The 72,089-nt window shown below is 38.7% G+C and overlaps 1 long non-coding RNA gene across 2 annotated transcripts; it reads left to right on the top strand.

Annotated features, from left to right (window-relative positions):
• The first annotated feature begins 28,579 nt into the window (after nt 1–28,579).
• On the top strand, nt 28,580–70,842 carry LOC125103205 (uncharacterized). 2 transcript variants are annotated; one of them, XR_007128317.1, is made up of 5 exons: nt 28,580–28,690; nt 28,918–29,044; nt 30,393–30,551; nt 45,567–45,751; nt 70,099–70,842. It is a non-coding gene; the product is annotated as an uncharacterized LOC125103205 (long non-coding RNA). The 2 variants fall into 2 exon arrangements; XR_007128316.1 differs by lacking the exon at nt 30,393–30,551.
• The last annotated feature ends 1,247 nt before the right edge of the window (nt 70,843–72,089 follow it).

Raw genomic sequence — 72,089 nt, 5'->3', positions numbered from 1 at the left:
TAATGTTATAATAAGCCAATAAGATGAGTAGAAACTTTACGGCTAGGTTTGGATATTGATGAAATACTCTCTATAACCATTCCATTAGTATGAGTTTAGTAAAAGGTATTAATTTATAGGTCACATTAGTCTCAAGTACTTTGAAATCTATTTTCATACAAATACGTGAATCCTACTGAAAGTGGAAGATTAAATATCATATTTTTATGAAATGATGAAACTAACATCTGGCTCCTTAATAAGGGACAAAAGTGACTGACACTGAGAACCCTTTTAGATTTATATTTAGTCCTTCTTCATAGTTTAAATGTGCATATAAAATTCATAAATAAGGAAACATCTTTAAAAAGTTAAGCATGAATGGAATTCAGCCATTAGAAGTATGCTCTGTATATTTCTGAATTTTCTCAGCACTCAAGTTCAGAATGGATCTGTATTATATTCCAGGTTCCTGAGCTTTACTGATTATAAACATATTCCCTCTGTTGTCATCCTGTTTAACTGGCTGATGCCACTGTACTTTCCTGAAAGACAAAGAGAAAAAGGAAGAAAAAAAAAAACAACCAACAACTCTTCAATGCATTTTCACATTGCTGGGCATTTATTGAGTCATAGATTGAAATTCAAACATAATTCTGCCAAGAGAAAAGAAATACTAATTTTATTCTAACATTTATTATTATATGACATACAGACCATTCTTTTTTCCATTGTTGGCACTCAGGTCCATAAGAGCAAGGCATTGACTTAAGATATTTGGCTGACTTCCTCAGAGCACTGTCCAAGCACAGGTGAGAGACAGGTAGGTATATATGTCAGCAGCAGCTCTCCTGTGCTGATCAAATGAGGTTGGCATTGTTATAAAAATAGAAAAGCAGGTTTTGGACAAAGCTGGGTTCTCTTGTGCTTTTATTATATTTTGCTTTGGCAACTCACAGGCCTAATTCCTAAAGAAGCAGATGGTTTTTTAAGACTTAAAGGGAAAAAAGTGTATCAGATTTCTTGCTTGTGCTTGTCACAAATGTGCTTGCCAAGAAAGGGTGCTCTGTACTGAATACCCAGGGGACAAAGGTCACACTCAGAGGTCTTAAAAGCACTTTCAGAATAACTTTTGAATAAAAAATGAATGAATTCTCAGAGCTGGTCAAAACTCCCTCACTCTTTGTTCATTTTGATCTTTAGCAGTAAGGATGCAATGTTGTCATAAAAGAAGAAACCATTCCCGTGGTTTTCTACGTAGGACACCCTAAGTACTGAGGACTCCATGACTTCTCAACTATCCTGTATGTGCTTTGAGGACTGGAAAGGTTTATGTCTTCACTATTTGGATTCCCACATTGTTCTATCACTGGCCTTGAGTACAGTGGATGCTTAAGATATGCCTGAAATCCCCTGATTCCTTAAAGATATGCCAGATTTAAAGCATTCTGATTCCCCAGTGTCCTCTGATTTAAATTCTACTTTGGTGAGTGCTATTTTTTAGGACAAGAGGTAAACTATATTAGCACAAAAAGTGTGAATTTAAATGGATGCACATTACAGCAGATGACTGACTAAAATGTTGCAAAGGATTTAGGATGCAGGAAACTGGCAAACTAAAGTTTCCTAAACTGCAGGTGATAAAGGCAGTGCCAGACTGACTTCTGTCCTTTGTGTGTTAAGATTTCATTTTTATTTCCCATCACCAATGTAACTCCTTGGTTGTTTGTTATTTCAGTGATGGTATGGAATTAATTGTGTTCTCCCAAAATTCATGCAGTAAAATCATAACCCTCAGTACTGGCTGTATTTGGAAATAGGACTTTAAAGAGGTAATTAGTTTTAGATGAGGTTAGGGTGGGCCCTAATCCAACCTAACTAGTGTCCTTTTAAGAAGAGATGATTAGGACATACAGAGAGACACCAGGGAAGTGTGTGCACAGAGGAAAGACCATGTGAAGATATAGGAAGAAGATAGCCATCTACAAGCCAAGAAGAGAGGCCTCAGAAAAAATCAATTCTGCCAGCATCTTGATCTTGGTCTTGTAGCCTCCAGAACTGTGAGAAAATAAATATCTGTTGTTTAGGTCACCCAGTCTGTGTTATCTTGTTATAACAGCATGAACAGACTAATGCAGATGGTTTTTTCCATTTTGTGATAATTGCAAAAATGCTTAGAAATTATTTTCCTACAAGTAGTTCTACTCCTTTGTATTATGACCTTGCAGCTTGGGAGGTGAAGATTGTTGCCTATGTTTAACTTTGTTTACTTGCTTTAGCCGATAAAATGTGTCAGAAATAACTTTGTGCCAATTTCAAGGCTGAACTTCAAAAAGTTTTGCGTACTTCCTTGGAGCCCACTTAGGACCCCTGTGGGAAAGTGCAGACTAACTTGCCTGAGGCTGTATTTAATCCCTCAACCCTAAACCTCCAGGTCAGGAAGATGCAGAAGAATAAAAACAGAGTTGAAAAGTGAATTAGTTCAATTCCATCTGCTTAATATTGAATTATTTTTCTAATCACTTGATCAACGTGCATGAAAGAGCTTTTGTCCTCTCCACCACCTCCCAACTACTGTTCCTCAAAAACCAAGAATATCCAATGACTATTAGTCTAGAGACATTCTGCACTGGGGGCTGGAAACCACCATCCATCCCTGTCTTTGGGGGGCTGCATTAAAGATCCTACAGGAGGATAGCAGTCACTCTCCTCTTTTTCTTAAATTAACTTTATAATTTGTCCTTGTGACATTCCCACTTTCAGAATGCTACACTGGCTACTATTTGGTGAGAAAGAGAGAGTTCCATTTTATTTTATTTTATTTTACTTTATTTTATTTCATATTTTATTTTTTATTATATTATGTTAGTCACCATACTCTACATCATTAGTTTTTGTTGTACTGTTCCATGATTCATTGTGTGTAACACCCAGTGCTCTATGCAATACATGGCCTCCTTAATACCCATCATCAAAGCAGACAATTCTCCAAAGAAGACATACAAATGCCTAACAGATACACAAAAAACTATTTAAAAAAAAAAAAAGATTTTATGTATTTGACAGAGAGAGAGAGAGAAAGATCGTGAGCACAAGAGTCAGGGGCTGGTGGTGGAGGGAGAGGGAGAAGCAGGCTCCCTGCTGAACAGGGATCCTGATGGGGGGGCTTGATCCCAGGACTCTGGGATCATGACCTGAGCCAAAGGTAGACACTTAACTGACTAAGCCACCCAGGTGCCCTTTAGAGTCCCATTTTAAGTGGAAAATGGACTGTTTGACACATCTCAGTTCTCTGAGAGTGCTTTCTGATGCTGAGGCCAAATTGTATCCCTGTATGGGAAGGAGATTTATAAAATGGGACAGTTAGAAAAACACAGCAAGTTCTATATCTATCAGGAGAACATGCTGCTGTTAGTTCTGACAGGGAAGTTTGGACTTAAGGTTAGCTTTGGCTCTGCCTCTGTCAGCTGAGCTCCCTCCTAGAATGTGGAGGTCCACATGGCTTTGTTGTCCTCCACTGTCTGGGAAGGCATTTTCTGGAAGCAAAGTGTGCTCTTTGAAGGATAAGAAAGGTGAGCCACATGTAGATCATTTGTGGCAAATGTGGCATATGGGCTCCTTGCCAGGTGCAATCACTGGTTTTAACTGCTGTAGATCTATCATCTGTAAGGCATCTTGTACATTTTCTGAGACAGAGTAGTAAAGGAATCTGCCCCAGATCATTAAAGTCCTGTGTGTGGGAGGTCTGTGTTGGGGGGGAGGGGAAGCTGAATGTTTCATATGACCATTCCAGACTCCAGGCCCCTTGGAAAAAGCCCGTGGCACTAGATGGCGGGAGTTTTGCAAGTCTAAACAGTTCCTGATGATCTATATATTTTTTTAAACTAAAACTAAACTGTATCCTACAAAAGAACACATTAGTGTACACACACACACACACACACACACACACACACACACACCATTGAACCACTCCGCTAACTCCCTACCCAAATAAAAACATTTCAAACGTTTTGGATCTGATTTCTTATTTCCTGTGAGCAGTTGATGGCCTTATTTTATGTGGAGAGGTTTGGTTGTAAGATGAGCAAATGCCTGTGAGCTCTATCCGTTGTTATAAATTAGGCCAACAGGCAGTGATACTCTTTAGGCTGATGCCAATTTTCTTTCTAAGAGCATAATCCTGTAATGCAGAACAGAAAGTTTTTGCTCCTTTGAATTAAAACCTTAATACTTTGCTTGATTTTTGTTTTAGTGTTTTTTCCTGGAGTAGAGACAATTTAATCTCAAAATGTGGAGTAACCTCAAACTTTCCTACTCTATTTTAGAGTATATTTCATTTTAAAATCATCCAGGAGAAAAGTGGGAAAACTTATGTCCTCGAGCAGGTTAGTGCCCTCCTTACTATGATAGAGACTGCTGGGCACAAAAGACTAAAAACGTGCATCTGTCAAGCTGTTTTCACATCAAAGAGTGAAGGTACTTGCATGGCATTTTATAGTTGGCATCTCACTGCCACTTAAATTATCTCCCAATAGGCCCATAAGATCTGTGTGTTGATCCACCAGCTCTATGCAGGAGGTACAACCACTACTCTCTGAATGAAACGGCCTACTCTGTTTTCTTAAAACCAGTCCCTGTTCCTTCATGTTTGTCCTGTTTTGTTGCGTACATTGCAGTCATTTGATATATGTCTACATTGTGAAAGGAATCCCCCCACCCCTGCCATCTGGTTAATTAACACATCCATCATCTTACGTATTTATCTTTGTTTTTTGTTTTGGTGAGAATATTAAAATTCTACTCTCTTAGCAAATTTCAGTTATACAATACAGTGTTATCAACCATAGTCACCATGTTTTACATTCGATCCTCATACCTCAATCATCTTTTTTTTTTAAAGATTTTATTTATTTATTTGACAGACAGAGATCAGTAAGTAGGCCGAGAGGCAGGCAGAGAAAGAGAGAGAGGAGGAAGCAGGCTCCCCGCTGAGCAGAGACCCCGATGTGGGACTTGATCCCTGGACCCTGAGACCATGATCTGAATGGAAGACAGAGGCTTTAACCCACTGAGCCACCCAGGCTCCCCACTTCAATCATCTTTCACTTAAACGTTGGTACTTTTTTTTTTAAAAAAGATTTTATTTATCATTTATTTGACAGGCAGAGATCACAAGTAGGCAGAGAGAGAGAGAGGTGGAAGCAGGCTCCCTGCTGAGCAGAGAGCCCAATGTGGGGCTCGATCCCAGGACCCTGGGATCATGACCTGAGCAGAAAGCAAAGGCTTTATTTAACCCACTGAGACCCAGATGCCCCTAAACATTGGTACTTTTTACCAAACTAGTTCTCCAGCCCTCCAGCTTCCAGTAACCACTTTTCTACTCTGTTTCTATAAGCCTGACTTTATTTAAAAACTTTTTCTTAGATTCCACATAGGAGTGGTACCATGCAGTATTTGTGTTTCTGTTTGTCTTCTTTCACTTAGCATAATGCCCTCAAGGTCTGTCTATGTTGTCACACGTGGAAAATTTCCTTCCTTCTCATAGCTGAATAATATTTCACTGTACACATACCTTTCTTCATTCATCTGTTGATGGGTACTTCAATTGTTTCCATATCTTGTCTATTATGAATAATGCTGCAATGAACATGGGAGTGCAGATATCCCTTCAACATCCTTCTATCATTTTTTAAAAAGATTTTATTTATTTATTTGAGAGAGAGAGAATGAAAAAGAGAGAGCATGACAGGAGAGAGGTCAGCAGGAGAAGCAGACTCCCTGCTAGCAGGGAGCCTGATGTGGGACTCGAACCCGGGACTCCAGAATCATGACTTGAGCCAAGGGCAGTTGCCTAATCAACTGAACCACCCAGGTGCCTCCTATCATTTCTTTTGAATGCATACCCAGAAGTGAGATTGCTGAATCATTCGATAGTCCTATATTTAATTTTTTGAGGAAACTTGCTACTATTTTCCATAGTGGTTTCACCAGTTTACATTTTTACCAACAGTGCACAAGAGTTCCTTTTTCCACATCCTTGCCAAAATCTGTTATCTCTTATCTTTTTGATGACAATCATTCTAACAGATGTGAGGTGATAACTCATTGAGGTTTTAATTTACATTTCCTTAATTATTAGTGATATTGACCACCTTTTCATGTATCTGTTGACAATTTATATGTCATCTTTGGAATAATGTCTTTTTAGTTCCTCCACTCATTTATAAAATCTGATTGTTTAATGCTATTGGGTTATGTGAGTTCATTATATATTTGGATTTTGCAAATACTTTTCACCCATTCTGCAGTTGCCTTTTCATATTGTTGATTGTTTCCTTTGCTGTGCAGAAGCTTTTTAGTTTGATATAGTCCCAGTTATTTATTTTTGCTTTTGTACCCTTCATCCAAAAAATCATAACCAAAATTGTTGTCAAGGAGTTTACCACCTACGTTTTCTTCTAGTTTTATGGTTTCAGGTTTTACATTTAAGTCTTAAAACCTTTTGGGTTTTATTTTTGTATATGGCATAAGGTAGTGGTCCAGTTTCATTCTTTTGCATATGGCTGTCCAGCTTTCCCAACACCATTTGTTACAAAGACTGTCCTTTCCCTACTGTTTATTCTTGGCTCTTTGTTATAAAACAATTGATCATATAAGTGTGGGTTTATTTCTGGGCTCTCTGTTCTGTCACTGATCTATGTGTCTGTGTTTATGCCAGTACCATACTGTTTCAATAACTACGGCATTTACAAAATGGTCCACACCATCATTTTCTTTAAATCAGTTCTTTTTCCATCATATTTGATTTTACCCTATTTCCTATTCAATAGTGTGAGAAAGCATTCTTTTTCAGTTATTACACAATTATCCCTTCCCAGATGCAAGGGAAAGTCCTGAGAATCCCAGAGGACTCATATGGACCAAGTCTTTGGGGGAATTTTCTCAAGCCTTTGGCCTCCATAATTTCTGCTGAAATGCTCACTGTCCCCATCTGCCTGGTCCCTTGAAGGCCCATGGTTCTTTAGTCTCTTTGGTATGTGTGAGCTCAGGAATTCTTGCCTCAGTGTTCCTAATGTGGGGGGTCCTGCCTCCTTAGATGCAACATCTGGCATATTTCTTTTAGGTCTGGCCACCTCCCAGAGCCCACTGTTGTAGAGCCTGCAGGTTTCCTGCCCTTCTCCATTGTTGGCCCACTTGTGCACTCTGTTTCTGCTTCTTTCCAAATCCATAATATAATCTCCTCTAGAAGATTAGAACTTCGGGAAGTAAAGGACCAGGAAGGGAAGAGTTTATAGGCAAAAAGAGTCTTTGCACACAAAACATGTATCACATTAGCAAGCCACTTAACCTCTTTTTGGATGAAGAAAGTAAGGTGCAGAGAAGATAACTGACACATAGAAAACCATGTAATAAATTAATCACACGTTTGGGTATAATGGAGCCTTTTGAATGCAGATCATGTCTTTACAAAGAGAAAAACTGAACTGGGAGCCTTTCATTTTCTGAATCCAAAGAATTTTACAGGATGGAATTCAAATTAAAGGCTACTCTATGGGACAGAAATAAGAATTACTTCCTTTCCATGGTAGTTTGATTCATCTGTCAAGCATTTTCATAATCTAGTTCCAAAGCCATAGGAATCTGATTGTTGGTGTCAGGAGCCAGTGAGAGAACTTCCCTGTCTTGGTACTTACTACTTATTATGACACCAGCCAGCCAGGTATCTAGGGTGTCTGTCAACAGCATGTGGCAGGCTTCAACCACAGCCTTGGCTATTGAGTAGCAGATGTCTGTTTTTCTAATCCCTTTGGAAAACAGAAAATGCTGTAGTAAATATCAGTGCTCAAATTGAAGATGTAGATGGCCACTTAGGTTGAAATTCCAAAAATTTTCAGCTGCAGAAAAGGCTTCAACCACAGCCTTGGCTATTGAGTAGCAGATGTCTGTTTTTCTAATCCCTTTGGAAAACAGAAAATGCTGTAGTAAATATCAATGCTCAAATTGAAGATGTAGATGGCCACTTAGGTTGAAATTCCAAAAATTTTCAGCTGCAGAAAAACATAGGGTTGAAAACTGGCAGTTTGCTAGCTTTTCGGAAAGAGCAAATTAACTTCTACCTTTCTTTTATTAAAAAAAAAAAAAAGGAGAGAGAGAGAGAGATAGATTGCATATTTCCACAAGTGAAAATGCCAACAGAAGCCTTATAGAAAAAATAATAATATTGCAACCAAATGCAATATTAAGATCCTGCTTAAGGCATTCTAGACTTCTTAGATCACTTTAAAAAGTAGCTGGATATTTAGGCTTATTAAACCATTGCTGCAATTTTTCTTCAGGTTGGTCTCCTCAGATGAGAGAAATTAAAATACATGGTAATTATGCTAGCAAAGCCAAAACCTTAAAATTCAATATGCTGGGAGTTCAGATGATGAAGACTATAAAATGTACATGTGAGAACACCAGTTCAGTGGGAAGTCCAGTTCACTGCCACTCATTTATTCATTCATTCATTCACTCTTTCATCCACTTATATTTATTCATTTACTTAACTACTAGTTACTCTATACCTGCTTTGTGCCTAGCACTGGTTTAGGAGCTTGGGTAACAGAACTGAAAAAAGGGGCAGATTTCTCTCCTTGGATCTTCTAGTTGAGATTGATGTAAATGGGAACTTTCTCCTACATGGGGTGCATTTTAGATATCTGCAGTTTCCCCAAGTGGTCAGTGTCTGACAGGATCATGTGTTAGGAAACTTTTAGGTAGTCCCATACCCTGCATACACATAAGGAAAGTACAGGTTTCATCACTAACTAAATTGATCTTTTAAACTTTTCTTTTTTCTTGGAAGCAAGAATATTAAAAGAATTAACAAAAATCATGGCATCCCCTAAATTGCGAAAAAAACCCCCAGGTATTTGCATTGTGCTTTGCAAATTATAACATTCTCACTAAGGAAATGAGGTAAACTGTAAATTAGAAAGAACAAACAGCTCAGACTTAGCTCCCAAGTACCCTTTCCTCCTAGAGCCTGGGTGTCTAGCTCCTCTAGGTAACTTCATGGTTACTAGGTTACTTCATGGTGCCTATTCTATAGCCTTCCCTATCAGATGTTCACTTGTCTTCTCCGTTGTCTGCACTTTTTTGCCATTATTTTAGCTCCAAATCTAGGTAAAGTCATTTGTGCTAGGTTAAATGCCAGTCATGTGTAGCCTGTTTCAATCTTTTTCTAGGTGGATTATGTCTCCATGAATTCTTCCTTAAATCTATTGGCTGAGACTAATTTATCTTTTTTTCTCTCCACCATACCTTTTGGCAGTAGATAGCTCACTGTCTGGCACATAATAGATGATCAATTAATTATTTGTGGACAAGCAAATGAATGAATATATAGCAATAGTTTCTTGATTTTTAAAAGACCCAAAAGATCTTTTCCTCTACTTTTCCTCTACTTTTCAGACATCCTTCTGATGAGTGAGTAATCAGAGTAAAACCAGAGTAAAGTCCTGTACTTTCTCATCTTTGTTTTTACTAAATTGTCTTTTGAATATTATTTGAAATCATTTGCATTATATTGCAGCTGCATTGCATTCCTGGTTAATCACAATACAAATACTCTTTATTTTTTATTTGTATTTTTTTTTAAATTATTTTTTAAAAATTTCTTTTCAGTGTTCCAGAATTCATTGTTTATGCACCACACTCAGTGTTCCATGCAATACATGCCCTCCATAATACCCACCACCAGGCTCACCCAACCTCTCACCACCCTCCCCTCTAAAACCCTCAGTTTGTTTCTCAGAGTCCACAGTCTCTCATGGTTTGTCTCCCTCTCCAATTTCCCCCAACTCACTTCTCCTTTCCATCTAGCCTAGAATAGATCTGCACTCTGGAACAATTGTTAAGCTATCAAGAGTGAAGGAGAAACATTCTTTGTATGGCTTTGGTGGAAAAGTCTGGCTTACAAACCCTATATGTTCCTGAAGAATAGGGTCAGCTCTTGTTGTCATCCTAGGAAACTTCTAATTTCACTATTTTTTTTCCTTGAAATTCAGTTTTGCTCTGGATATATGGAAAGATCTTTATTAGTAAAATTAATTTTACTTATGAATTGGGAAAAAAAAGGAAATAAAAAAGGGAGCCTGGGTGGGTCATTCATTAAAGTGTTCGCCTTGGGCTCAGGTTGTGATTCCAGGGACCTGAGATCAAGCCCCGCATTGGACTCCCTGCTTGGCGGGAAGCATGCTTCTCCTCTCCCACTCCCTGCTTGTGTTCCCTCTCTCGCTGTGTCTCTCCCTGTCAAGTAAATAAATAAAAATCTTAAAAAAAAAAAAGAAAACCAGGACAGTTTTCAAGGGGTAACCATTCAAAGACTTGCAAGAGATAGACAAGGCAGCTGAATGCAGTAGAAGAACCCCATGCTGGAGAAGGTCTTGGGGCTCTAGTCTTAAAACTGTCCTCATTTGTGACCTTTCCCTCATAAGGCTATAATTTTTAATTTTTAAAGTGAGAGAATGGGGCTTCTTGGAGATCTCAACTGACATTTGTTTGCTTGATTGCTTTATAGCTTGGAGATGATAGCTCATCACCAAAGGTGAAGAAGGTTGGATAGCCTGTGGACCCCAGTTCTTCAGAATAAAAGGCAAGCTGCAGAGCAAAGTGTGGGAATTCTCATACCTAATAACGTGGCCATGTCTTTCTCTCCCAGGTTCTTCTCCTCACCATCGCTGTGTGGCTCGAACACAAAACTTCTTACTATTCCCTGTGTGCCTATGATTTTCACTCCTCTGTGCCTTTGCCCTTTGCTCATGTTGCATGTTTTCCCAGCTCAACTCCATATTTCTTTGTTTGGCTGTCTCTTTTTTTATCCTTGCAAAGTGGTTTAAACCTTCTGTGCTCCAAGGTTCCCCCTTATTTTCCTGAATTTCTTTCCCTGTGTTTCCAGAGCTGGGTCTTCATGACTCTCATTATCTTTATTACATTATATAAAAATAGCTGATTTTGAGCAGACCATGAACTTCTTGTGGGTAGGGACTGTGTCATAGCACCATGGCTCTAGTACCTAGCATAGAGTATATGATCAAAGACTCTCAGTTGAATGGAGCTTAAGAAGTAAGAAAGGGGGACAGCTGGTGAGCTGCTCCTAGAGAGATACTCTATAGTCTAATTGGTAAAATAGGATGGATGACTCTCTCTTCTGTAAAAGCTTGGATGGGATATGGAGGGCTGGTCTGGCAGTTTCCTAATCACTAGTGTCTTAGGCATCTATCTAACTATGTGTCCTTAACACACAGTTTCCATGTGGGGATATAAAATGATACTATACCCCTTGCCATGATGTTTCATGGGGCAGGAGAAAAGAAGGGGAAGTACCTCCCTTATCTATGAGGGTATAGCTTGCCCCTTGAGTCACTTTCCCTCGCATTCCATAGACCAGAACACAACATGTGGCTGTATCTAACAATGGGGGGTGGTGGATAAACAGTCTTTTTTGTTGATGGTGGTGTACCCAACCCAAAATTCTATTACTTTGTAAGGAGTGGAGAATGGATACAGTAATACAACCAGAAAGTCCTACTAAGTAAAACCCAAGTGCCATTGTGTACAAGATACTATAACATAGTACCTTCTGGAGGCTTGGTAGAGGCCACTTCCAGATGACAGTGTGATGGAGAAAATTTAATTAACTATAATGTCTCTCAGGGAGAGTTTTGCATTTATTTGGATGAAATATTTCAGTAAGTTGACAGTAAGATTCCTAACGGCATACTCAAGGATGAAAGAGTCTCTAAATAGTCCTCTAAGGGTGGGGATGGGTGAGGAGAGGGAATCTTGATTTGTTGAGCAGTAGAAACTCAGCAGAGATGAACTGCTACACATAAAATGGGAAAAAGGTACCTGGAGAGGTACCAGTTCTGGGGTAGGAAAAGGGGAGAGAGGAACCACCTTGATGTTAACATGGGGAATTTGTAGCTATGGGATTTTGAGTGGAGCATGCAAACCTTCTTTCTCTGGCTTCTCTATGAAATCTTAGGCAAGTAGGCAGGTTATACATCACTCAATATTTCTAAGTAGGTCCTTTGGAAAGCCTTAAGGCCCTCTGGTCTTTGTCCAAATTGATTTTGGGGTGAAAGCAGAGCTAATTTACGGGGATACAAGCACTGGAGGATGGTTTTGGGGATGCATCACAAATGTTATTGAGTTGTGATATGGCATAACTGGGTTTTTCTGATTTCCTAAAGTCTCTCTACTGGCCTGTCTTCACCAATTTTATTTGGTTTAAGACCTATACCATGAGATTGTTTTATAGTTTAGATAATAAATGAGGGACTTTGATGTTACACCAGCAATCTCTAGAGTTTCATGCAACACAATGGTCCAAGAGTAGGTATTCTACCAAAATAAGTTCTGTGGAGAAAACAAATTGGGGGGACATGGGGTTGAATGAAATGAGCAAGTTCATTGTTGTGGGATTAGTGGAAGCTTTAATAAGATTCTATAATAATGTGCCTTGTGACTCTCAGAATGTGTGGCATTTTACAAATATTTTAACCACAGAGTCTGGGATCTGACTGTGTGAGTTTGTGTTTGCATGTGTGAAAGAAAAATAAAGAGGAAGAGAGAGAGGGAGACAGAGACAGAGAATCACATATTTAAATTTAAGGCTGGTACTCTGTGGAACACACTTAGAGGAAACTGGGCAACAGGATCAAAGAGACCCCAGAGAACACTAAGCTAGTTCTGCTACCCAGAGAAAAGCACATCTCCCCGCTCTTTTTTTTTTTTTCTTAGCCAAACACATTCTAATGCAGCCTTTGGGATCCCAGTGTCCAAAAGGACTCTAGAAGGACACCATGAAGTTTGGAAAACACAATAAAAGCAGCTGAGAGTGTCTGTGGCTGGGGGTACCCCCAACGAATCCCTGATACTCCTTTCCCCAGTAGGCCTCCCAGATTTGTACACCTTCCTTCAGCTACTTTGCACTCCCCTGTGGGACACCTCTGTTCTGCCTATTCTTAGCCTAAGTTTGGTCTACATTTCTGTTGTTGCTCCTGCATGAATCTAGTCACAATGCTCACCATGTAGACTGGTCCCACACCAGCATCCTAATCCTCTCCTATTATGCCTCTCCCACCCACCCCAGAATTGTCACAGTCTCTTTAGGTTCTCTGGCTCAATAGTCAAAGGATATGCTCAATGTGCAGCCATTTTATGGGTAGTTGGGGCAGGCTTTGTTCTCCAAGAGACTGGTTGGAAGTCAGACCCTGGAGTCACCTTGATGGAGTGCTCACAGAGGCTCAGAATTCTGAATACCACCGCTCAGGATTGAAGAGAAAGAAAAAAGGAACAGAGAAAGTCTTTAAGGGGATGAGGAAGAGAACCCACACGTGGAACACATTACTTCCTGTGTCATATTATTTCTGTATCTGGAGACAGAACTTCTGACAATGCAGTGTGTAGCTGGAGAGAAGCCACTTTATTAAAAGGGGGTGTTAACTGCAGTGAGACTAACACTCCATGCCTCCTGGATAAAGGACAGCTGGTAATGACTCTCAATTAACTGAGTCTGGTTACAGATTAAATCTCATTATACTAAGTAAGTTGGTATTACACTCTTCTATTATCACAAGTCTTTGCTTCAGGCAATTGTTTACTTATTCAAAGTGTTATTTAAATGAATTGGAATAGTCCAGTACTGTGAAATAATTTGGATGGTCCCTCAGATATGTTAAAATAGGATTTTGCCAGTGGGATCAGAAAACAATGGTTGTGAAATTATATTAAAAACTGCAAATGCCTTTCAAAGGTGCTTTTTAGGTAGTTGGTATAAAGGAGAGCAGAGGAGAAAGTTCTCTTTTTACCTTGGACATTTAATGCAGTCATCTCCAAGAAGAGAAGTAATTGTCCATAGCTAGTCTTTCCCCCTGACTTTAGTACAGTTCCTCCATATTTCTATACCTAATGGTAACTGATTTGTGTTATTATTTTGGAAGTATATCTTACTGTACACCTGAAATTAATGCAACACTGTATGTTAACTAGTTGGAATTAAAATAAAAACTTAGATTAAAATCCAAGATCTAATTAAAGGTCTCTTATTGTAAACAAAATAAATAAATATAATAAAATTTCAGATACAGAGAATATTAAAATGTTAATTCATTTTATTTAAGTAATATAAAATAACATTTCATCTTACTATTTAAAAGATGATCCATGTATATATTTTGGGATATATACAAATAGTACTAGCCAGAGAGAGATGTGGTAAAGTGGCAAGAGTAAATCAAATTGAGAAGTTAAGAAATGGTCATAATTAGTAAAAGCACATTTTTCCAGTGAAGCATTCAATATTATTTTGAGGTAAAATGTAGTGAGGTATGTACTTTATGCACAAAATTGGGTATCTTCTACAGTTGCATCTTTCCTTTTCCTACCCTCCTTATGAATCTGTAAGATCAACTTATTTAATTCCTGAAATAGAAATTGTATCTATAAAAATATTCACTGTACACAAGTTCATTAAAATGTTACTTGAGAGGGTATGTAAATAAAACTCAGAATATTTTCAGAGTATTAGAAATAACCTGGAACTTTGTTGAGAGTAAGCATTTGTAGTTCTAACATATCATTTATTTAACTACTATGCTTTCCAAACTTTTTTTTTTAGGGAAAAAAATCCTCAAGATAAGGTCAAGAACATATAAGACTGTCTAAGCTTTCAGTAACAATTTATATCTTGTATAGCAAAACCTAGCTTTTATTTCATTTTCAAAGTCATTTCAGAGCATAGAAACATTTATTTTTTGCTCTTTAAGGGAAAACACATCTAATTTCGTGTATTTACTAAGTTCCTTTGTGGAAGAGCATAAGTGAAATTTCTTATTTGCACGCTATTTGTTGCTGATTACAAGAATGTATGTAGTAGCCAAAAGCCAGTGGAACTTGTTTGGGGCCAGTTCTATGTTTTCTGTAGGATTTTACTGTTAGTAGTTCCAGCCTTGTTAAGTGGTCCTGTTCTAAAACCACATGTTTAGAAAGAAGTGTTAGAATGAAGATTACTTGCCTTGGTACATCAGCATTTTGGTTCTAATTTACCAGGTTTTGATGAGAGCACTGCAGACAGTGAAGAGAGTGAGAATGTGTGCCTCTGTTTATTTAACTTTTCCTAAGCATCTTCTGTATGCTGAGCACTTCTGTATGCCTCTAGACCTAGTCTGGCCCACAAAGAGAAAACCAGAGTCATGTCCTCCTTTATCTCCAGAATTGAAATCTGCTGTCTGGGCAAAGACTGACATCCTGAAGAAAGGATTGGTATAGAAGGTATGAAAACAAAATTTTTAATAAAATATATAGCTATATTTTTCCTGCTCTCCTCTGTTTAATTTCACCTTTCACACAACCCAGGCTCTACCACAGGGTTTGTGGCTGCAGTTTTACCTTGAACAACAGCAGCAGGCTCCCCTCTACTCTGTGCTGAAGTGGGAGCTTCACTACTTCACTTCACTTTACACTGCTTACTTTTGAAAAATCCTACTGTGGAATCAATAGAACTTAACAATAGGGTGGTTTTTTTTTTTCTTTGTAATTTTGGTCACTTCTACCCTTCCATTACTAGGCACCTTATCCATTCTACCTTTATTCTCCCAGTAAAGGGAACGCATAACAGAACACACATAATAAGCAAGTTAAATTTTTGGCTTTTGAATTCAAATATCTGGACTCTGGCAAGACTAAGACTAATTGATAGGCCCCAGGCTGAACTTCTTGAGCTTGGGGAGATGGATGACCAGAGGAGAAGCGGATCTTTTCTCAGGGAATCTATATTCTGCTTCTTATTCTCTGGGCAGCTGGTGGTGGTGTTAGGAGGGGTGGTTGTGGAGGGTTACAAAGAAAGCCCTGATAAAGGATCTCAGAATTCTCAGAGTGGAGTGGGAAGAGAAGAAAGGTCTGCTTGTGTTCAGGAAGACCTGATGGAGATCCCTATAGAAGTGTCCCTCCTTCATTGAAGGAACATTTTCTGGGTACTTGAGGCTGGTATGGCTTAGAGGGCAGATGTGAAGGGGTCGTAATCAGGGCAGAGTGAAGAGACAATTATGGCTCACTTGGATCAGTTACCAGAAAGGTGAGGAGAGTGTCTCAGAAGGACCCAGCATGGGGGTATCCGGGTGGCTCCATCGCTTAAGCACTTATCTTTATCTGCCTTTGGCTCAGGTCATGATCCTAGAGTCCCTCTCCCTTTGCAGCACCCCTTGCTTGTGCTCTCTTTCATGTTCTCACTCTCTGCCAAATAAATGAATAAAATCTTAAAAAAAAAATAAAAGGACCTAGCATGGATAAACATGATGCCAAGCATCCCTTGGGGGTCTCTCATCTCCCCTGTGGGATTGTGGGGAGACCTTGAGTTGGTACAGTGCTTTCCCATCTTTCTAGAATGTGGGCTTCCAATTGATGTCAGCTCACTTACAGAACATTAAAGTGGTTCCTTACACACTTTTAGTAATAAATAACTTCTAGTTTTGAGTTAAATTGTTCATTGTGGGTAGGAGCAAGGTGAAAAATATCATGATGCAACAAAACAACATGCAGTAAGCCCATTTTTCAAATGGCTGTGTCCCATATTTCAGCATAAATGGTAACATAATGAAGACTTGAGAAAAGATACATAAGCTTTTCATTCATCCATTGATTCACTCAACAGATATTTATGGGGAATTTCTTATGTCACAAAATACAGTGATTAATGATATATACAAGGTTGTTCACCAACAATTGCACTGAAATTTAATCTTTTCAGCATATAACCACATCTTCAGGAGGAAAGTCCACGTAGACCACATGGCCAGTGACGCTGAGAAGAGTTCTAAATGTTTCTTTTTGTATTTACCATTGACCTTTCCTTTTGGGTGTGCCCACATCCATCTCTCTTAAGGAATGGGGTGGATCCTAAATCATACTTGATATTCTAAGAGTTTTTCTTGTATGGTTCCTGTCAAAGATTTTCTGAAGGTGTGTCATATTTCCAGTCCAATTAAAAAAAAAAGCATCAACAATCGTGAGTGAGACTAAAGTATATATTGCCAATACTTTTTTTTTTTCAACGGTGGGAATAGGCATAGTGACATGTTACATTAACATTTTGTTAGGTGTGGTAGGGGACAGTTTGTACTGTTTTTTAAAACAGCTTTTTTGGGATGTAATTCATATGCTGTCTCTTTACCTTTTGAAGTATATAATTCAGGTGTTTTAGTATATTCGTGGAGTTGAGCAGCTATCTTCAAAATTGAGTTTAGAACGTATTCATCACTTCTCCCTCAAATAACCCCATTATTAGCATTCACTGTCATTTTCTCCAACCCACCTGCCCCTTGACGACCATGAATCTACTTTCTATCTCTATAGACTTGTGTATTCTGGATATTTCATGTAAATGGAGCCATACAAATTGGACTTTGTTATTGGCTTCTTTCACTTAGCATAATATTTTCAAGGTTTATCCATGTTGTGTCATGTATCACTACTTTATTCCATTTTATGGCCAAATAATATTACATTGTAATGGATTTACCACATTTTATTTATCCATTCATCAGTTGCATGGACATTTGGATTGATTCCATCCATTGGCTATTATGAATAATGCTGTCATGAGCATTCATTTACAAATCTCTAAGGTATATACCTATGAATTTTGTTGAGTTTAGCCTTTTGAGAAGCTTCCAAACTATTTTTCAAAATAGATGAACCAATTTACATTCCAAAGAGCAATCTACAAATGTCCCAATTTCTCCCCATCCTTGCCAACATTTGCTATTGTCTTTCCAATTATAGTTGTCTTACTGGGTGTAAAGTGGTATCTAAAATGGTTTTGATTTGGCTGATAATGGTGAACATCTTTTAATATCCTTATTGGCTACTCGTATAACGTTAGAGAAATGTCCATTATATGCATTTTTCAAGTTGGGTAATTTATCTTTTTATTATCATTATACTTTATCTTCTGTGCTTTACAAATTTTACTACATTTTTTATAACTTAAATGTTTGTAGCTGGGGAACAAAAGTAAAAATGAACTATTGGAACTTCATTAAAATAAAAACGTTCTGCACAGTGAAAGAAGCAATCAACAAAACCAAAAAGGCAGCCTACAGAATGGGAGAAGATATTTGCAAATGATATTTCTGATAAAGAGTTATTATCTAAAATATATAAAGAACCTCTCAAACCCTATACCCCAAAACAAATAACCCAGTTAAGAAACGAGCAGAAGATACGAATAGATATTTTTCCAAAGAAGACATCCAGATGGTCAACAGACACAGGAAAAGATGCTCAACATCACTCATCACCAGGGAAATACAAATCAAAATCATTATGAGATACCACCTCACACCTGTCACAATGGCTAAAATTAACAACACAGGAAACAGCAGATGTTGATGAGGATATGGGGAAATGGGAATCCTCTTACACTGTTGGTAGGAATGTGAACTGGTGCAGCCACTCTGGAAAATGGTATGGAGTTTCCTCAAAAAATTAAAGACAGAATATTCTATGACTCAGCAATTTCACTATTAGGTATTTACCCAAAGGTTTAAAAAAAATGCAGATTTGAAAGGGTACATGCACTCTTATGTTTATGGCAGCAGTATTAACAATAGCCAAATTATGGAAAGAGCCCAAGTGTTCATCAAGTGATGGATAGATAAAGAAGATGGAGTATATAAATACAATGGAATATTACCCAGCTGTCAAAAGAATGAAATATTGCTGTTTGCAATGACATGGATGGAGCTAGAGTGTATTATGGTAAGTGAAATAAGACAGAAAGATAAATACCATATGATTTCACTCATATGTGAAATTCAAGAAACAAAACAGAAGAACATAGAGGAGGGCAAAAGAGAGAGAGAGAGAAGTAAATCATTAAAGACTCTTAATAATAGAGAACAAACTGATGGTTGATGGAGGGAAGGTGGGCAGGGGATGGGCTAAATGGATGATAGGTATTAAAGAGGAACTTGTGATGAGTCCTGGGTGTTATATGTAAGTGATGAATCCCTAAATTTTACTCCTAAAACCAGTATTACACTATAAGTTATGTCAACTACCTAGAATTTAAATAAAATTAAATTCAATAAGTCTATCTACACTATTTTTCCAAAAGTATTTTCTCACTTTGTTTCCCTGTCACATTTTGGCAATTCCTTTGGTATTTAAAACTATTTCATATGATTATACTTGTTATTTCATATCATTATATTTGCTGTGGTGATTTGTGATCAGTGATCTTTGATGTTACCATTGTAATTGTTCTGGTAGCATGAATAGCACCCATACAAAATGGCAGACTTTAATACCTTGGGTGTTCTATTTCAATAAATGACTGTTCTCCCATCTCTCTTCCTCTCCTTTTGCCTCCTCATTCCCTAAGACAGAACAACATTGACATTAGGCCAATTAATAACCATATAATGGCCTATAAATGTTCAAGTGTAAGGAAGTGTTACGTCTTTTACTTTAAATCAAAAGCTGAAATGACAAGGCTTAGTGAGAAAGGCATGTCAAAAAGCTGAAGGAAGCTGAAAGGTCTCTTTCTCCGAACAGTTAGCCAGGTTGGGATACAAAGGAAAAATTCTTGAAGGAAATTAAAAATGCTACTCTAGTGAACACACAAATGATAAGAATGTGAAACAGTTTTATTGCTGATATAGAGAAAGTATTAGTGGTCTGGATAGAAGATCAAACAAGCCACAACATTCCCTTAAGCTAAAAAGCCTATTCCATCCAGACCAAGGCCCTGTAACTCACTTCACTTCCATGAAGACTGACAGAAGTGAGAAAGCTGCACAAGAAAAGTCTGAAGCTAGCAGAGTTTGGTTCATGAGGTTTAAGGTAAGGAGCCATCTCCATAACATCAAAGTGCAAGGTAAAGGAGCAAGTGCTGATATAGAAGCTTCAGGAAACCACCCAGAAGAAATGACTAAGAAAACTCATGAAAGAGACTACAATGAACAACATATTTTCACAGTCAATGAAAAAAACTTCTACTGGAAAAAGATGCCATCTAGGACTTTCATAGCTAAGGAAGAGAAGTCAATGCATGGCTTCAAAGTTTCAGAGGACAAGCTCACTCTTTCCTTAGGTGCTAATGCACCTCATGACTTGAAGTTGAAACCAATGCTTGTCATTCCAGAGATCCCAAGGCCTTTAAGGATTATGCTAAATCTACTAAGCCCGTGTTCTCTAAAAGGAAAAACAAAGCCAGGATGACCAGATGTCTATTTATATCATGGTTTATCAAATATTTTAAGCTCACTGTTGAGACCTACTACTCAGGGGGAAAAAAAAAAGACATTTCAAAATGTTACTGCTCATTGACAAGGCACTGAGTCACCCAAGAGCTCTGATGGAGTTATACAATAGGATTAACATTGTTTTCAGGCTTGCTAATACATCATCCATTCTGCAGCCCAGGGATCAAGGAATCCTTTTAAATTTCAAGTCTTATTATTTAAGAAATACATTGTGTAAGGCTATAGCTGTCAAAGATAATGATTGCTCTGATGGAGCTGAGCAAGTAAACTGGAAACCTCCTGGGAAGGATTCATGATTAGAGGCCATTAAGAACCTTCATGACTCATGTGAAGAGGTCAAAATGTCAACATTAGCAAGAGTTGGAAACAAGTTGATTCCAAACTCATGGATGACTCTGAGAGATACAAGATTTTTGTGGGGAAAGTAACAGCAGATGTGGTGAAAATAACAAGAGAACTAGAACTAAAAGTGAAGTATGAAGATATGATGGAATTGTTGCAATCTCATGATTAAAAAAATGGATGAGGAATTGCTGTTTATGGATGAGCAAAGATGGTCTTTTGAGATGGCACCTATTCCTGGTGAAGATGCTATGAAGATGGCAGCAAAGGATTTGGAATACTACATAAACTTTGATGATAAAGCAGCGGCAGGATCTGAGAGGATTGGCTGTAATTTTGGAAGAATTTCTACTGTGGGTAAATGCTGTCAAAAGACATCTCATGCTATAGAGAAATCATTCATGAAATGAGTCATCTGATGTGGCAAACTTCACTGTTGTCTTCTTTTAAGAAATTGCCACTGCCACCCCAGTCTTCAGCAACCACCACTCTTACCAGTAAGCAGCCCACAACATGGAGGCAAGATTAGAACTTGCTGAAAGCCTAAATGATGGTTAAAGTTTTTAGTAATAAAGTATCTTAATTAAGGTACATACTTTTTAAATTAACATATAATGTATTATTAGCCCCAGGGGTACAGGTCTATGAATCACCAGGTTTACACACTTCACAGCACTCACCATAGCACATATCCTCCCCAATGTCCATAATACAACCACCCTCTCCCTAACCCCCATACCCACAAACCCTCAGTTTGTTTTGTGAGAATAAGAGGCTTTTATGGTTTGTCTCCCTCCTGATCCCATTTTGTTTCATTTATTCTTTTCCTACCCCCCAAAACCCTCCATGTTGCATCTCCAATTCCTCATATCAGGGAGATCATGATAGTTGTCTTTCTCTGATTGACTTATTTCGCTAAGCATAATACCCTCTGTTTCCATCCATGTCGTTGCAAATGGCAAGATGTCATTTCTTTTGATGGCTGCATAATATTCCATTGTATACATATACCACCTCTTCTTTATCCATTCATCTGTTGATGGACATCTAGGTTCTTTCCATAGTTTGGCTATTGTGGACATTGCTGCTATAAACATTTGTGTGCATGTGCCACTTCGGATCACTACATTTGTATCTTTAGGGTAAATACACAGTAGTGTGATTGCTGGGTCTTAGGGTAGAGCTATTTTCAACTTTTTGAGGAACCTCCATGCTGTTTTCCAGAGTGGCTGCACCAGCTTGCATTCCCACCAACAGTGTATGAGGGTTCCCCTTTCTCTGCAACCTCGCCAGCATCTGTCATTTCCTGACTTGTTAATTAAACCATTCTGACAGGTGTGAAATGTTATCTCATTGTGGTTTTGATTTGTATTTCCCTGATGCCAAGTGATGTGGAACACTTTTTCATGTGTCTGTTGGCCATCTGGATGCCTTCCTTGCAGAAATGTCTGTTCATGTCTTCTGCCCATTTCTTGATTGGATTATTTGTTCTTTGGGTGTTGAGTTTGCTAAGTTCTTTATAGATTTTGGATACTAGCCCTTTATCTGATATGTCATTTCCAAATATCTTCTCCCATTCTATCAGTTGTCTTTTGGTTTTGTTAACTGTTTCCTTTGTTGTATAAAAGATTTGATCTTGATGAAGTCCCAATAGTTCATTTTTGCCCTTGCTCCCCTTACCTCTGGCAATGTTCCTAGAAGGAAGTTGCTGCAGCTGAGGTTGAAGAGGTGGCTGCCTGTGTTCTTCTCAAGGATTTTGATGGATTCCTTTCTCACATTGAGGTCCTTCATCCATTTTGAGTCTGTTTTCGTGTGTGGTGTAAGGAAATGGTCCAATTTCATTTTTCTGCATATAGCTGTCCAATTTTCTCAACACCATTTGTTGAAGATAATGTCTTTTTTTCCAGTGGACATTCTTTCCTGCTTTGTCAAAGATTAGTTGACCATGGAGTTGAGGGTCTATTTCTGGATTCTCTATTTGTTCCATTGTTCTATGTGTCTGTTTTTGTGCTAGTACCATACTGTCTTGATGATGACAGCTTTGTAATAGAGCTTAAAGTCTGGAATTGTGATGCCACCGACTTTGGTTTTCTTTTTCAATATTCCTCTGGCTATTTGAGGTCTTTTCTGGTTCCATATAAATTTTAGGATTATTTGTTCCATTTCTTTGAAAAAAAAAAAAGGATGGTATTTTGATGGGGATTGCATTAAACATGTAGATTGCTTTAGGTAGTATAGACATTTTCATGATATTTGTTCTTCCAACCCATGAACATGGAACATTTTTCCATTTCTTTGTGTCTTCCTCAATTTCTTTCATGAGTACTTGTAGTTTTTTGAGTATAGATTCTTTTCCTCTTTGGTTAGGTTTATTCCTAGGTATCCTACGGTTTTGGGTGCAATATAAATGGGATTGACTCCTTAATTTCTCTTTCTTCTGTCTTGTTGTTGGTGTAAAGAAATGCAACTGATTTCTGTGCATTGATTTTATATCCTGATGCTTTACTGAATTCCCATACAAGTTCTAGCAGATTTGGAGTGGAGTCTTTTGGGTTTTCCACATATAGTATCATATCATCTGCAAAGAGTGATAGTTTGACTTCTTCTTTGTTGTTTTGGATGCCTTTAATTTCTTTTTGTTGTCTGATTGCTGAGGCTAGGACTTCTAGTACTATGTTGAATAACAGTGGTGAAAATGGACATCCCTGTCGTATTCCTGACACTAGCAGAAAAGCTCTCATTTTTTCTCCATTGAGAATGATATTTGTGGTGAGTTTTTCCATAGATGGCTTTGATGATATTGAGGTATGTACCCTCTATCCCTACACTTTGCAGACTTTTGATCAGGAAAAGATGCTGTACTTTGTCAGCTTTTTCAGCATCTATTGAGAGTATCATATTGTTCTTGTTCTTTCTTTTATTAACATGTTGTATCACATTGATTGATTTGCAGATGTTGAACCAACCCTGCAACCCTTGAAATCTGAAAGTGTCTTTGGGTCTAAAATGAATTTCTTGTAGAGAACATATTGATGGGTTTTGTTTTTTTTATCCATTCTCATACCCTGTGTCTTTTGATTGGGGCATTTAGCCCATTTACATTCAGAGTAACTATTGAGAGATATGAATTTAGTGCCATTGTATTGCCTCCAAGGTGACTATTACTGTACACTGTCTCTGGTCCTTTCTGGTCTACTACTTTTAGGCTCTCTTTTTGCTTAGAGGACCCATTTCAGTATTTCCTGGAGGGCTGGTTTGGTGTTTACAAATTCTTTTAGTTTTTGTTTGTCCTGGAAGCTTTTTATCTCTCCTTCTATTTTCAATGATAGCCTAGCTGGATATAGTATTCTTGGCTGTATGTTTTTCTCATTTAGTGCTCTGAATATATCGTGCCAGTTCTTTCTGGTCTGTCAGGTCTCTGTGGATAAGTCTGCTGCCAATCTAATATTTTTACCATTGTATGTTACAGACTTCTTTTCCCGGGCTGCTTTCAGGATTTTCTCTTTGTCGCTAAGACTTGTAAATTTTACTATTAGATGATGGGTGTGGAACTATTCTTCTTGATTTTTAGGGGGGTTCTCTGCACCTCCTGGATTTTGATGCTTGTTCCTTTGCCATATGAAGGAAATTCTCTACAATAATTCCTCCAATATGCCTTCTGCTCCCCTCTCTCTTTCTTCTTCTTCTGGAATTCCAATTATTCTAATGTTGTTTCGTCTTATGATATCACTTATCTCTCGAATTCTCCCCTCGTGGTCCAGTAGTTGTTTGTCTCTCTTTGGTCAGCTTCTTTATTCTCTGTCATTTGGTCTTCTATATCACTAAGTCTCTCTTCTGCCTCATTTATCCTAGCAGTAAGAGCCTCCATTTTTTATTGTACCTCATTAATAGCTTTTTTGACTTCAACTTGGTTAAATTTTAGTTCTTTTATTTCTCCAGAAAGGGCTTTTATTTTACCAGACGGGGTTTCTCTAATATCTTCCATGCCTTTTTCGAGCCTGGCTAGCACCTTGAGAATCATCATTCTGAACTTCAGATCTGACATATTACCAATGTTTGTATTGATAGGTCCCTGGCCTTTGGTACTGCCTCTTGTTCTTTTTCTTTTTTTTTTTTTTTTGTGGTGAGTTTTCCACCTTGTCATTTTATCCAGATAAGAATATATGAAGGAGTGAATAAAATACTTAAAGGGTGTCAAAGACCCAGGAAAATGTGCTTTAACCAAATTAGAAGAGACCCCAAATCATGGGGGGGAAGAAAGGAGGTAAAAAGAAGTTCAGGGAAAAAAAAATTAAAAAAAGAAAAAATAAAGAAAAATATAAAAAAATATAAAAATTATATATATATATTAGACTGGTGAATAGAACAGGGTCACACACTTAATTTTGGGAGTATTTTGGTCTCTTAGAGAAACTACCTCCCAAAATTTTAAAGAATGAAAAACATATATAAGGGTAAAGGCGATGAAAGGATGGAATATGACTATAAAGATGAAAAATTTTTTTAAAATTTCTTAAAAAGGAGTTGATAAGTTTGTTGGGAGAATAAAGAAAGGAAAGTGGAGAGAATTTGCTCAGGCTGGAGACTAGAACAAAGCCTTGTGCTAGATTTAGGGTATATTCTGATCTATTAGAAGAAGTTGTATCCCAAATTTTTTTAGAAGGAAAAAACCCTACGTGTATACAAAAAATAAAGTTTGATACGAGAGATGATAAAATATGACTATAATAATGAAGGTTCAAAAAAGTTTTTTTAAAAAATGTACTGTGAAGATAAACTAGTTAAAAAATGTTAAAAGAGGAAAGGGTTAAAGTTAAAAAAATTAGCAGAAGAAAAAATAAAATTAAAAAAATTAATTAACTTTGCAAGACTAAAGAATCATGGGGAGAAAGCCATGAATTCCATGCTTTACTTTCTCCTCCTCTGGAATTCCACTGTTCTCCTTGGTATGTGAACTTGGTCATGGCTGGATTTCTTGCTGATCTTCTTGGGGCCTGTTGTAGTGATTCTCAAGTGTCTTTGCCCAAGGTGGAATTGTCCCGCCCTTACCAGGAGCCAATCTAAGTAATCTGCTCAGGTTCACTTTCAGGAGCTTTGGTTCCCTGAACGCTTTCCCTAGAGTTCCGGAGGACTTAAAGGAAAATGGCGGCCTCCCAATCTGTGGCCCAGAGGAGCTGAGAGCTCGGGGCCCCACTCCTCAGTGCACCCTTGGAGAAAAGCGCTCCTGTGCTCTGAGCTCACCCAGCCTGTGACCAAGTATCTCTGTCTCTGGCACACAGCCCTGCCTGGAGTCTCCAAATCCTGAAGATCCCTGCGCTCTTCCAAGGTGGTCTCCCTAGATCATGTGGGGTCCCCGCTCACAGAGCAATGGTCTGTGCCATGGATCACAATTTAAGGTAATGCCAAATTGAGACCTCACTCCTCAGCTCTGTGTCTGTAGCCTGCTTCCCTGCTCTAATATCTGTGAGCTCTGTGACACTCAGACATCCCTGATTCTTCTGTGTCCCTGCGGGACCCGAGACCATGCTCTCCCTGTGTGGGCTTCATCCCAGTTTAGCCTCTGGAGCGACATCCCTCAGTGGAGCAGACTTTTAAAAGTTCTGATTTTTGTGCTCTCTTGCTCTGCCACTTGCCAGGAGCTGGTCCCTCCCCCCACTGTCTATCTTCCCATCACTTTGGATTCACTTCTCCGCCAGTCTTACTTTTCAGAAAGTGGTCAATTTTCTGTTTCTAGAATTGCTGCTCTTCTTCTCTTTGATCTGTTGGATTTGTAAGTGTTCAGAATGGTTTGATAAGCTACTTAGCTGATATCCTGCTTCCTGATGTCATCTCAGCCTGCTACTTCTCTATCATCTTGACTCCTCCCCTCAAGGTACATACATTTTTTTAAGGCATTATTTCATTGTACACTTAATAGGTTATTGTATAGTGTAAACATAACTTTTCTATGCATTGGGAAACCAAAAAATTAATTTGACTTGCTTTATTATGTTATTTGTTTTATTGTGGTAGTCTGGAACAGGGCCCATATCTGTAAGATATGCCGGTGTAGCATTGTAAGTGTTTTTCATATATTCTAGGTACAAGTCCTACAAGTCTCCTTGATTTGTAAATATAGTCTTCCATATTGTAGGTATCTTTTGAGATACAAAGGTTTTAAATTTTAATCAAGTCTAATTAGTATATTTTATCTTTTTGTGGCTTCAGGGCATAGCTTCTTTATCTTAAATAAACATTTTGAAGGTTAGCTATCTCTAAAGAGATGGTAGTAAGATTTTTGAAATGTGGCATTGAATATGAAATCACCTTTTCATTTTTTAGATTAGAGGTAAATGGTTATGGTTATTTTGGAAATAGAATGTTTTACTACATTATTAGCACAATATGATAGCTCTCTTTCTGCTAAATATTAGACCCAGCTACATTGAAGGAATCTTTTAAAAAATTTTTTAAAAGATTTTATTTATTTATTTGGCAGAAAGAGCACAAGTAGTCAGAGAGGCAGGCAGAGAGAGAGAAGGGGAAGCAGGCTCCCCACTGAGCAGAGAGCCCAATACAGGGCTGGATCCCAGGACCCTGAGATCATGACCTGAGCAGAAGTCAGAGGCTTAACCCACTTAGCCACCCAGGCAACCCTGAAGGAATCTTTTATAAAAAAACTTATATGATGACATGTGAACATTCATGTTAGACTATTTCTGCCAAATTATCATGCAGGAAAATAGTGGCTATGGTATACATTATTGGGTAGAGTTACAGTTTATACCTGTTAATTTTGCCTGATCCTTGGGGAGTGGGGCCAGGGCCCTGTGAATGGGGAAGAAAGATTTCTTAGGTTATTAGGAGACTATTTGTGAGAATCATTCAGTAAAGCATTCAGGAAGTCAGCTTTCTTTTTCCTAATTGACCAAGGAGAGTAAGATAAAACAAATCTTGAAAACCTTTGGAGGAAAAGAAACCATAAAATCTTATGAGCTCTAGACAGCCAAGAGCTCTTCTGGCAGAGAAATAGGCCTGTTCTGGGGCAGGGGACACAAGTGTGCCTGAGACACTTTCTGGGGTTTGGTTTCTTTTCTCCTTTTGTAAAACCAAAGCTACCAATGTTTGGTAATTGTGGCCATAAATCAAACTATTGAACAAATAAGGCCAGCCCAAGCTTTCTAGATCCACTAGAATCAGAGATCATTTTTTGGACTTGGTTACTGAAATTGAAAAGTGAAAAAAATGAATGAGCTCAAATTTTTGAGTAAAGGTTCTATCCTATCCATCTGTTATGGGCTGAATTGTGACCCTCCAAACTCATATGTGGAAGTCCTAATCCCCGGCACCTCAAAAAGTGGAGATAGGTCTTTAAAGAGGTAATTAAGGTGAGAATGAGATCATTGGGCTGGGTCCTAATCCAATATGATTTATGTTCTTACAAGAAAAGGAAATTAGGACACAGACATACACAGAGGTAGGACCACATGAGGATACAGGGAGGTCATCTGCAAGTCAATGAGAAAGGCTTCAGAAGAAGCAACCCTGCCAACACCACAATCTCAGACTTCCAGCCTCCCCAACCATTAGAAAATAACTTTCTATTGTTTAAGTGACCCAGTCCTTGGCACTTGCCTTGGCAGCACTAGCAAACTAATGAACCTTTATTTTCAACCAACTTCTGTGAAAAAGATATTTTTTCCTCTTAGAAATGAGGAAAATATACAATATAGAGAATGAAAATTAGCTTGTATGGATGTGACAACTACTCACTGTTTCAAGTAAAGCTATTTATTTTTCTAGCTGACATTGGTGTAGCATTTATAAAGTGCTTTTATTTTTATCTTCACAGTTGATCATTAAAAGCAAGAGATATGGTTATTATTATTAGCTATAGTTTGCACAGGAGGAAGCTGAGAAACTTCCCTAAGAAATTCAGCTAGTAAGTAGTAGAGAAAGGGCTTATACCCAGTTCTTTGGACTTGAACCCCCTTTTTCCTCAGGTCAAAACTATATTCCTGGAAGTTATGGCTTGTTATGTTTCTGGGAAAGGCACTACAAGTTGAAATGATGTAAGTCTAATCTAACTTATATTATATGTATATGTATTTTAATATTTATTTATATTATAATGGTTGTTATAATATAAACCAACTGCTTGATTTTCAAATTATTATGAAAAGAATAAAAATACCATATGTGATCAAGTCTAAGTTATGTACCTAGACAGTATACAGTGAAAATAGGAATATAATATCTGTTCTTATAAAACTTAATTTCATTTTTAATATACTCCCAGGAGAAGGCCTGTGCAGAATGAGATGAATGGTTAGAGGTTTTGTGGATACAGCTGGAGATTCCTGGTTTCCAGAGGTTTAGCTTAAGGCTGAGAGCTGCAGTGACCCATGGGAGAGATGCTCTAAGAAGTAGGGAAGGTAGCCTAAGTATGGCACTAGGGCATTGTGTCTTCTCATCGGGGCTCTTCAGAGGGCGTGTGTGATGGCTGGGGTGTCTGTGTGGTCTGTTGTAACATTGTGGGCAGAATTCCATGTGGGAATTTATGGTTGAACTCTTGTTTGTAAAGGGAAGCCTTATCTGTCCTTTGCTCTGAGTGTTAGACAAAGGATCAGCAGCAGACCCAGGCTGCTTTGCTATAGAAAGCTGTTTCTCCCTTTTAGAAAACTAGTGCTCTGCTAGTTAGGAAAAAAAAATGGCAAGGCTCAGAAAGGAGCTTGTGTATGCAGTGAGAACCCTCTGAATGGGGATGAAACATCCAACCCCACATCAATGCCTCCCTAAAAAACCTACTCCTGCTCTTCAGAGAGGACAGGTAAAGGGGCATAATCAGTGAACTGTTTTTTCTGTAGCCTGGATGGCCAGGGTCCCACTCAAAGCTGCCCATGGCTGCCTAGTTTCCTAATTACCTAATAACAATGGGTAGTAGCTTGTTTTCCCTCTTTCAAGATTACTTGAATATGAAATTCAGAGCATCTGTGTAAGGAGTCTTTGGCCATCTGTGTCTAGTGCTTATAAAGCAGGAAGTATTGTTTTGTTTTGTTTTCTTTTGTTTTTTGAGAAAGTCCTTGTCGTGAGCCTGCAGCTGGAAGGAAGGATGGTCGTTATTTTTAGAAGGTTGAGTGTGTAGGTGTATGTGTAGACCATGGCCCAAGTTGGGATCTGCAAATGGGTTCCTATTATGGTGAGCAATTTTTCCACAGAGCTCCAGCATTCCTTTGGGCCCTGTAATGAGGAAAATAAGGTTGATGCCCATTTAGAAAATGTGATCAGATGGAAAGGTGATTTGTCATGTCACCTTTTCTCTGTCTTACTGAGCAGTCTTAAAACAGTCAAGCTAGAAGAGAAATAAGGAGGTTGGTGACAAGGAGCTCACTCAGTCACAGTCTTCACTATTTTTTTTTACTCCATCTTAAATATAAACAAAACCAAAAATCAAAACAACAAACACAAAACTCTAAAAAGTGGTACAGACTACTTTAAAGTTACTTGGTTATTTTTCCAAGTTTTCCTCTCCTCTCTTTTATACACTTAAACTAAGTCTCTTTCTTTCTTTCTCTCTCTCTCTCTCTCTTTCTTTTCTTTCTCTTTCTCTCTTTTTCTTTCATCTTCTATCTGATCTACCAGCATCTATTTTTCCATCTGCCTAAATTTCAAAGGACACCAGAGAGACATGGATGTCCCACACCCCCACATTTTCAGTGGGAAAACTTGTCTCTTGCTTGCTCTGAAAATCTCACTGTATTGACCTTTTGACAGATCTTTGGGCTCGAGACAAGTAGCCCAGTTGGATCTTATTTTCTGTAACACTTATGGAAAAAGGAGGTGGATCCTAAACTTGAGGAAAGAATATGAGATTGTTCAATTCAACTCCAGCTTCTGTATGGAAAATGAGACCAGACTACCCCTAATAGTTGAGTACCTATTGTTTTATCCTCAAAATTTCCCAAAGAAGGTGGTCTTCTCCACTGGTGTTGCAGCTTTTTTTTCTCTGAGGTTCAGATTTAGTATGTTTTGTCTGTTTGCTTTTTAATGCTGACAAGCCAGGAAGAGGTGTAATACTGAATAGAGACTCTAACGTTAACAAACCAGGTTGTCATTCCCATTTTACACTCTTTCTCTGGTCTAGATATGATGTTTCAGGAAATAAATATTTAGTTAGCATGAAAGTTTAATTAGAGACTAATGTTTGGTCTTTTTGATTTAATAATTTGATTGCCAGTGAAATTGTCTTTTCCCTGAATCTTATTCTCATTGGATAGCCTGGTACACTTGATTGTCAGAAACATTAATAGGCCCACAGTCTGAGACTGGATTCTCATGAGAAAGAGTGCAGGAGAGACAGGAAATGGGACCTTGGGAGTCTGTTCTCATGACATGGAATGAGTGGAAACAATGGGATGGGTCCACTCTTTTTCAAATTTTCACTTAACTTTCTTCTTTGATGCTCTTTCTTTCTCCTGACCTTTCCATTCACCCCAATCCTCTCCTAGGGATGGGAAGCAGGATATTTTCACAAAGCCTTTGTTCCTGTGAGGAGCCCGTGATCCTTCTCTAGCCAAACTTTCACTTCCCAATCTAGCTACTCAGGTACCCTATGGACTTCCTGCAGGACTGTTCTGGATAGTTGAGGCTTTCCCACCATTTTTTAATCAAAAGAGATGATGAAGAATCCTGTAAAGTTCTAAATTGCTATTAAAACTATTACAACATACTATTATTATATGTAATATAATTAGTATTATAATAATATTAAATACCACTTGAGCTATCAGTTAAATTTAATTATCAATCTCAATTAAAATGTCAGTGAGGATCTCAACTGAACTGTTAAAGGAATGTAGGCAGAAGCTATAATGTGGGCTGACTGTGATCTCGGGTGCTTGGAGGAGATGCTCAGCAAACAGGGAACTCATAATGTGAATGGGAGATGCACCCACCATAGAGAACTGGCTGAGCAGGGAATTCAAGGAGAGGATCATTGTTAACTTACATGATGACAGGCATCTGTAACTGATAGGGGAGGTTTTTTTTTATTGCTTTTCAATCTCCCAACATCACCTGGTTCCTATAGAGTGAATAGAGCTATTCATTTTTGGTGGCTAATTACTCAAGATGGACTCAAAGCAAGTATCTTTCTTCATTCAGCATCCAAACTTATAGGCAGTTGTTCTCAGTATCCTAAGCTTCAATTCTTGACTTTCCAAGAACATTTTCACAGTGGTTAACACTTTTAGCTTAAACAATTCCCTGTTAAAGAAACCCCACTTTCCTCCACTTCATTCATTGTGAGGCCTTATTTATGACATTATTTCAACACCACCCTTGAAGAAACAAATGATTCTTTAGTTTCCATCCATCTCTTCAGGGATAGACATATTTTTCTGACTTACTCTGGTGCAAGCCATAAATTACAATGGGTTTGAAAGACCACATTCAGGTGCTATCAGAATGCTTGTTAAACTGATATTGGTATGTAACAATAATCTAAATATAAACCATTTTACAGCTTAATTTAAATTGATTTATACACAGTAGTTCAGAATGAAACCATTTCCCTCAGTCTTTTATTCAGAATGAAATTTCTGTTGCTTGAAATAAAGATATTTGCCTTTCCCTCCCCTGAGAATACTGTTCTTCTCCAAGTAAGTGTATTTGTAATCAGTGTCTGATAAACAGCAGGGATTTTAGAGTATTCAGAATAGAGTCGAAAATTTGAGAATCTACAAAGATATGTTTGCAAGCACTATTTAACTTGGACTCAGACAAGATGAAGAGAATTGTCTATATTGCTTATCTTCTCTCTCCTACTTGCTCCTTCCCCATAATTTAATTTCTCAAACCCGTTTTACAGGGAAAGATGCAGGTTATCTAGAGGCCCCAGGCTTGGGCACTTTGGGCTTTGTATATTTATGGTCTTAACAAGACACACAAGAACATGCAGCTTGTGCAATTTAGGAAACTCAGTGGCATATTTTCAGAGAGTTCCTAACTCTTTCAAGAAGGAAGTTATCATCGCTCAGGTTGATGGAAAAACTAAAGCAAATAGAGGTAAACTTCCCTATAGCCAAACAAGATTATTCTTCTGCTCAAATGTTTCATGCCACTTTAAAATTGGAAAAGAGCCATAGGAAAACCAGTGCACATCTTAACTCTGCCTGCTAATTGCAACTCAGATCTAATCACACTGTAAGAATGTGCTTGCTGATATTCATGGTCCTTGTTGAACTTATGTTCAAGGCAAAGTTTGCTCAACTAGATAAACTGGTTGGCCATAGAATGGGATACTTACTCTTGATAATTGGTTTTAGGTTTATAACTGAATTTATAACTCCCAGATTATTGCTGTAGGAATATCATTAATGGTTATGAGTGGCTTTATTGGTTGTAAAACCATATCAATGGAACTACAGGTGCAGAGCAAGTAAACCTGAATTCCTTTTTCACAGGCAAGAGATAAGCTTCAAAGAAACATTGAAAGGATTTTCTCCGAAGCAAATTGCACCTCTTCTCTTCTGTTTCTTTATGCCTTTCCCCACTCCAAACTTAAAAAGGCAGAGAGAGAAAAAAAGAAATATCCCCAAATATACTGACTATGCAATTCTAGAAAAGAAAAAAATATTTTATGTTCCACTAGGAAAAAAATACAAATTAAGAAGTTTTCAGGACTATGGAAATTTCATATAGACATTGATTTAAAAATTTTCCCCTAAACTGCAGAAAATCTAAAGAAAGGATTTCTCACTTTTCCCAGTAGATCTATTCTACTCACCAAGGCAGATGCCACTCTTGACCCAAAACTCTTCTAGAAGGAATGGTGCCATGATTGTGGGAATTGCAGAACTAATAATGGGAGTGTGTCATGTTGCAGAAATGTCTAGGAGAGTCTAGAAGTGTCCTTCAGATGCTTACTTACTTCAGCCCTTAGCAAATGCCGAAGAAGTTGTCAAAACTGGATCTGTTTTGATGACCTGATGAAGTAGGGCTGGAAAAAGTACTGTACTCAAAGTTTCACTTTAGGTGATCATGGGATCTTAAACATAGAGCCAAATTCAGGCCATGAATTCTTAAAACATTTTGTCCTAAGGAAGTCATCTAGATGTAGGATGACCAACTGTCCCAGTTTGCCCTGACCTGAAGGATTTCTAAGGGATGAGGGACTTCCAGTGCTAAAACAGGAATAATTCCAGGCAGATTGATGTGAGTTGGTTACTCTAAAAGGTCACTCATGCTGCTTACAATAAATGTTTCAGATTATAAAAGAAAGCAGTGAGTTAAAAATTCTCATGGAGGGCTCATAGAAGATAAGAATATGCTTGTGAGAAACACTAAGCCAGAACTTGGTCATGTCTACATATTTTAGACAAACACATTTACTTTTTCTGTCATTCATTCATTCATTCATTCATTCCACCACTGTCTATTTAGGTCTCACTGTGGGCCAGGTGCTTTGACCAATTCTGGAATGTTTATGTTGGATATTACAGAAATATAAAAAATTAAATAGTCTTGCCACCAAACACAACTGGTGTGAGGACATTTTTCACTGGTCTTACTGTTACTCAGACAGAAAGTCTTGACCAGGATTTGTGGTTATCACCTCCACAGTGGAGATAGTAGCCATCTCAGAGTGGATATACTTGGGTTGTGACTTTTGCCCTCTACTGCCTCAAGATGCTTTGCCTCCATGGGGGCCTCGTGGCCATCCTATTAACTAATCTGAAGCCTCTAATTCTGGGGTGCCAAGGACAGGACAGAGAGATCCAAGACAAGACAAGTAAGAACATTCAAACTAATGCATGGTGTTGCTGAGTGAAGTGTGTGGCAACAGCTGGGCTTCAGCAAGAGCTGCCTCCTCTGTAAGATTAATATGAACCGTGGGCATCAAGCAAGGGTTAAAGATTGCCTCCAGCTCAGAAGGCTCTGCTCCAGCACCATTAATCTTTTCCTTTATGAACATTTGTGGACGTAATTTGCAAATTAAAAAAAAAAAACTCATAACGAGATAGTTATCTTTTATTATGGCCTAAACAACTGCTACCCCAAGTTCCAACAGAAGAAGGGCTTCTTTCCATTTCACCAGAGAGTAATTCAGTAATAAAGAGTGGAGATTTGATTAAGGTAATTGCTAATAAGAGAAACAAACAACTACAATGTTCTGAAGCTAAGGGTATAGTGTGCCTCCTCAAAGAGGCCCAGCAGAGGTGGGCTCACCAATCACTGCCCACCCTTGAAAGATAGTAATGTTTGCCCCCACTCACCAAAGTTTGTGGGGGGAGAGAGGAACTCTGATGTGAAAAATTCTAAGCCAGACAGTAGGAGAGAAATCCAGTATTGGGTTTCCTTTTCCTTTCCGCAGTCCATATTTATAATTATTTCAGTTGAATGCCCTGAATCTCTGAGCTTCAAGGACTTAAAATTTCATGAATTGTTAAGTCACATACAACAGTGAATAAAACATGAGGATATATGTATATATTCAGGCATTACTGCTTGCAAAACTTTTTAGAGATGAGATTCTTTATCAGGTAGAAAATGTGGCTTTTTTTTTGGTGGCTTCAATGTCTTTATTTAAAAAAAAAACTAAAATGTACAACTGAGTTTCAAGAATAAAACAAAGATATCCCTGTGCCCTCAACTCTATTCATTGTTAACATTTTGTTTTATATATTCTGTAGTTTGCTTTCCCTCTCAATATAATTATATATTACTTTTCTTTTTCTGAACAATTTGTGTTAGTTTGAAGACATAATGTCCTTTCATTCTTTTTTTTAGCTTTTTACTTACGGTAGTTTTCTTTTTATTATTTATTTATTTATTTAATTTAAATTAATTAACATCTAATGTATTATTTGTTTCAGGGGTACATGTCTGCGATTCATCAGTCTTTTTTTTTTTTTTAAAGATTTTTATTTATTTATTTGACAGACAGAGATCACAAGTAGGCTGAGAAGCAGGCAGAGAGAGAGAGAGGAGGAAGCAGGCTCCCCGCTGAGCAGAGAGCCTGATGTGGGGTTGATCCCAGGACCCTGGGATCATGACCTGAACCGAAGGCAGAGGCTTTAACCCACTGAGCCACCCAGGTACCCCTGTGATTCATCAGTCTTACATAACACCGAGTGCCCCATCCCCCCACAACCCTCCCCTCTAATCACAAGTTCTACCTTAGCAGAGGGAACCTTCTATCTAAATCTACTGTTTTCTTTTGTACTTTAATTTCCACATTGAGACTGTTCTTTCATCTAAAGTTTGCTTATGGCTAATAGCTTTCTCAACTTACTCAAAACAGCTCTGCCTTTGTTTTCCACTAACAAATCGCTATATAGTTTTCAAGCATTTTGTTTTAGTTTTTCAATGAACTGAGAAATGAATACTAATTATGATGAATCCTGTTTTTGAGGAAGCAGTTTCAGAGATGTTGGAAGGTTTGCCAAAGTTTGAATCTCAAAGGTGGAAAGTGGTGGAATAGGCTTGGAGCATAATTCTTATTCCAAATTCTGTTCTGCTTCTCGCCTATGCTAAATACAACTCAGTCAGCATTTCTTTTCCACCTTTCAGTTATAACATTGTTCTTGAGGTTCTTCAAAACACCAATACAGATCATCTCAGGTTTGTAATCATTTAGAGATAGACAACTGACTTGGCCATTTTCCTCTATGCCCCCAGTTCTCATTGAACAAACAACAGGAATTACACATTGAGCACTTGTCATTTGCAGGGTATCTGGCTAAAACCTTTATTTACATGATCTCACATCACTGCACAAGAGCCCTGTGATATAAGTGATTCTTTATAACTCTGTAGAAGATGAAAATGAGAATTAAGGGTTAAGTAGCAAGAATTTGAACATACTTGTGTCTGACTCAGAGCCAGTGACAGGTAGACTTTGGGACCATCAGATCATTAGAATTAGACCCAGGTCTCAGATCACTCAGATCATCAAATTAGACCCAGGCCTCATTTCTAGTCCTACAGCTCGATGAGGCTGTAACCAGGATTTTAGCCCTTTCTGGCAAGTCTAGGCTTACAGTCCAGAAGATCTCTCACACTTGGCTGCTCTAGAGCTTCCTTATCCTTTCTGCAGGCTTTCTTGTCTCCTCCTATAGTACGGGGTTGCTATGAAAAAGCACTTGAGGGGCTTAGGATGAAATGTCTTTAATGCATGCCTTCACACATCACTGTGTCACTTATGGGTTTGCCTAATGGCTTTCACTCCTCTCTGGAGTCATTATTTATTTCTCTTTAACCCCAAATGAAGGAAACCGACTGGAAGCTTTTATACTGCATATAACTTGGGAGGTACTTTGCATCTGAGCAGCGGTCCAATAGCAACCTCAGCAGGCTGTAGTGTTGTAAGGTGAGACAAAGCTTCTATAGTCCAGTTTGATAAAAATGTGCAGAGATGTTAAAGAGACTTGAGATTGGAATGTTTATGGAGGCCTGGTCAGGCTCCATCAGTCATTCAAACCTTATCTTGTAGGGGAGTGAGGTACTGAAACTTTCAACCAGCAGAGAAACATAAAGTTACTTTCAATTATGGTCACCCTGGAGCAGCTTGGAGGGTAGTTGCATGGGGAAGTTGGAGGCAGCTGGACAACTGAGTGGGTACTTCCAGTATTCAGAGCATTAGGGAGACACATCCCAAACTCAGAGAGCAGCAGTGGGAATGGAAAAACCAGATAGGATAAAACCCAAACACCAACACAATGATGAGCCATAGAAGATGGGAAAGACAGGAGTCAAAGTTGATGGATGTGTCAATCCTGGATAACATAAAAGAAGGAGACACCATAAACAGAAAGGGTCAGGAACACATACGGTAACTAGCTTTGGCCACCCAAGTTTGGGGGACAAACAAGGAACCCAGATGAAGATGTTTAATAGAATTTTGATATTGGTGAGCTGGGGGAGAAGGGTTTGAGGTTCAGTTTGGGTAGAAATCTGCATTAGGATAGTAGCTAAATTTCTAGTGGTGAATATAATTGTTTGAGGATGGGATATAGGAGAAAATAATTCTAAATTCTTCTTTCATGGTGAGGTTTATTTCAGTACAATGACTTTGTTACAAATAAGAGTTAAAAAATCATCACTGTCTTTAAATTAGCTTTGGGGCACAGTTAATATGCACATGGCTCCTGATTAAAGCACATTCTGTATCTGTGAAAGGATAAGAACCCTGCAACAGTTTCCTTCCTACTTAGTTTTCATTAAGAAAGGTTTACCTTTAACATTAAAGCAAATAACTATCCCATCCCAATGTGTGCATGGTCATTTTCACCTCCCCATATTGTTGATCATAAACCTCACAGAATGGGTTCTCTGAATAAGCAAAAAACACTAAGCAGCTTAACCCTAAATCAAAGCCTAATTCATTTGAAAATGAGAGAGAAAAACTAATCTAGAAACAAAGTTGACAGCCCCTCCCTTCTCAAGATCAAACAAGGTAATGTGACTTTTAGTATTTCTGAACTCCACACCCTAATCGCCCTGAGAATAGAGGCAGCTGATGTTAGTCATGTCTAATTAAAATTGTTCTGTTCCATTTAGTTTCTAATGACTGACATTGCATCGTTTCCTACATAGTGGTTGGTCAGTTTGCTTCAATATATCATCAAGCTTTCTCGATTAGTAGTAGTAATTATAACTCCAAAGTCAATAGCTCTATCAAAGCAAGGTTAAGTAAACACCATAAAGTTATTAGGGAAGAAAAGAACTAAAAGAACTACAAGCCTAGCAATACCTATAGACATATAGTAGAATCTGGATGAAACATAAATCTTTTAAAGGGGTAGGAACTAAAAGTTTGTGGAAAATAGAGCCAGGTGTGACTAGGAGGCTTTGCATAAGACAATGAAGCTGGATTGTCTAACAGTCTCCAGGCCTTTGGTCTCAAGGACATTGGTTCAAAGCTAGCCCCATGGGTTGGAGGTGGAAATTTTCAGAAGGTTCTAAGTGATGGACCAAGGGAATGACTCTCAACATCAATTTCACTAAGCTCTCCTGAAAGTAAGCCTGGTTGGAGAACAGAAACAAAAAGAAATAGAAATCCAGATTATAAGCAAAAAATCTAATCAATGTTTTCATTAACGAGTTTATTTAAGGAGAGGAAATGATATTGTGTTGACTTAGCCAACTTCTGCCATTTACTTGTGTGTGTTTCTTAACCAAATCAAACTTTAGCCCCTGCCCTAGAAGGGCAAAGAAAAAGTATGATTGTTGGGCCACTCCCTGTTCTATTCTTTCCTGAACTGACAGAGCATTTCCTGCTCTGAAATTATAAATCTCTTACTCTATGAGACTGTTTACAATTACTTGAAGTTTAGTATCAGTAAAAGGGCTTTGGACTTGGACTCCTTCACTCCATCTCTGCACATGCACTTAGATTCAGTGTCCCTTGGTGACATGCATATGAATGTTTCTGCTTGTGTGTACACATACACATACATATGATGACTGTCATGCATGTGCGTGCGCGCACACACACACACACACACACCCCATGGACTGACTAAGAAAATTCACTAAGTGTTGTAGACTAACATCACATAGTTATCTGAAGCTTATTCAGTTTTCTATTATATTAGTTCCTTGGGAAATATTTCTAGGCAGTGAGAATAAACAATTAACTTTATGAGTTTAAACAGGCTTAGTTTCAGAATGAAACAATAACCCCTTCCCCCACAAAAGTATCTCTCTCTCCTTTTTTCTTCTCTGAACTCCTTGAAAATGTTTTAGTAAATGTACTTCTTGTGTCCCCAGTGATGAAGAAAGGGATGGCATATTTCACTCCCCGTCTGCAAACCCTATTACCCAGAGGACTGGTCCTAAAGAAACACCAGGACGATTTGCTGAACAAATATATTGATACTTCTCTGTATACCATGTGCATTATTTTTCAAGAGTATAGAGAAAGGTCAACCCATCACTTGTTCATTTTATATAAAATACATATTATATATATATACATATATATATATGGACATATAAAACAGACACATAAATGATACATGTAACAGAGAACTTACCTTTTTTACTATTTTTAAGCACACAGATCAATAGCATTAAATGCATTCATAATGCTGTGCAAACATCACTATCACCCATTTCCAGAATTAAAAAAAATATTGTATTTAATTTCAGTTTTATTAACACAGAGTATATTATTAGTTTCAGGGGTAGAATTTAGTATTTCATCAGTTGCATACAACACCCAGTGCTCTTTACATCAAGTGCCCTTGTTAATGCCCGTATCCCCATTACCCCATTCCTCTATCCACCTCCCCTCCAGCAACCCTCAATTTGTTTCCTGTAGTTAAGAGTCTCTTATGGTTTGTCTCCCTCTCCATTTTAATCTTACTTTATTTTACCTTCCCTTTCCCTATGTTCATCTATTTTGTTTCTTAAATTCCATATATGAGTGAATCATTGGTTATTTTTCTTTCTCTGACTGATTTATTTCACTCAGCATAATACTCTCTAATTCCATCCACATTGTTGCAAATGGTAAGATTTCATTCTTTTTGATGGCTGAGTAATATTCCATTCTGTGTATATATACCACATTTTTATCCATTCTTTGTTGATGGACATGTGGGCTCTTTCCATAGTTCGGCTATTGTGGACATTGCTGCTATAAACATTAGGGTGCATGTGCCCCTTTGAATCACTATGTTTGTATCCTCTGGATAAATACCTAGCACTGTAATTGCTGGGTTGTGGGATAGCTCTATTTATAACTTCTTTAAAAATTTCTTTTCAGCATAACAGAATTCATTGTTTTTGCACCACACACTCAGTGCTCCATGCAATGTGTGCCCTCCATAATACCCACCACCTGGCTCCCCAACCTCCCACCCCCGCCCCTTCAAAACCCTCAGGTTGTTTTTCAGAGTCCATAGTCTCTCATGGTTCATCTCCCCCTCCAATTTCTCTCAACTCCCTTCTCCTCTCCATCTCCCCATGTCCTCCGTGTTATTTGTAATGCTCCACAAATAAGTGAAACCATATGATAATTGACTCTCTCTGCTTGACTTATTTCCCTCAGCATAATCTCTTCCAGTCCCATCCATGTTGATACAAAATTGCATATTCATCCTTTCTGATGGAGGCATAATACTCCATAGTGTATATGGACCACATCTTCCTTATCCATTCATCTATTGAAGGGCATCTTGGTTCTTTCCACAGCTTGGAGACCATGGCCATTGCTGCTATAACATTGGGGGTACAGATGGCCCTTCTTTTCACTACATCTGTATCTTTGGGGTAAATACCCAGTAGTGCAATGGCAGGGTCATAGGGAAGCTCTATTTTTAATTTCTTGAGGAATCTCCACACTGTTTTCCAAAGTGGCTGCACCAACTTGCATTCCCACCAACAGTGTAAGAGGGTTCCCCTTTCTCCACATCCTCTCCAACACACATTGTTTCCTGTCTTGCTAATTTTGGCCATTCTAAGTGGTGTAAGGTGGTATCTCAATGTGGTTTTAATTTGAATTTCCCTGATGGCTAGTGATGATGAACTTCAAAGGTAACACGATGTCAATAAAAACGTATCTCTCAATAATCACTCTCAATGTGAATGGCCTAAATGCACCCATAAAACGACACAGGGTTGCAGATTGGATAAAACGACAGGACCCGTCCATATGTTGTCTACAAGAGACCCATTTTGAACCTAAGGATACACCCAGACTGAAAGTGAAGGGATGGAGAAGCATCTTTCATGCCAATGGGCCTCAAAAGAAGGCAGGGTTAGTGATTCTTATATCAGATAAATTAGATTTTAAACTAAAGACTGTAGTCAGAGATACAGAAGGACACTACATAATTCTTAAAGGGACTATCCACCAAGATGATCTAACAATTGTAAATATCTATGCCCCCAATATGGGAGTAGCCAATTACATAAGAAAACTATTAATCAGATAAAGAGTCATATTGATATGAATACATTAATAGTAGGAGATCTTAACATGCCTCTCTCAGTAATAGACAGATCATCCAAGCAGAAAATCAATAAAGAAACAAGAGCATTGAATGACACATTGGACCAGATGGACCTCATAGATATATAAAAAACATTTCACCCTAAAACAACAGGATACTCATTCTTCTCAAGTGCACATGGAAACTTTTCCAGAATAGACCCCATACTGGGTCACAAATCAGGACTCAACTGATACCAAAAGACTGAGATTATTCCCTGCATATTCTCAGATCACAATGCTTTGAAACTGGAGCTCAATCACAAGGAAAAGTTTGGAAGGAATTCAAATGCCTGGAAGCTAAAGACCACCTTGCTTAAGAATGCTTGGATCAACCAGGAGATCAAAGAAGAACTTAAACAATTCATGGAAACCAATGAGAATGAAGACACTTCACTCCAAAACCTATGGGATTCAGCAAATGCAGTCCTAAGGGGGAAATACATAACCATCCAAGCCTCCCTCAAAAAAATTGAAAAATCCAGAATACACCAGCTGTCACCACACTTTAAAAAACTGGAGAATCAACAACAAATTAAGCCAACTCCACACACAAGAAGGAAAATAATTAAGATTAGAGCAGAGATCAATGAGGTAGGAACTAGAGATACAGTAGAACGTATCAATGAAACTAGAAGCTGGTTTTTTGAAAGAATCAATAAGATTGATAAACCACTGGCCACACTAATCCAAAAGAAAAGAGAAAAAGCTCAAATTAATAAAATTATGAATGAAAAGGGAGAGATAACAACTAACACCAAGGAAGTAGAAACAATCATCAGAAGTTATTATCAACAGTTATATGCCAATAAGTTAAGCAACCTAGATGAAATGGATGCATTCCTGGAAAACTATAAACTCCCAAAATTGAACCAGGAAGAAATTGACAACCTGAATATACCGATATCTAGTAATGAGATTGAAGCAGTGATCAAAAACCTCCCAAAAAACAAGAGCCCAGGACCTGATAGATTCCCTGGGGAATTCTACCAAACTTTCAAAGAAGAAGTAACACCTATTTATAACTTTTTGAGGAAGCTCCATACTGTTTTCCAGAGTGGCTGCATCAGTTTTCGTTCCCACTAGTAGCATAAGAGGGTTCCTCTTTCTCTGCATTATCACCAACATCTGTTATTTCCTGAATTGTTAATTTTAGCCATTCTGACTGGTGTGAGGCGGTGTCTCATTATAGTTTTGATATGTATTTCCCTGATGCTGAGTGATGTTGAGCATTTTTTCATGTGCCTGTTAGCCATTTGTATGTCTTCTTTGGAGAAATGTCTGTTCATGTCTTCTGTCCATTTTTTAACTGAATTACTTGTTTTCTGGGTGTTGACTTTGATAAGTTCTTCATAGATTTTGGATACTAGCCCTTTAACTGATAAGACATTTGCAAATATCTTCTCCAATTCTGTAGGTTGTCTTTTAGTTTTGTTTATTGTTTCCTTTGCTTTGCAAATGTTTTTTTTAAATTAAATTAAATTTAATTTTTTTTCAGTGTTCCAAAATTCATTGTTTATGCACCACACCCAGTGCCCTCCATAATACCCACCACCAGGATCACCATCCCATCCCCCTCCCCTCCAAAACCCTCAGTTTGTCTCTCAGAGTCCACAGTTTCTATTGTTTGTCTCCCCTTCTGATTTCCCCCAACTCACTTCTCCTCTCTATCTCCCATTGTCTTCTGCGTTATTCCTTATGCTCCACAGGTAAGTGAAACCATATGATAATTGACTCTCTCTGCTTGACTTATTTCCCTCAGCATAATCTCTTCCAGTCCCATCCATGTTGATACAAAATTGCATATTCATCCTTTCTGATGGAGGCATAATACTCCATAGTGTATATGGACCACATCTTCCTTATCCATTCGTCCGTTGAAGGGCATCTTGGTTCTTTCCACAGTTTGGCGACCATGGCCATTGCTGCTATAAACATTGGGGTACAGATGGCCCTTCTTTTCACTCCATCTGTATCTTTGGGGTAAATACCCAGTAGTGCAATTGCAGGGTCATAGGGAAACTCTATTTTTAATTTCTTAAGGAATCTCCACACTGTTTTCCAAAGTGGCTGCACCAACTTGCATTCCCACCAACAGAGTAAGAGGGTTCCCCTTTCTCCACATCCCCTCCAACACCTGTTTACTGTCTTGTTAATTTTGGGCATTCTAACTGGTGTAAGGTGGTATCTCAATGTGGTTTTGATTTAAATTTCCCTGATGGCTAATGATGATGAACATTTTTTCATGTGTCTGTTAGCCATTTATTTGTCTGTCTTCTTTAGAGCAGTGTCTGTTCATGTCTTCTGCCCATTTCTTGATGTGATTATCTGTTTTGTGGGTGTTGACTTTGAGGAGTTCCTTATAGATCTTGGATATCAGCCCTTTGTCTGTAGTGTCATTTGTGAATATCTTCTCCCATTCTGTGGGTTACCTTTTTGTTTTGTTGACTGTTTCCTTTGCTGTGCAAAAGCTTTTGATCTTGAAGAAATCCCAAAAGTTCATTTTCATTTTTGTTTCCTTTGCCTTTGGAGACATATCTTGAAAGAATTTGCTATGGCTGATGTCAAAGAGGTTACTGCCTATGTTCTCCTCTAAGATTTTGATAGATTCCTCCCTCATATTGAGGTCTTTTATCCTTTTTGAGTTTATCTTTGTGTATGGTGTAAGAAAATGGTTGAGTTTCATTCTTCTATGCATAGCTATCTAAAGTGGTCTATTTTCATCTTTCTGCATGGGACTATCCAATTTTCCCAACACCATTTGTTGAAGAGACTGTCTTTTTTCCCACTGGATATTCTTTCCTGCTTTGTTGAAGATTAGTTGACCATAGAGTTGAGTATCCAGAACTCTTTTTATGTTGCAAAACTGAAATTCTGTACCCATTAAATAGTAACTCCTTATTCTCCCTCCTTGCAGTCCCTGGAAATCCCCATTCTACCTTCTGTCTCTGAACTTGACTACTCTACGGACCTAATATAAACGGAATTACATAGTATTTGTCCTTTGTGCCTGGCTTATTTCATTCAGCATAATCAAGGTTGATTCATGTTTACTATGTGTCAGAATTGCCTTCATTTTTAAGGCTGAATAATATTCCATTGTATGTGTAGACCACATCTTGTTTATATATTCATCTGTCCACTGCCTATTTTTGTAAGTAAAGTTCTTCTGGGCAAACAGCCATGCCTGTTGGTTTTTACATTGTCTGTAACAATAGCTGTTACTCTGGTTAGGCAGAATTGAGTAATTGTGACAGAACTTTATGAACCATGAAGACCAGACTATTTACTCTCGTGCTTTTTATAGAGAAAAAAATGTAGATCTCTATTATAGAGAACTCTAGAATAAGAAATTTGCGGGGGATGACATAGAGAAAAAACATTTTAAAGACCTCACACAGTCAAAGTTTACACCCTTCAGCACTGCTTTTTTGTATCCACAAACTCAGCCCAGTGGCTTTTCTTTTCTTCCTCTCTTCTCTTCATTTCCTTTCCCTTCTCTTTCTCTCCTTCCCTTCCCCCCCTTTCTATTCCCCTTCCCTCTTCTCTTCTCTATTTTATTTTCTTTATTTTTTTCTGAGAGAGAGAGAGAGAGAAAGAAAGAGAGTGAGAAAGTGCACATGCATTCATGGTGAGGAGGGCCAGAGGGAGAGGGGGAGATAGAATCTTAAGCAACCTCCATTCTCAGCAAAAGCCTGACATGGGGCTTGATCTCACAAGCCACCCTGAGGTCATGACCTCAGCTGAAATCAAGATTCAAAGGCTTAACTGACTGAGCCACCTTGGTGTCCCTGCCATTCTTTACATTTGACCTGGAGTCTGTCTCTCTCACAGTGGAATCCAGAATGATGTCCAAGTTGGGATACAGGCAGCAGCTGTGTGTTGTAGCTTGAGGTGTCTTTGTAGTCTCCTTCTAACCCCAATTTGTCTCTTACTTTTTTTCTTAGGTACATGAGTGTGTGTGGCTTGCTGTACAACCATGCAGGAAACATAGTAACTGGAGCAAAAGGAACCAAAGTGAGTGGAGTCTGCTTTGCTTCCCAGACAGCTGTCTTCTCTCTGTTCCTGTCACACTGGTGTCCCTGCCAGCAATGCTCTGAGGACCTGGATCCAGAGGCAAGGGCCCTATAAGGTACATGGGAGATAAAAGCCCTTTGTCTTCACTGTGCACTGAGCTTCCTGTGTGACAAGATTGACCCTTCCTGGCTATGAGTGTACAGGGAGTCTTTTGGCTCTGGGGAACAGTGACTTGAAAACCAGCTTGCTCCTGTGCTCACATCCTTTTAGAGGGTGCCTGCCTGAGAAATGTGATCAGTAGTTCTAGGCCATTTGAAATAGACATTCTTAAGTCCAAGTAGGCCCCATTTATGCTGCTGAATGAACCCTGAAAAAGAAATATCAGTGCAGACTGACTTAAAGAAGATTTACTAAAAAAGTGCATTTTTAAGATACAATTCATGGAATTTCACTTGGTGAAATTTCCTTCCAAGTCAGCCTATAGGACATGTCCTAAATTAGAAAAAAACTTGGACAAAAATTTGAAGGGCAGGTGAACATTGTTGCACGGACTTTAATGAAATAGTGATCTTTGCTTGAGGAGAAAATGCCCTTATGCTGGAATTGGTTGTTGGAAACATGATAAATTTCCTATGAATGGCTTTGCTTTTAACATCAATCATTTCTGTGAATAGCTGTTTCCTTAATGACAAATGAGAAATATATAGAATGGCATCAGTTTTATGTCCCTGAGTGAGAAAGCACGCTTATACACATTGACCACTCCATTACCCAGCCTGTCACTGAACCTCTGAGGATCTAAAATACATGATCCTTCATTTAGAGTCTGCACTTGTTTCTAAAACATTTATTCTCAGGGCACCTGGGTGGCTGGGTTGGTTAAGTATCTGCCTTTGGCTCAGGTCGTGATCTTAGGGTCCTGAGATAGAGCCCTGTATTGGGCTCCTTGCTCAGTGGGGAGCCTGGTGCTCTTTCTTTCCCCTGCTTGTGTGCTCTCTCCCTCAAATAAATAAATACAATATTTAAAAAATAAAATAAAACATTTGTTCTCATTGTAGTTTTGCTCTGTATGAACTCTGTACAAAGCATATGGGAGCAAAGACACCAGGATCCCTAATTCCCTCATCCAGCAGGCATTATGCTTCACTGGGACTTCTGACAAGCTATGTGGGGTCACCCAGGGCAAGCTCAACAGGCAGCATTGCTTGTTATTGCAGAATTGGCATGTAAAGATGGTGATTCTGTTGCTATAGCTACTAACATGCAGTAGCTGACCAAAAAGGACAGTTAATTCTAGTAAGAAGAATCCTCCTTCTCTTTTCCAATTTTAAAAACACTTCCCATTTCCAGCCAGCCAGCTTCCACAGCTGGCCTCACCTACTTGAGTGGCACGTGCATTTTAAACTACTCTCTCTGGAGAGCTGAGGTATTATGTGAGTTCAGCTATTCACGTTCTCTGAGCTCCAGGATCCAGGCCCAATTGTCTGACTGGAAAGAGAAGGCAGGTCTTTGTTATTTGTCTTCGTACCTTTGAGTATAGCAAGTGTCTCAGAAACTCCAAGGTTTTATCAAATTCATGAGTTAGACTAGGGGTTGGCAAACTGCCTCTCAGGCCAAATCCATCTTGCTGCTTGTTTTGTAAATAAAGTTATATTGGAACACAGCCTAGTTCATGTGTTTACATATTGTCTACAGCTGCTTTGATTGCTGCTTTCCCTCTACCATGGCTAGCTTGGGTAGTTGCCACAGACATCTTATTTTTCAACACCCAGAATATCTACTATTGGGTCTTTGACAGAAAAAGTTTGTCAACTCCTGACCAGGCCTGACTCAAGGTCATTAGGTGCTATATGTAAAAGGTCAGAGATCCATGTATAGATCTCTCCAGTTCATACTCAACATTTACTCCTACCAGAGCATGCCTGGAAATGAAAATTATTTAATGAAGTGAACATAAAGGAAAAGGTACTATGTATAATGTTTTCTAATCCTTATCTGTTTTACTTCTGCAAATGCAGTTATCAGTATTCCTTCCATCTAGGTATGACATCACTTAAAATGATCTTCAGGTTATTTTAAGGACTCAAGGACATTTCCAACTCTACCAAACCGTTCTTCTCTTCTCTTTGTGTCCTTTGCCTTTGTTGTAGCTTGTTTTATCACTTTCCTTTCATTTTTTTCCCTACCATTCTACCTCCCACCCTCATTGCTTCCCATGCCCTACTAGTTATACCAGTGCTCACATAATAAAGTTTAGCACTCAGGAAGAGGAGAGAATGTTCACAGAACAGGGTGCCTGATTTACAGGTATTTTGCTTATAGAGCATTCAGCAGTTAGGAGACCTGGATGCAGGTTTCACCACTGTCATTAACTGGCAGTGGAACCCAGTCCAGTCTCATTAGTAAGAGTTGTAATGATTTTCAAACCAATTATTCTAGGTTTCAAAGCATGAGACAAAGTGAAGATGAGTGATTTGTATCATTCTTGTTTGAAAAAAAAAGTGAATTCCTGAATTGTGATTCTAATTTTTTTCTTTTTTTATTTAAAAAAATTAAAAAATTTTTGTGTGATTCTATTTCTATAAATATTGACTTTGAAAAATTTTAAATTCCAGTATAGTTAACATACACATATTATTTATATGATATACATATATTAGTTTCAGGTGTTTATATTATTTATATGATATACATATATTAGTTTATATGAGATACATATATTACTTATATGATATTTATTTATATGATATACATATATTTTTTATTATTTATATTATTTATATGATATACATATATTAGTTTCAGGTGTACAATATTGTGATTCAACAATTCCATACATCACGGTGCTCCTCAGAACAAGCTTCCTCCTTAATCCCCATCACCTGTTTCACCCTTCCACCTCCCACCTCCCCTCTGATAACCAGCAGTTTATTCTCTATAGTTAAGAGGTTCTTACAGGACACCTGGGTGACTCAGTTGGTTAAACCTCTGCCTTCAGCTCAGGTCTTGATTCAGGGTCCTGGGGTCAAGTAAGTGCTGCATTGGGCTTCCCAATCAGTGAGGACTCTGCTTCTCCTTTTCCCTAACCCTCTGCCCACACCTCCCTTTTCTGTCTGCTCTCTCTGTCTTTCTCCCTCTCCCAAATGAATAAATAAATAATCTTAAAAAAAAAAAAAGAGGCTCTTTCTTGGTTTGCCTCTCTATTTCATTTCCTTTGCTCCATTGTTTTGTTTCTTAAATTCCACATATGAGTGAAATCATATGGTAATTGTCTTTCTCTGCCTGACTGATTTTGTTTAGCACTGTACTCTCTAGATCCACTAGAGTTGTTGCAATGTTGCATCATCTTGTTGCAAATGGCAAGGTTTCTTTTTTTTTTGATGGTTGAGCAATATTCTATTGCATATATATATATATATATATATATATATATGCATGTTGATATATACATACGTGTGTATATATGTATGTTGCATATAAATACATATATATGTATATATATTACCACATCTTTATCCATTCATCTGTCAATGGACACGGGTTGTTTCCATAACTTGGCTATTACAAATAATGCTGCAATAAACATGTGGGTGCGTGTATTCCAAGTGTTTTTATATTTTTTGGTTAAATACCCAGTAGCATGATTACTGGATTGTAGGGCAGTTCCACTTTTTTGGAGGGGTATAGTTCCATTTTCTAATTTTTTGAGGAATCTCCATATTGTTTTCCACAGTGGCTGCACCATTTTACATTCCCACCAACAGTACACAAGGGTTCCTTTTTCTCTACATCCTCACCAACATTTGTTGTTTCTTGTGTTTTTTATTTTAACCAGTCTGAGAGGTGTGAGAGATTTTGATTTTGCAAAAGAGATTTTGATTTGCATTTCTCTGATGATCAGTGATATTGCACAACTTCTTATGTGTCTGTTGGCCATCTGCATGTCTTCTTCAAAGAAATGTCTGTTCATATCTTCTGCCCATTTTTTTTTTTAGATTTTTATTTATTTATTTATTTTATTTATTTATTTTTTTTTACAGCTTTATAAACATATATTTTTATCCCCAGGGGTACAGGTCTGCGAATCGCCAGGTTTACACACTTCAAAACACTCACCATAGCACATACCCTCCCCAATATCCATAACCCCACCCCCTCTCCCAACCCCCTCCCCCCATCAACCCTCAGTTTGTTTTGTGAGATTAAGAGTCACTTATGGCTTGTCTCCCTCCCAATCCCACCTTGTTTCATTTACTCTTCTCCTACCCCCTCAACCCCCCATGTTGCATCTCCTATCCCTCATATCAGGGAGATCATATGATAGTTGTCTTTCTCCGATTGACTTATTTCGCTAAGCATGATACCCTCTAGTTCCATCCACGTCGTCGCAAATGGCAAGATTTCATTTCTTTTGATGGCTGCATAGTATTCCATTGTGTATATATACCACCTCTTCTTTATCCATTCGTCTGTAGATGGACATCTAGGTTCTTTCCATAGTTTGGCTATTGTAGACATTGCTGCTATAAACATTCGGGTGCACGTGCCCCTTCGGATCACTACGTTTGTATCTTTAGGGTAAATACCCAGCAGTGCAATTGCTGGGTCATAGGGTAGTTCTATTTTCAACATTTTGAGGAACCTCCATGCTGTTTTCCAGAGTGGTTGCACCAGCTTGCATTCCCACCAACAGTGTAGGAGGGTTCCCCTTTCTCCGCATCCTCGCCAGCATCTGGCATTTCCTGACTTGTTAATTTTAGCCATTCTGACTGGTGTGAGGTGATATCTCATGGTGGTTTTGATTTGTATTTCCCTGATGCCGAGTGATATGGAGCACATTTTCATGTGTCTGTTGGCCATCTGGATGTCTTCTTTGCAGAAATGTCTCTTCATGTCCTCTGCCCATTTCTTGATTGGATTATTTGTTCTTTGGGTGTTGAGTTTGCTAAGTTCTTTATAGATTTTGGACACTAGCCCTTTATCTGATATGTCATTTGAAAATATCTTCTCCCATTCTGTCAGTTGTCTTTTGGTTTTGTTCACTGTTTCCTTTGCTGTGCAAAAGCTTTTGATCTTGATAAAATCCCAAAAGTTCATTTTTGCCCTTGCTTCCCTTGCCTTTGGTGATGTTCCTAGGAAGATGTTGCTGCGGATGACGTCGAAGAGGTTTACTGCCTGTGTTCTCCTCGAGGATTTTGATGGATTCCTTTCTCACATTGAGCCCAGAAATGGACCCTCAACTCTATGGTCAACTCATCTTCGACAAAGCAGGAAAGAATGTCCAATGGAACAAAGACAGCCTCTTCAATAAATGGTGTTGGGAAAATTGGACAGCCACATGCAGAAAAATGAAATTGGATCATTTCCTTACACCACACACGAAAATAGATTCTGCCCATTTTTTAATTGGATTATTTGTTTCACGGGTGTTGAGCTTGGTAAATTCTTCATGTATTTTGTACGTTAACTCTTTCTCAGATATGTCATTTGCAAATATCTTATCCCATTCAGTATGTTATTTTTTAGTTTTGTTCATTATTTCTTTCACTGTGCAGAATCTTTTTATTTTGATGTGGTTCCAATAGTTTATTTTTGCTTTTGTTTTCCTTGCCTTGGGAGATATATCTAAAAAAATGCTGCTAGGGCCCATGTCAGAGATACTACTGCCTGTGCTCTTTTCTAGGATTTTTTTGGTTTCAGGTCTCACATTTAGGTCTTTAAACCATTTTGAGTTTATTTTTGTGTATAGTTAAGAAAGTAATTTAGTTTCATTCTTTTGCATGTAGTTGACCAGTTTTCCCCACACTATTTGTTGAAGAGTTTGTCTTTTTCTCATTGCATATTCTTTCCTGCTTTGTTGAAGTTTAATTGACCATATAATTGTGGCTTTATTTCTGGGTTTCTATTCTGTCTCATTGATCTATGTATCTATTTTTGTGCCAGTACTACACTGTTTTGATTACAGTTTTGCAGTATAACTTGAAATTTTGAATTTTGATATCTCCAACTTAGTTTCTTTTTTTCAAGATTGGTTTGGCTTTTTTTTTTTTTTTTTTTGGTGTTTCCATACAAAATTTAGGATTGTTTGTTCTAGTTCTGTGAAAAATGCTGTTGGTATTTTGATAGGGATTGCATTAAATGTGTAGATTGTTTTGGGTAGCATTCTAACACTATTTGTTCTCCCAATCCATGAGCATGGAATGTCTCCATTTCTTTGTGTCATCTTCAACTTCTTTCATCAGTGCTTTATAGTTTTCAGAATACAGGTCTTTTACCTCCTTGGTTAGGTTTTATTCCTAGGTATCTTATTGTTTTGGGTGCAATTATGAATGGGAATACTTCTTTAATTTCTCTTTCTGTTGCTTCATTATTTGTGCATAGATATGCAATAGATTTCTGTACATTGATTTTGTAACTTGTGACTTTACTGAAATTGTGTATCAGTTCCAGCAAGTTTTTGTTGGAGTCTTTGTTTTTATTTTATTTTATTTTTATTTTTTTTTTATATATGCTATCATGTCATCTACAAGTGTAATTCTTATTTCTTTTTTACTGACTTGGATGCCTTTTATTTCTTTTTGTTGCTTGATTGCTAAGGCTAGGACATCTAGTACTATGTTGAATAAAAGTGGTGAGAGTGGACATCCTTGTCTTTTTCCCAACCTTAGGGAAAAAGATCTCAGTTTTTCCCCATTGAGAATGATATTCACTGTGGGCTTTCCATAGATGGCTTTTATGATATTGAGGTATGTACCCTCTATCCCTACACTGTGAAGAGTTTTGATCAAGAAAGGATGCTGTACTTTGACAAATTCTTTTTCTGCATTTATTGAGAGTACATATGGTTCTTGTTCTTTCTTTTATTAATGTATTGTATCACATTGATTGATTCATAGATGTTGAACCAATCTTGCAGCCCAGGAATAAATCCCACTTGGTGAATAATCCTTTTAAGGTACTGTTGGATCCTACTGGCTGGTATTTTGCTGAGAATTTTTGCATCCATGTTCATCAGGGATATTGGTCTGTAATTCTCCTTTTTGATGGGGTCTTTGTCTGGTTTTGGGATCAAGGTAATGCTGGCCTCATAAAATTAGTTTGAAAGTTTTCCTACCGTTTCTATTTTTTGGAACATTTTCAGGAGAATAGGTATTAATTCTTCTTTAAATGTTTGATAGAATTCCACTGAGAAGCTGTCTTGCCCTGGGCTCTTGCTTGTTGGGAGATTTTTGATTATTGCTTTAATTTCCTTACTGTATTTGGGTGCTCCTATACTTGGTGTCTAAATATTTGCAATTATTGCATCTTCTTGTTGGATTATAACTTTTATTAGTATATAGTGTCCTTTGTCTCTTTTTAGAGTCTTGTTTTAAAATCTAGTTTGCCAGATATAAGTATTATTACTCTTTCTTTCTTTTTTTTTTTTTTAAAGATTTACTTATTTATTTGACAGAGAGAGACCGAGATCACAAGTAGGCAGAGAGACAGGCAGAGAGAAAGGGGGAAGCAGGCTCCCTGCCGAGCAGAGAGCCCGATGCGGGGCTCGATCCCAGGACCCCAAGATCATGACCCAAGCCAAAGACAGAGGCTCAACCCACTGAGCCACCCAGGCACCCCTACTCTGACTTTCTTTTGACATCCATTCGCATGATAAATATTTCTCTTTCTCCTCAATTTCAATCTGCAGGTGACTTTGGGTCTGAAATGGGTCTCTTGTAGGCAGCATATACATGGGCGTTATTTTTTTTTCACTCTGTTATCCTATGTCTTTTGATTAGAGGATTTATAGTTCATTTAGATTCAAAATAATTATTGATAGATATGTATTTATTGCCATTTTGTTACTGTTTTGTGGTTGTTTTTCTAGTTTTTCTCCGATACTTTCTTTTCTTGCCTTCTTTCATGGTTACTGGTTTTCTTTAGAGATATACTTGTATTCCTTTCTCTTTATTCATTATATTATCTATTAGTGGTTTTTGATTTGTGATTACTATTAGGCTTTTTTGATATCATCTGCAATAGCAATCTATATTAAGTTGATTGTCGTTTAAGTTCAAACTCATTATTTATTCCTCTTCCTCTCCATGTTTTAGATGTATGGTGTCATATATGACATCCTTTTATTTTGTGAATCCTTATACTGATTTTTTTTAATTTTTTTTTAATATTTTTTTTTATTTTTTATAAACATATATTTTTATCCCCAGGGGTACAGGTCTGCGAATCGCCAGGTTTACACACTTCAAAACACTCACCATAGCACATACCCTCCCCAATATCCACAACCCCACTCCCCTCTCCCAACCCCCTCCCCCCATCAACCCTCAGTTTGTTTTGTGAGATTAAGAGTCACTTATGGCTTGTCTCCCTCCCAATCCCATCTTGTTTCATTTACTCTTCTCCTACCCCCTCAACCCCCCATGTTGCATCTCCTCTCCCTCATATCAGGGAGATCATATGATAGTTGTCTTTCTCCGATTGACTTATTTCGCTAAGCATGATACCCTCTAGTTCCATCCACGTCATCGCAAATGGCAAGATTTCATTTCTTTTGATGGCTGCATAGTATTCCATTGTGTATATATACCACCTCTTCTTTATCCATTCGTCTGTAGATGGACATCTAGGTTCTTTCCATAGTTTGGCTATTGTAGACATTGCTGCTATAAACATTCGGGTGCACGTGCCCCTTCGGAACACTACGTTTGTATCTTTAGGGTAAATACCCAGCAGTGCAATTGCTGGGTCATAGGGTAGTTCTATTTTCAACATTTTGAGGAACCTCCATGCTGTTTTCCAGAGTGGTTGCACCAGCTTGCATTCCCACCAACAGTGTAGGAGGGTTCCCCTTTCTCCGCATCCTCGCCAGCATCTGTCATTTCCTGACTTGTTAATTTTAGCCATTCTGACTGGTGTGAGGTGATATCTCATGGTGGTTTTGATTTGTATTTCCCTGATGCCGAGTGATATGGAGCACATTTTCATGTGTCTGTTGGCCATCTGGATGTCTTCTTTGCAGAAATGTCTGTTCATGTCCTCTGCCCACTTCTTGATTGGATTATTTGTTCTTTGGGTGTTGAGTTTGCTAAGTTCTTTATAGATTTTGGACACTAGCCCTTTATCTGAAAAACCCACCGCAAGTATCATTCTCAATGGAGAAAAACTGAAAGCTTTTCCGCTAAGGTCAGGAAACCGGCAGGGATGTCCGTTATCACCACTGCTATTCAACATAGTACTAGAAGTCCTAGCCTCAGCAATCAGACAACAAAAGGAAATTAAAGGCATCCAAATCGGCAAAGAAGAAGTCAAACTATCACTCTTTGCAGATGATATGATACTATATGTGGAAAACCCAAAAGACTCCACTCCAAAACTGCTAGAACTTGTACAGGAATTCAGTAAAGTGTCAGGATATAAAATCAATGCACAGAAATCAGTTGCATTTCTCTACACCAACAACAAGACAGAAGAAAGAGAAATTAAGGAGTCCATCCCATTTACAATTGCACCCAAAACTATAAGATACCTAGGAATAAACCTAACCAAAGAGACTAAGAATCCATACACAGAAAACTATAAAGTACTCATGAAAGAATTTGAGGAAGACACAAAGAAATGGAAAAATGTTCCATGCTCCTGGATTGGAAGAATAAATATTGTGAAAATGTCTATGCTACCTAAAGCAATCTACACATTTAATGCAATTCCTATCAAAGTACCATCCATTTTTTTCAAAGAAATGGAACAAATAATCCTAAAATTTATATGGAACCAGAAAAGACCTCGAATAGCCAAAGCAATATTGAAAAAGAAAGCCAAAGTTGGTGGCATCACAATTCCGGACTTCAAGCTCTATTACAAAGCTGTCATCATCAAGACAGCATGGTACTGGCACAAAAACAGACACATAGATCAATGGAACAGAATAGAGAGCCCAGAAATGGACCCTCAACTCCATGGTCAACTCATCTTCGACAAAGCAGGAAAGAATGTCCAATGGAAAAAAGACAGCCTCTTCAATAAATGGTGTTGGGAAAATTGGACAGCCACATGCAGAAAAATGAAATTGGATCATTTCCTTACACCACACACGAAAATAGACTCAAAATGGATATAGGATCTCAATGTGAGAAAGGAATCCATCAAAATCCTCGAGGCAGTAAACCTCTTCGACGTCATCCGCAGCAACATCTTCCTAGGAACATCACCAAAGGCAAGGGAAGCAAGGGCAAAAATGAACTTTTGGGATTTTATCAAGATCAAAAGCTTTTGCACAGCAAAGGAAACAGTGAACAAAACCAAAAGACAACTGACAGAATGGGAGAAGATATTTTCAAATGACATATCAGATAAAGGGCTAGTGTCCAAAATCTATAAAGAACTTAGCAAACTCAACACCCAAAGAACAAATAATCCAATCAAGAAATGGGCAGAGGACATGAAGAGACATTTCTGCAAAGAAGACATCCAGATGGCCAACAGACACATGAAAATGTGCTCCATATCACTCGGCATCAGGGAAATACAAATCAAAACCACCATGAGATATCACCTCACACCAGTCAGAATGGCTAAAATTAACAAGTCAGGAAATGCCAGATGCTGGCGAGGATGCTGAGAAAGGGGAACCCTCCTACACTGTTGGTGGGAATGCAAGCTGGTGCAACCACTCTGGAAAACAGCATGGAGGTTCCTCAAAATGTTGAAAATAGAACTACCCTATGACCCAGCAATTGCACTGCTGGGTATTTACCCTAAAGATACAAACGTAGTGATCCGAAGGGGCACGTGCACCCGAATGTTTATAGCAGCAATGTCTACAATAGCCAAACTATGGAAAGAACCTAGATGTCCATCTACAGACGAATGGATAAAGAAGAGGTGGTATATATACACAATGGAATACTATGCAGCCATCAAAAGAAATGAAATCTTGCCATTTGCGACGACGTGGATGGAACTAGAGGGTATCATGCTTAGCGAAATAAGTCAATCGGAGAAAGACAACTATCATATGATCTCCCTGATATGAGGGATAGGAGATGCAACATGGGGGGTTGAGGGGGTAGGAGAAGAGTAAATGAAACAAGATGGGATTGGGAGGGAGACAAGCCATAAGTGACTCTTAATCTCACAAAACAAACTGAGGGTTGATGGGGGGAGGGGGTTGGGAGAGGGGGTGGGGTTATAGATATTGGGGAGGGCATGTGCTATGGTGAGTGTTGTGAAGTGTGTAAACCTGGCGATTCGCAGACCTGTACCCCTGGGGATAAAAATATATGTTTATAAAGCTGTAAAAAAAAAAAAAAAGAAAAAAAGAAAAAGAAAAAAAAAAAGAATGTTCAATGGAAAAAAGACAGCCTCTTCAATAAATGGTGTTGGGAAAATTGGACAGCCACATGCAGAAAAATGAAATTGGATCATTTCCTTACACCACACACGAAAATAGACTCAAAATGAAGGATCTCAATGTGAGAAAGGAATCCATCAAAATCCTTGAGGAGAACACAGGCAGCAACCTCTTCGACCTCAGCCACAGCAACATCTTCCTAGGAACATCACCAAAGGCAAGGGAAGCAAGGGCAAAAATGAACTATTGGGATTTTATCAAGATCAAAAGCTTTTGCACAGCAAAGGAAACAGTTAACAAAACCAAAAGACAACTGACAGAATGGGAGAAGATATTTGCAAATGACATATCTTATACTGATTTTTTACAGAAGTATTTACTTTTATTGCTTTGGTATTTCCTAATCTTCATACTTTCACTTATGGTCTTTCCTTTCTACTCAAAAATCTCCTTTAGTATTTCTTAAAGGGAGGTTTTTGATCACTGCTTCAATCTCATTACTAGTTATTGGTCTATTCAGGTTGTCAATTTCTTCCTATTTCAATCTTGAAAGTTTATAGGTTTCCAAGAATGTGTCCATTTCTTCTACGTAGCTTAACTTGTTGGCATATTGGTGTTGATAATAATTTCTGATGATCGTTTTTATTTTCTTGGTGTTAATCACGATTTCTCCCCTTTCATTCATAATTTTATTAATTTGGGGCCTATCTCTTTTCTTTTGGATTAGTCTTGCCAGTGGTTTCTCAATCTTACTAATTCTTTCAAAGAACCAGCTTCTAGTTTTGGCGATGTGTTCTACTGTATATCTAGTTTCTAACTCATTGATCTCTGTTCTGATCTTAATTATTTCCTTTCTCGTGCATGGGGCAGGTTTAATTTGCTGTTGACTCTACAGTTGTTTAAGGTGTAAAGAGAGTTGGTGTATTCAGGATTTTTCCATTTTTTTTTTCGTGAGGCTGAGAGGGCTATGTATTCCCTCCTTAGGACCACCTTTGCTGTATTCCATAGGTTTTGGACTGATGTGTCTTCATTCTCATTGGTTTTCATGAATTATTAAGTTCTTTTTTGATTTCCTGGTTGATCCAAACATTCTTGAGCAGGATGGTCTTTAGCTTCCACATTTTTAAGAAAAGTTAAACTTTTTCTTGTGATTGAGTTCGTTTCAAAGTTGTGTTCTGAAAGTATGTAGGGAATAATCTCAATCTTTTGGTATCGGTTGAGCCCTGATTTGTGACCCAGTATATGGTCTATTCTTGAATGCAAGTTGGTGCAGCCACTTTGGAAAACAGTGTGGAGATTCTTCAAAAAATTAAAAATACAGTTATCCAATGACCTGACAATTGCATTACTAGGTATTTGCCCCAAAGATACAGATGTAGTGAAAAGAAGGGCCATAGGTACCCCAATGTTCATAACAGCAATGTCCACAATAGCCAAACTCTGGAAAGAGCTGAGATGCCCTTCAACAGATGAATGGATAAAGAAGATGTGGTCTATATATCCAATGGAATATTATTCAGCCATCAGAAATGATGAATACCCAGCTTTTGCATCAACATAGATGGGACTGGAAGAGATTATGCTGAGTGAAATAAGTCAAACAGAGTAAGTCAATTATCATATGGTTTCACTAACTTGCGGAACATAAGAAATAACATGGAGGACACTAGGAGAAGAAAAGAAAAATGAAGGGGGGGTCAGAGGAAGAGACAAAATATGAGAGACTCTGGACTCCAAGAAACAAACTAAGGATTTTAGAGGGGAAGGGGGGTCAAGGATGAGTGAGTCTGGTGGTGGGTATTAAAGGAGGGCATGTATTGCATGGAGCACTGGGTGTTATACATAAACAATGAATCTTGGAACACTACATCAAAAACTAATGATGTATGGTGACTACATAACACAAGAAAAAATAAGAAAAGATTTCTTGTAGGTCTGGTTATTGGTCATGGAATTCTTTAGTTTTTGTTTATCTGAGAAACTTTTTATCTGTCCTTCTATCCTGAATGATAGCCTTTATGGATAGAATATTCTTATCTGCACATTTTTCCTATTTAGCATGTTGGATATATCATGCCACTTCTGGTCTGCAAAGTTTTTGCTGAAAAATCTGCTTACTGCTTTATGGGGTGTCCCTTGTATGTAATTGTCTTCTTTTCTTTTGCTGCTTTTAAAATTCTCTTTATCATGAATTTTTGTCATTTTGAGTACTATGTGGACCTCCTGTAGGTGATTTTGTTGGGAAATTTCTGTGCCTCCTGGATCTGGATATTTGTTTCCTTCTCCAGATTAGGGAAGATTTCAGCTGTAATTTCTCAGATAAATATTCTGCCCCCTTTTTCTCTCTTGTGTCCTTCTGGAACCCCTATAATGTGACTGCTATTACACTTGATGGAGTCACTGAGTTTCCTAAGTCTATTCTTACTTTGCGTAATTCATTTTTCTTTTATTTATTCAGCTTGATTACTTTCTATTATTCTGTCTTCTAATTCGTTAATTCATTTTTCTATTCATCCCAGTCTATTTATTCCATCAAATGTATTTTTAATTTCATATATTATGTTCTTCATTTCTTATGTTACCTACCTTTCTTAAGGGTTTCATTAATCTCATCTGCTTTTTTTTTTTCAAATCCAGTGAATATTTTTATGATAATTACCTTAAATTCTCTATCAGAGGTGTTACATATATTCTTTTCACTTAGGTCTCTTGCTATGGTTTTGTCCTGTTCTTTCATTTCTGACGTATTCCTATGTCTCCTCATTTTGCCTATCTGTGTCTGTTTCTCTGTGTTAGGAAAGTCGGTTATGTCTCCATTGAAAGTAGGAAGCAAGATGTACACTTTTTTTTTAAGATGTACACTTTTTTAAAATATTTTATTTATTTGACAGAGAGGGATCACAAGTGGAGAGAGAGAGAGAGAGAGAGAGAGGAGGAAGCAGGCTCCCTGCCTAGCAGAGAGCCTGATGTGGGACTTGATCCCAGGACCCTGAGATCATGACCTGAGCTGAAGGCAGAGGCTTAACCCACTGAGCCACCCAGGCAGCCCAAGATGTACACTTTTAATGAGATAACACTGGTCCTCCTCTCCTGGGTCACCAGTGAAGAGAATGGGGTCTTCTGGGGAGCTCTGTAAAGTTTGAGGGAGGGGGGGTGTACAGTTTTAACAAGGTGCACATGTCCTCTGTGGGGTTTCAGAGACATAGTGTTGGTAAAATTTGTGTGGGTCTTCTGGGAGAAGTGATTCATAGCACTAGGACTGAGACAGGTCTGTATGGAGGGGTGGGGCATGGTGTAAGCAAATTAGATAGTGAGTGTCAGTGCCATGGTAGTTCCTACAGGTGGCTGCATGTTTATGATGAGTAGGGAAAGGGAATGGCACCTGTCAGCTCCTTTGTTCCTGGAGTAGTCCCTTAGCAAACCCTGAGAATAGTAACTAACCCTGCTGTAAGTCCCAGGTACCTTTCAAACTGCTGTTTCTAAGCTGTATCTCCAGGGTCCATTTGCTGTGCTTTTTTAAAAGCAAGGGCTCATCTTCCTATTGTTATTTGGGCTCTCTCAGAATTGAGCTCACTTATTAAAGTTCCAGGCTTTAAATCTGGTTGTAAGTACTCACAAAATTCAGCCCCTCTGATTTTTTTAAAATTTTATTTATTTATTTGACGGACAGAGATCACAAGTAGGCAGAGAGGCAGGCAGAGAGAGAGAGGGAAGCAGGCTCCCTGCTGAGCAGAGAGCCTGATGCGGGGCTCGATCCCAGGACCCTGGGATCATGACCCGAACCAAAGGCAGAGGCTTAACCCACTGAGCCACCCAGGTGCTCCAGCCCCTCTGATTTTAAAAACTAAATGCTACGGGAATTTCTCTTCTCCTTGTAGGCTCCTCAGTGTACTAGTCCATTTCTTCTTTCTCTCCATACCTGTGGCTCCCTCTCTTTGGTGGTCAGACCCATAGGATTTGTGTGCCTACTGAACCCTCACCCTTCCTACCCCCTTTGGCATGGCCTCTTCTCTATATTTAGTTGTGGGGTTTGTTAAGCCAGTCTGTGGGTCCTCTTCTGGGTGATTTGCTCTGATGGGTGGTTTATTTAGTTGTACCTGTGGGATGAGGTCAGTTTAGGGTCCTCCGATTCCACCAACTTCCCTTGAAGTCTTCTATGAATATTTGTAAGTAAAAGCACACCTGTATTTCACAATTAAAAAAGTACATTTTTTAGTGAGCATCTATTAGATACCCACTGCATTACTTACTTTGGCCTGTGCCACATATAAATAAATCCCAATGTTTCTGCACCTGCTGGTACTATTGGTGGGGGAGAGGAAGGTGTGGCTTCCTCATTTGGCCCCTCCTACCTTGTGACATCACCATAATTATCTGTGAAAAGAGAAAGGGATTGCACATGGGAGATCTTATGGCCAAGTCCAGAAATGGTGTACACCATATCCTTCTATACATGGTTTCATGTCACATAACCCCAAACAAACTAGAGGGCTGGGCAGAAGAGCCTAGCTGTGAGCCCACAACAAGAAAGGTAAGCTGGATGGGATCTGCCATACCTGTTATGTGCCCAATTGATACCAGATGTTGAAGGATTTATAGACATGAACCAGATGGGATTCTTATGAAGATTCATCTAGAATCAGGAGCCCCCAGTTGAAAAGAGGATTTAGGTTCTGTCTCTTGCCATAACTTGTTTCTGACTCTGAAGCAAATTTGCTGTAATAATTTTGAAGTTCATTGTTGGGAAGATTGCAACCCGTGTTGCAATGAATTGGTAATGATTCTCTTAATTCTCTGCAAATCTTGTTTTTTTCATCTTAAACCATTGTGTGCCTTACTAAGTTCATGTTTTCAACCTCAAATCGACTCTTTTCACTTGCTCTGTTAGTACTAGGGTTGGTACTACATTTCCCACTTGCCTTGTGGCTCCTTGTTAGGTCCTAACAACAGGTGCTTAAAAGAAACTGTAAGACTAGAGGAAGGCAATGGGACTTTTTCTTTTCCATGGTTATTGTTCTTTTTGTTATCACCCCCACCAGCTCTGGGAGTGATGGCCAGTTGCATCCTTTGGCATTTCTGTTTCATTCCTAGACCAGCTTCATTGTGTCTCTCAGATGTACCAGCCCCATCCAGGCAGTATTCTCTCCTTGGTCTGAGTCCCAACTCAGCAGGGATCCTTTTGAAGTACTGAGAACTCCAGCTTCTTTTCTCTGTGTCCACAGACCAGGCTGCTCCCTGCAGGGATTACTTCTGAGTTACCAAAGCGCTCAATTTTTGCCTCTTGGGTCCCAATACCTATGGAACAAAGTTCCTGTATTAAATGCTCTCTGTCAAATTCATTAGAGTGATTTCAGTTTTCCTGTCTGGACCCTGACTAACACAACCACATAACAACTAAAAGTACACAGTAAATGGTGACTCTTGCATTTTATTAGGTTTTTCAAGATCATTTGAGTAACCCAGGTTGGTATTCAACCTGCAGAATGCTAATCAGTTCTAAAAACTGTTTCTAAACAAATGCATTTTCCCTTATTTCAGTATCCGAAATTGACCTATTAAAATAAGAAAACCAGAACTGATAAGAAGAATTCACTGAAATGCATATACCCGTAAACTTAAGGTTAACTACTTATTGTAGAAAATATTTTCTGATGGAGGCATAATACTCCATAGTGTATATGGACCACATCTTCCTTATCCATTCATCTGTTGAAGGGCATCTTGGTTCTTTCCACAGTTTGCGACCGTGGTCATTGCTGCTATGAACATTGGGGTACAGATGGCCCTTCTTTTCACTACATCTGTATCTTTGGGGTGAATACCCAGTAGTATAATTGCAGGGTCATAGGGGAACTCTATTTTTAATTTCTTGAGGAATCTCCACACTGTTCTCCAAAGTGGCTGCACCAAATTGCATTCCCACTAACAGTGTAAGAGGGTTCCCCTTTCTCCACATCCTCTCCAACACATGTTGTTTCCTGTCTTGCTAATTTTGGCCATTCTAAGTGGTGTAAGGTGGTATCTCAATGTGGTTTTAATTTGAATCTCCCTGATGGCTAGTGATGATGAACATTTTTTCATGTGTCTGATAGCCATTTGTATGTCTTCATTGGAGAAGTGTCTGTTCATATCTTCTGCCCATTTTTTGATATGATTGTCTGTTTTGTGTGTGTTGAGTTTGAGGAGTTCTTTATAGATCCTGGATATCAACCTTTTGTCTGTACTGTCATTTGCGAATATCTTCTCCCATTCCGTGGGTTGCCTCTTTGCTTTGTAGACTGTTTCCTTTGCTGTGCAGAAGCTTTTGATCTTGATGAAGTCCCAAAAATTCATTTTCACTTTTGTTTCCTTTGCCTTTGGAGACCCAACTTTTTTGTAGCAACATGGATGGGACTGGAAGAGATTATGCTGAGTGAAATAAGTCAAGCAGAGACAGTCAATTATCATATGGTTTCACTTATTTGTGGAGCATAACAAATAGCATGGAGGACAAGGGGAGATGGAGAGGAGAAGGGAGTTGAGGGAAATTGGAAGGGGAGGTGAACCATGAGAGACTATGGACTCTGTAAAACAATCTGAGGGTTTTGAAGGGGCGGGTGGTGGGAGGCTGGGGGAACCAGGTGGTGGGTATTAGAGAGGGCACGGATTGCATGGAGCACTGGGTGCGGTGCAAAAACAATGAATACTGTTACGCTGAAAAGAAATAAAAAATTAAAAAAAAATATATTTTCTGCATAGTTCAGAAGTATCAAATATAAATTTGTCTATTCTCTCTCCTCTCTTTGGTTTGAAAACTAAAATTAGATTCAGTGTAAGTAATCTTATATTAATGGCCTTTATAAACTAATGAGATCTTAATGTAAGCACAGAAGCTTTATTCTAAAATTTAAAGAGATCACAATTAATGCATTTTGCATGTTAATATTTTTACTTTGCTGAAAGTATCAAAATTTGATGTGGAAATGCTTCCCCTGCCCAATCTATTTGTGTATTTGTAGTTTGTCCCAAATGCATGCTCCCTTTCCCTCAGTTCTATTGGCAGCTGCTGTGCCTTTTGTCTGCACATCCTCCTCTCCTCTTCCTGGTCTAAAGTGTTCCTCTTATTCCCATGAGTATGCCACCCACAGACCTGTTAGGATCCTTACCAGGCTGTACTGGGATAATCTGTTAAGGAATGTCTGTCCTAATAGACCATGAACTTCTTTGGGTCTAGATTGGCTTCAATAATCTTTGTAAATTGTATCGTGTTGCCTGGCCCCTCAGATGCTCAGTGAAGGTTTGTTGAGTGAAGCACTGAAGGGTCTTTAGCCCAATTTTCTCACTTACGTGAGGAGAGCAAGGCCTCCAGCTTAGTGCTCACAAACCAAGTAGCGGCATGTGCACATCCACAATAGAGATCTGATAGGTTCTAAGTCAGCATCACCTTCCATGCCCTGAACCTCCTGTGCCAAAGCAGCAAGGCAGGAAGCAGACAATGAGATAAAAGCATTGCAGCACCTAGCGTGTGAACACAAATACACCGGGGCCTTTCTGTGCTGTGTGTTGGGTGAATGTCGATGGGTGGTGTTTGTACAGCCAGAATGTGTTGGATAAGCGCCCCTTTTCCATCAAACTGAAAAGATCCAGAGGGCTGCTTTATCTGCCTCCACCAATTATAGGACTCCCCTATCTGCAGATCTCTGAGAGCCCATCAGGAGTCCATGTGATAGAAACTGGAAAAAAAGGGGCGCCTGGGTGGCTCAGTGGGTTAAAGCCTCTGCCTTCAGCTCAGGTCATGATCTCAGGGTCCTGGGATCGAGCCCCGCATCGGGCTCTCTGCTCAGCAGGGAGCCTGCTTCCTCCTCTCTCTGCCTGCCTCTCTGCCTGCTTATAATCTCTGTCTGTCAAATAAATAAATAAAATCTTAAAAAAAAAGAAACTGGAGAAAAAGATGCTTTTCTCTTTCTTTCCAAGTAAATGACCTATGATGCAAAGTCCAGTCCTGCCCAGCCTGTTTTTAAGCCTAAGACATTTGCCTTTTCTCTGAGTCCCTCAAACCACTCCTTTTATTGCCTGAAGTTTCATTAGTAATCGAAACTGTTTTTGCAGATAGCTGCTTTGAGGGTTGCACATACTGTTTTAAGGTTGGTTGAGATTTAGACTGGCATGACTGATATTTTTACTAATGTTGGAATTTAATTGAAATACTTAGTTTATTGGCACTAGTTAATCCAAGTTATTTTTTCCTAGTTAGGGAACATGCCAAAAGCTGTAATTTGATCATTTTTATATGAACCAAAATAGATTTTGGCTTCAGGATGGGAGGAGGGACAAAGATTTTATTCCCTTTCAAAATTGGCCTGACTGTTTAACTAGCAAAGTTAACAGAAATGAGAAGAAAGAAATTTCAAAGGGGGAAAAAAAAAGCTATGAAAATCCTGAGATATTTTCATAAAAACCTGCCTGGGGAACGAGTCTGAAGCAGTTTGAAGCAATCTGCAGCTCCCTGCATGGGATGCACTTAAGCATGTCTTTCCCTGACTGCACAACTGCCCACCCCTTGAGTTGAAGCAGAAGTGGGAAAGCACACTGATAAATGAGCTAACCTCAAGAGGCAGTGGAGGAGTCCCTTCTTTTTATGTCCCATGGAGAGTGTACCAAGATTAGTGAAACCTGGCAACATCTCTTGCTCCTAGCATGTTCCAGACTGGGCAAGTGTTCTATGCCAGGGCTACCAGCTTACTAGCCCAGCTCTGCCTCCTCCGGTATGCTCCCTCGGAACTGCAGCCAGAATCATTTCTCAGTCAAAGGAATGGACTGTGCTCCATAACCAATAGGTTTTCTTTTCTTTTTTTTTTTTTAAAGATTTTATTTATTTATTTGAGAGAGAGACAGTGAGAGAGAGCATGAACAAGGAGAAGGTCAGAGGGAGAAGCAGACTCCCCATGGAGCTGGGAGCCTGATGCGGGACTTGATCCCGGGATTCCGGGATCATGACCTGAGCCGAAGGCAGTCGTCCAACCAACTAAGCCACCCAGGTGTCCCAACCAATAGGTTTTCATTCAGCATGTATTTATTGACTACATGCAAGCCCAGTTACCAACTAGGGGCAAGAAACAGTTAATGGTGAGAAAAATAGACACAATCTCTGTCTTCAGAATATTCACTGCTTAGTTGGACATATAATACATGTACACATTAAACTTTAGATTATGATAGAAGTTAAATAGCAATCCAAGACTTCCAGATGAAAGATATCACTAGGTGATAGCTGATTAGCTGCCAGATAAATGTCACAGATACACATATGACTTTTAAGGAGGGAAAGGTAAGGGACTGCCAGGGCTACTACAAGGATCCATCATGTATCAATGGCTTCCTTATACAATTCTCTTAGGTCCTGAAAGCCAATGAAAGTGCCTCAATACCAAACAATTCTGCAGAGCCAACTTGAGATTATTTCAGGGGTAGGTGGCATCAACCCATCGTCACCATCAGCACCATCTCCATCAATGTCTTCACCCCGAACATAATCGTTGTCACCACCATCACCCTCCTCTATTAATCAGCATTTATACCTGATGTTCCTCTGTAGGCCTGTGCAAGGTGTGAGCAGATTCCTTTGATCCTGAGGGCATCCAACAAGTCCAGGGGTCCCAACTTTCTGCTGCTGCTTTCACATGCTGGCATAGGGTTTGCTGACATTGTTTCAAGAAGAGGCTTGAACATCGGAAGCATTGTTGCCTGGGTTCAAATCCTGGCTCATTCTCCAATTCATCACATGTGGTTCTTGTACTTTAGCAGTGACAAAAATATTTTGTCCTTCCCTACTTACAGGGATATGGAAGATATTAATTATTAATAAAACAAAGTTTGTGAAGGGTTTGGAAAGCACTTTATAAACACAAAGCATCCTTATCCTTGTGGATCCCGGGACTTTATAATTTTTAAAATATGACTCAACAAATGCTTTAATCAAAATGCCTGCTTCAAATGCTTCAAAATGCCTCTCTAATGAAAACCACTCAAAAGTGTTCAATTTAACCAACCAAAAAAAGTGCTATACTTTCCAATAAATATACCTTCTTTAGTGACAGAGGAGTGGGCAGTTCTGAGCAGGTAGTCTATGTAGCTGGACAAGGGACTAGAGTCAGCTCTGGCTATCTGTCTGACTAGGTTTAAGTGGGAAGTTTGGAGGATACAGATAAACCACTATGTGAGATCCAGGATGGTCTTCCACTCTATGAACAGTTTGCAAAGCATCAGGTTCCTCCTTGGTGTTTAGGTACTTGGCAGGTAGCTCTATGTTCATACATAGATCTGGGGCCGATGGTAGTCTCTGGAGGGTCATGAGAATCTTGATTGTTCTCATTTTACTCTTCATATAGTTGCTTGATGGGTAAGAAGTCTAGCAGCAAGTGTTTCCTGAAGGCCAGATTTTAAAAGTTTCTGCAAAGATATTTAGAGGTGTTTATACTGAATTGTCTGAAGAGAGTATTTGGAAACCTGGCACTGCTTAAGTCTGGTATTATTTTGCTCTAATGTAGGTCCTGGCAAAGAGCATGCTGATGTGATCTGGCCTCAGTCTACCTTATTTTGTTTCTAAACCAACAATTTTTTTTCTTTCAACTTTATTTTTTATTTGAGTATAGTTGACCCACAATGTTACATTAGTTTCAGGGGTACATCTTTGTGATTTGACCAGTTTATACATTATGTTCTATTCACCACAAGTGTAGCTACTATCTGTTCTGTCACAATGTCATTGACTGTATTCCTTATGCTGTGCCTTTAATTCCCGTGACTTACTTATTCCATAACTGGTGATTTTTAGTTTTCAACTCATCCCCCTTCCCATACATTCTGAGTTCCAGTTGTTTTAGGGGACTTATGTCTCAGGAATGTATGCCACTTTTCCTGCCTCTGGGTTTGCTCCAGATTCTTCCCCTCATTTCTCCCCCATCCACTGTGTGCAGGGAAATGCCTTTCTTGTCCCCTAGCTTCTAGGTAGGAAGACACTGACTGGAGACCAGTGGGTCTCACACTCACTGCATAGGGGAGAAGCAAGTATATTTTTCTCCTCTACCCCTTACCTGGGGGATCTTTAACTGTGTCTTTGTCATGGCTCCACCTCTTCTCTTGCCTTGGACAGCCTTACTCTGGTTGTAGTTCTGATTGGTCTGTGTTTCTGGTTTTCGGAAATGTCACCTCCTGCCACCGCCTCCAGTTGTTCCTCTAGCCCTACAACTATAAGCAACTTCCTGTTTTTGCTAATGTTTTGATAGCTCTACCCTCTCCAGTGTGGGTTCCAGCATTTTCATTACTCCTGTAACCAATTTCCTACTCTACTATAATGTAAGGTTCAGGCAGGTCAGGGTTTTCTTTGCTGCAGTATCTCTTGCATTTAGCAATTCACTACATGGGAGAGTTGTAAAGTCCTCCTACTTGGTATTTAGGGAAACATACCTAGGCTGTTAGGTAGCTCCATGCCCACATGCCTAAGGCCAGTTACCATGTCCTTTAGGTCATGAAGAATATTGATGTGTACACTCAATAAGTATCTAAATGTTGTAGGCACTTGTAAATAAGTGGAAGTTGAAAACACCTGTGATTACATCTGTGCCCCAGCTCTTGGACATTCTCCCACACCATCCTCCAAGAACTGGATAGATATTAAGCCCCAGAAGGAGAAAAATACAGAAAGGAAAATATGGCAGATTAGGCCAATCACCAAAATGTGCAGTTGTGAGACTTTCACATTTCCTTTATCCACTTTGAGCTGCAGAAGGCAGGGCTCCCACCATTAGCTGCTGTTCAGGGCTGGGCATGGGGCTAGTGGGCACAAGGTGGCTAGTGGACATCTGGATAATGAGGAGACCCCAAAGAGAATCAGTAAGGTCTTTCTTCTACTGAAGATACAGCTTCTCCTCTGTCTGTCTCTCTCCTTCTCCATTTTAATTTCTTTATAATTGAACGCATCCTTTTTCTAATTTAATTTTTTTCAGCGTTCCAAAATTCGTTGTTTGTGCACAACAACCAGTGCTCCATGTAATACATGCCCTCCACAATACCCACCACCAGGCTTATCCCACCCCCTATCCCCTCCCCTCCAAATCCCTCAGTTTTTCTCTCAGAGTCCACAATTTCTCATGGTTTGTTTCTCCCTCCAACTCACTTCTCCTCTCCATCTCCCAGTGTCCTCCATGTTATTCCTTATGGTAAGTGAAACCATATGAAAATGAACCATATGAATATTGACTCTCTCTGCTTGACTTATTTCACTCAGCATAATCTCTTCCAGTCCCATCCATGTTGATACAAAAGTTGGGTATTCATCCTTTCTGATGGAGGCATAATACTCCATTGTATATATGGACCATATCTTCTTTATCCATTTGTCCATTAAAGGGCATCTTGGGTTCTTTTCACAGTTTGGTGACTGTGGCCATTGCTGCTATGAACATTGGGGTATAGGTGGCCCTTCTTTTCACTACATCTGTATCTTTGGGGTAAATACCCAGTAGTGCAATTGCAGGGTCATAGGGTAGCTCTATTTTTAATTTCTTAAAGAATCTCCACACTGTTTTCCAAAGTGGCTGCACCAACTTGCATTCCCACCAACAGTGTATATTAATTATATATATATAATATACATATATATACATTAATTAATGCATACAATATAGGAGTATTTTTTTCTAAAAAGCTATCATTAGATCAATGATGCATTTTACACTTAATGTTATTTAGAATCAAGGGAATCTTTTTTTCCTGTCATCTTTAAAGCAGATAGTCAATGCTTTGAGAAGATAGCAGTAGTCTCACCTGGGCTTTCTCTGATGTCCTCTCGCATGAAGAGCAGTCAGAGTCAACACACCTTATTGTATTAGGCTATGGAACATCTGGAAAAATAGTCTTGCTGTGTTCACAGGAAGCAAAGTCACATACCTCTAGAAGGTACAGTAGAGTCCTAGAGCAGGATCTTTTAGATCTCTTCCATGGCAAGGTGTGTTAGGGGTCAGTCTTAGCTGGGGTTTGTACGTTTGGATCTTGAGAATCTGATCACAGCTATGCATGTGTGAGTGTGATTTCATGGGTGTCACCAACATTAATCTTTCTTTTTTTTCCCCTAGGGATTCTGGAAAGACAGTGTTATTCACTTTAGAGATATTAGACTACAGCTACAGAAATGGAGGAATGACTTCAAACAATGACAGATGATTGAAACTCCTTTGTATTATGCAGGAAGCCAGATGGTTGAATTGACTTAATATTATTGTGGGATGGAAAGTAGAAAGTGGATCTGTGCAGACATTTACGAAGCAGGGATAATAGTTTTTTCCAGGCTCTGTCATTAAATGTCATCACCTTAGTTCAACATATCTGAATTCCAGTGTCATTAATGATCCTTAAGGTTCTTTTGGTAAATGGAATTCAGAAAGTATTTACTGTGTAACTTCTATTACCAGGCAATCTCCCAGGGGCTGGGGTACCTCTGGGAAAAAAGATGGGACCCCTGACTTAATGGGTTTACCTTTTAGGATTGGAGGAGTGGGGAAAGAGAGAGAATAAACTATATATGTAACAAATACGTAAATTATATATTAATATTAGATCCTTGATTAGGTCTAAACTCTTCCTATAAAAGGCCAACTGGTGAATATTTTAGACTTCATGGGCCTTGCAGTCTGTGCAACTCTGCCTTGTGGCAGAAGCAGCTATAGATGACACATAAACAAATGGGATGGCTGTGTTGCCCCCAGTTGTAGTTTGCCAACATCCACGTTTGAAGAAAGTGTGGTTAGAAATCTACATGTGGTGACAGACTTACATTTTTTTTTCCTCCTTAAATCTTTGAAGGCCAATAATTTTGTAAAATACAATAAAGTGAGTTACTAGAAAATAAGGTGAAAGGAAGACATACAAAATACAAGCCCACTGTTTTCTCATTGGTTTCAACAGGCAGGAACTGCTCGGTTAAATTATTACATAAATCAGGTCCTTGCTCCTTCCTCCTGACTCCTTGTATTCTCTCCCACGTTTGTCTTTTTGTTTCTCCTTCACTCTTCCCTTTGTTCTTCCCCTTCCTTTCTCTTAACCTTTAATATATAGATATATATTTAATATATGTTATAGTTAGTATGTGTTTTAATGTTAACATGGATAATACGTGGATTTAAAATATATGTATGTGTGAATACATATGTTTCCTAACTCTATCTATGCTGGAAGAGTCTGGGAACAATGGTATTCTGGAAACAATAAGCACATCTAGTATCCAGAGTGTGAATTCTAATTGCTACACTCTACTTTTTGGAGAAATGTCTGACTCCAGGTTTGGGTAGATAAAATGGAAAATAAGCCTGGAGCATTTATTTTGTGCCACAAAGTAGAGAAGCGATAAATGATGTGGACATGTAGAGTTGGACATAAGAGTCCATTCAAAGGCACTCCCACTGGCCAAATGGAACATTTAAGCATCAAAATAAATAATGATAGTTTGTAACCCTTTGGGTAAAGTGAGAATTCACGAATTTATAGTGATATAAATAAATAAATGGGAGAGAAAAAAAAGGTCTAAACTTCTAGTAGAAGTCTCAAAGTTTCTCCCCACAGAATACCCATTAATTATTTATCAATTAATGAATATAAGAAACATAACTTTACAGTAGAGAAATTTGGCAGATCCCATCCTAACTAGTGATAAAATTAACATCACTAGTAATAGGACAAACCAAGGTTGAGTGCCCCCAGACATGGTATACAGAGAAGAACAGAGCACCACTTCCATGGGATCCTGTTCCAAATGTATGAAAACAAGGAAACGTCAGACAAACCCAAATCAAGGAACATTTTACAAAGATCTGTACTTTTCAAAAGTCAAGATCATAAAATACAACAAAAGGCTGAGGAACCATTTGTTATTGGACAAGCCTAGAGATGTGAAACTATATGCAGGAAATGATCTGGATTGGGTCCTAGTCCTAAAAAAGAACATTGTTGGGGCGCCTGGGTGGCTCAGTGGGTTAAAGCCTCTGCCTTCGGCTCAGGTCATGATCCCAGGGTCCTGGGATCGAGCCCCACATTGGCCTCTCTGCTCAGCAGGGGAGCCTGCTTCCCTTCC

This window comes from Lutra lutra, chromosome 6 (assembly GCF_902655055.1).
Source record: "Lutra lutra chromosome 6, mLutLut1.2, whole genome shotgun sequence".
Classification (NCBI taxonomy): Eukaryota; Metazoa; Chordata; class Mammalia; order Carnivora; family Mustelidae; genus Lutra; species Lutra lutra.
The sequence above is the reverse complement of the archived record's forward strand: the minus strand, read 5'-3'. Positions and strand labels throughout refer to the sequence as shown.